We start from the raw sequence: 60,948 nt of genomic DNA, 5'->3' as shown, positions 1-60,948 counted from the left end.
CTTGATGTCTTCCCCAACGACCATGACACCTTCCAGTAGGAAGCCAGAATCGTGCGCAAGTACTGATGTCTTGACTATCAATTTCGGTTGATCTGACGTCGATGGGGCTCCTGTTCCGCTTCCACAAACCACAGACCCATATTTACGGGAACAGAGAGATCTGCACGAAGACTTCTGGAGCCATATACTTCCAGAACTGGGACCGATGACCTAACAAAATCTTCAAATGTGTGTGAATTCCTAAGGGACCAAACTGCTGAGGTCATCGGTCCCTAGACTTACATACTACTTAAACTAACTTATTCTACGAACAACACATACACATACAAACACACACACACACACACACACACACACACACACACACACACACATACACACACACACACACACACACACACACACCCATGCCCGAGGGAGGACTTGAACCTCCGGTGGAAGGAGGCACGCAATCCGTGTCATGGCGCCTCAAACCTCACGGCCACTCCGCGCGGCGATGACCTAGCAGTTTGGTCCCTTTCTCCACTCTTTAAACCAACAAACCAATTTCCAGAAGCCTACGAAGAACTTTTCAAATCCGTTCCACGAAGAACCCCAGCTGTACTGAGTTTCCAAAGCGGCCCAACGCGCTATTAAACAGTTGGTCATAGTGCCTTCGCCTAACGGCTTAGGATGGAATGGCGTTCGGTCGGTGCCGTTGGCATCTCGAGGCTTGTTACGACGGAGTTTAGCTTTAATAATACTTTGTCACATAATACTAGTGATTCTTTTATGTATTGTGAAGATAATTTTAACGCCTTGCAAAAAGCATTGATATGGAGCCATAATGGTTCGGAAGTTGTCATCTGTAGCTGCCGGATGGGTTTCTCTCATATACAAAAGGAATTTCTGAGCTGTAGACCTAGTCCAATCAGATACAGTATAAAAATGCTTGGTGTTGAGTGAGTACTGGTTCCCACGTAGGAACACAAAGTGTTAACTAATCCTACAGGAAACTAACGCCAGTAAAGCACATATGTCGTTCTGCGCTTTTGTTCTGTGATCCTTTTATGGACTGTAACCGCTTAATCCTCTATTAGGACTATCGGCTTTTCATCAGTCGAGCGTCACCAGATCTTTTTCAGTTCCGTCTTTGCCTTTTATATCTCTCATCTTGGCATCCGCACTACAGTCAATGGCACTAACTGCGTTCTTCTCCGAAGAGCAAATTACGGAGGGCAGAATTTTCATGTTGTGGTTGTTGTGGTCCTCAGTCCTGAGACTGGTTTGATGCAACTCTCCATGCTATTGTATACTGTGCAAGCTTCTTCATCTCCCAGTACATATTGTAACATACATCCTTCTGAATCTGCTTAGTGTATTCATCTCTTGGTCTCCCTCTACGATTTTTACCTTCCACTCTGCCCTCCAATACTAAATCGGTGATCCCTTGATGCCTCAGAACATGTCCTACCAACCGATCCCTTCTTCTAGTCAAGTTGTGAAACAAACTCCTCTTCTCCCCAATTCTATTCAATACCTCCTTATTAGTTATGTGCTCTACCCATCTAATCTTCATCATTATTCTGTTGCACCACATTTCGAAAGCTTCTATTCTCTTCTTCTCCAAACTATTTATCATCCATGCCTACACTCCATACGCATTCTTGACCCTTAAATTTGTACTCGATGTTAACAAATTTCTCTTCTTCAAAAACACTTTCCTTGCCATTGCCAGTTTACATTTTATATCATCTTTACTTCGATCATCATCAGTTATTTTGCTCCCCACATAGCAAACTCCTTTACTACTTTAAGTGTCTCATTTCCCAATCTAATTCGCTCAGCATCACTTAACTCAACTACATTCCATTATCCTCGTTTTGCTTTTGTTGATGTTCATCTTATATCCTCCTTTCAAGACACTGTCCATTTCGTTCAACTGCTCTTCCAAATCCTTTGCTGTCTCTGGCAGAACTACAATGTCATCGGCGAACATCAAAGTTTTTATTTCTTCTCCATGTATTTTAATACCTACTCCAAATTTTTATTTTGTTTCCTTTACTGCTTGCTCAATATAAAGATTGAATAATATTTGGGAGAGTCTACAACACTGTCACACTCACTTCCCAACCACTTCTTCCCTCTCATTTCCCCCTACTGTTATAACTACCATCTGGTTTCTGTACAAATTGTAAATAGTCTTTCACTCCCTGTACTTTACCCCTACCACCTTTAGAATTTGAAAGAGAGTATTCCAGTCAACATTGTCAAAAGCTTTCTCTAAGTCTACAAATGCTAGAAACGTAGGTTTGCCTTTCCTTAAACTATTTTCTAAGTTAAGTCGTAGGGTCGGTATTTTCTCACGTGTTCCAATATTTCTACGGAATCCAAACTGCTCTTCCCCGAAGTCGGCTTCTAACAGTTTTTCCATTCGTCTGTAAGGAATTCGTGTTAATATTTTGCAGCCATGACTTATTAAACTGATAGTTCAGTAATTTTCACATCTGTCAACACCTGCTTTCTTTGGGATTGGAATTATTATATTCTTCTTGAAGTCTGAGAGTATTTCGCCTGTCTCACACATCTTTCTCACCAGATGGTAGAGTTTTGTCAGGACTGGCTCTCCCAAGGCCGTCAGTAGTTCTAATGGAATGTTGTCTACTCCCGGGGCCTTGTTTCGACTCAGGTCTTTCAGTGTATGTCAAACTCTTCACGCAGTATCGTATCTCCCATTTCATCTTCATCTACATCCTCTTCCATTTCCATAATATTGTCCTCAAGTACATCGCCCTTGTATAGACCCTCTATATACTCCTTCCACCTTTCTGCTTTCCCTTCTTTGCTTGGAACTGGATTTCCATCTGAGCTCTTGATATTGATGCAAGTGGTTCTCTTTTCTCCAAAGGTCTCTTTAATTTTCCTGTAGGTAGTATCTATCTTACCCCTAGTGAAATATGCCTCTACATCCTTACATTTGTCCTCTAGCCATCCGTGCATAGCCATTTTACACTTCCTGTCGATCTCATTTTTGAGACGTTTGTATTCATTTTTGCCAGCTACATTTACTGCATTTTTATATTTTCTCCTTTCATCAATTAAATTCAATATTTCTCTGTTACCCAAGGATTTCTATTCGCCCTCGTCTTTTTACCTTCTTGATCCTCTGCTGTCTTCACTACTTCATCCCTTAAAGCTACCCATTCTTCTTTTATCGTATTTCTTTCCAAATTCCTGTCAATTGTTCCCTTATGTTCTCCCTGAAACTCTGTACGACCTCTGGTTTAGTCAGTTTATCCAGGTCACATCTCCTTAAATTCCCACCTTTTTGCAGTTTCTTCAGATTTAATCTACAGTTCATAACCAATAGATTGTGGTCAGAGTCCACATCTGCCCCTGGAAATGTCTTACAATTTAAAAACTGGTTCCTAAATCTCTGCCTTATCATTATATAAATTATCTGATACCTCCTAGTATCTCCAGGCTTCTTCCATATATACATCCTTCTTCATGATTCTTGAACCAAGTGTTAGCTATGATTAAGTGCAAAATTCTACCAGGCGCTTCCTTTTTCGTTTCTTACCCCCAATCCATATTCACCTACTAAGTTTCCTTCTCTCCCGTTTGCTACTATCGAATTGCAGTCACCCATGGCTATTAAATTTTCGTCTCTCTTCACTATCTGAATAGTTTCTTTTATCTCATCATACATTTCATCAATTTCTTCGTCATCTGCAGAGTTGTTGGCATATAAACTTGTACTACTGTAGTGGAATTTTCATATCAGCATCCAGTTTATCACCTGCTTTTTTGTTTGCTTTTTTCACTTGTGGCATTTTTTAGAATGGAGAACCTTCGGAAGATTTGTATAACCTTAAGAGACCGACAATTGTGGTTATCAGCAGATACAACTGCTCAGAGAGTTTTGAGAGTAGAGATCCTTATCTTACTCGCTTGACCTTTTATAGTTTTGTTACTTTATATCTACATGTTTCCAGCAGTTATTTGGTTACTTTGTATAGTGTTATTACTAGCAGATGTAGAATTTAGTGTTAGAATTACAGCAGCGATGATCAACAAGGAATTACGAAAGCTTTAAAAGTGTACAGTCACGTATAAACCGGATGGTACCGAATAGATTAGATATAGTGTAGTTTATTAGGACAGGATGTGTGGCAAGACTCGAAGTATTTCTGACCGAGCGATGAGAACGTATATGGGATTCGTTTTAGTTGGTGGCTATTTGTACAATTTCATTTCAATATATTCTTAATGTTATGATAAAAATTTTGTCTTGCTACAATAACCTACGATTGTAACCCAACAATAATGGATTATAATGTCTTTCGTGTGTTAAACTACTTGTACTAGAGATTAAAGAGACCATGTGTTAACTAAATACCAATAAATACAAATAAAAATAATCTTCCGTTCCAGCGACATCATGATCAACGATTATTGATAATTGATTCATTAACTGATTTTAAGTAAGACCTAAACTTCAATAGCTATGATGGCAATTTCAAATGTGTCCCTTTCCTTGACGGGCCGATCTCTTATGTCAGCATTGTAGCCAGTCTACAAAACATTCACATGTGAGGTTCATAGACTCATACGAACGTGACAGACTAGGGTGCAGCAGTCCAAAGACAAATATTTCATGAGCGCTTTTAAGATAGAAAACTGCCAGCCGATTATTTTTTCTTCTTGAGACCATTTCTAATACATTCACGATAACGAAATTCTCTGTTGTTCCTCAACTTCTTGAGTATCACTCAGCTATCCTTTTTCGACAAGATGCTTCTCTCCACTGAGTTGTGATAATGATGCGTCATTGTGAGCCTAGTTTCACGTCTCTGCCATTTTGATGTGAAAAGTCTGCAAAGTATGTTACAACGAAAAACCCTTACGAGATTGTTGACATTTCTTTACAGCTGCCATCAATAATATCCTTTCTTGAAACAGGGGTGGAAGGTAAACTGAATGTTAAAAAAGAAGACAGGGCCTTGACTTAAATATTTTTATTGCTTACAAATTTTTACATACAGCAAATACAAACTTTTTGTATAAATGTATACATCGTTAGTAATTAGACGAGTCATTCAGGCCACAATGCTGCGAGCAGCGATTCTGTTTGGACCATGAAGCAATGGCACGATGTTAACAGTAACTGGCATACTCGTAAGGCGCAGAACTACATAACGAAACAACGAAAATGTGTGCTCTAATTGTACAAGTTCGTTTTTGTGTTCTGGGTGTGGAAACACTGTATGTACAATAGTACTGTAGACGAGAGCCTGCAACAGTTGTGAGCGTACTGTTAAGTGTGAAGTGTGCATCGGAGTCGAGAGCACTGTGTCCAGTAAATGCGTGGCAGTGGGGGAGCTACTAACGTTTCGTAAACTACAAAGGTGGAGTTCGCCACCACAACAAAAAGCTTATCTTCCCGGTGTACCTAGAAATTTTTATTCTTGGTGTTGTAGTATTCCGTAAAGAGAAAACGGACAGAAAATATTGCACATAAACTCAAGATTGGCAGCTTCGAAACTGACAAGATTCTATCTTGAACAGTCTTAGCGCCGCTAACCAATCTCTGACGTATATGGACGCCTTCATTGAAGGCATACTACCACTACAAACTTTTGGCTGTAGGTTTTCTCTTGACACTATCACTCCCATTGTCTAGGGATGACCGTGTTGTACCTCACACGGGGAAGAATCTGGTCTCGAGACGCGCTTTTTGTTGTGGATTGATATATAGCGTTTTACTGGGCACAGTGCTCTAAATGTCGGCAGCGATATGTGTGGGGATTCTGGTTGCACAACCCTCTGGCAGCTTGTCGACCCCTGCGCGTGACGAGCAGCGGTGGTTGTCATATTGGGGTTCCTTCGTGGTGGCTCAGAACAGTTGTACGTCGGCAGCTCCAAAGGATGGTTGCTACTGGACTGTCTGCACGGCACGTGAAACCACTGTGCGGTACACTACTGCAGACGGTAAAGGAAGCTGAGGTCCAATGGGAGCTGCCGATATACGAGTGCGGGGGTCGTCAGAGCAGCTGGGATCGTGGCGGTCGGCGGCTGGTGGTGATCCTACTGGAGGACGTATCGGCCGGATGCGACCTCGGCGCGCTGCTGCTCGTTGAGCTGCGCCTCTTCGGCAGCGTTGCGGGCCAGCGCGATCTGGATGGCCTCTGGGATCTCGGGCTCCTTGGGCAGCACGTTGCCCTCGGCGCGGAAGCCGCCGTCCTCACCGACGATGTACGAGACGACCACGTCGCGGCCCTCGGGGTCGACGTACGAGTAGCGGCCGCGCACCACGCGCTGCTGGTTCGGCTGGCCCGGGTTCAGGACCTCGCTCTGCTCCTCGCGAACGATCGAGTTGCCAGTCTCAAAGCTGCCGATACAGAAAACATTTTTTAAAAATCAGTGACCAACATTGAATACTGACGAAGAAATGCTAGATATAACATCCTATCGGCGATGTCATTTGAAGTTTTGCGAATTCATAGAATGAATCGCAATGAGCAGACGAACATCTTAACATCTCCGTCATCTTATTTTCTGAGAAACTGACGTACCCACTCCAACTTATTTTCCTTTCGCACATGTACCAGGTGATCAAAAAGTCAGTATAAATTTGAAAACTGAATAAATCACGGAATAATGTAGATAGGGAAGTACAAATTGACACACATACTTGGAATGACATGGGGTTCTATTAGAACCAAAAAATACAAATGTTCAAAAAATGTCCGAGAGATGGCGCCTCATCTGATCAGAACAGCAATAATTAGCATAACAAAGTAAGACAAAGCACAGATGCTGTTCTTTACAGGAAATGCTCAATATGTCCACCATCATTCCTCAACAATAGCTGTAGTCGAGGAATAATGTTGTAAACAGCACTGTAAAGCATGTCCGGTGTTATGGTGAGGCATTGGCGTCGGATGTAGTCTTTCAGGATCCCTAGAGATGTCGGTCGATCACGATACACTTGCGACTTCAGGTAACCCCAAAGCTAATAATCGCACTGACTGAGGTCTGGGGACCTGGGAGTCCAAGCATGACGAAAGTGGCGACTGAGCGCACGATCATCACCAAACGACACACTCAAGATATCTTTCACGCGTGTAGCAATACTTTTTTTTCTAATAAAACCCCATGCCATTCCAAGCATGTGTGTCAATTTTTACTCCTCTATCTACATTATTCCGTGGCTTGCGGAGTAGGTGTATACATATAGATGCAGCAAACGAAACCAGTCTGATTGAAAGATGAAAAATTTTGCAAGTCTTTTGAAAAGTCTGTAAAAAGATGGATTTTTACAGTATTTATATACCATCTTTATTATTCAAATAAAAACTGGTAGACTAAAAGGTTAAGATAAAAACCTAAAATACGTATTTGAAACAGGCTGCAGGAACTGTGCTGTTCTTTATAAACGAGCACTGCAAACGAATACCTCACTTAAAGGACCTGCACCAGGGAAAAGAAAGGTTTACGGGAGTGGAAACGTTAGGTGTTCTGTAGGTTTGAAGGATGTGAATATAAATATAGGTTCCGTTGGATAGTATCCGTAGAGATGAAGTTGAGGTGGAGAGTAGGAAGATGTGACGTGAGCAGGGTTTAATTACTGGGCATGACCATAGTATTGAGAAGAGAAGGGATAAGAGAAGTGGGAGAGAGAGGGGCGAGGTCTGACGTATAGTGGGATAAGTGGGCAAAAGCTGTAGCTGATATGATGAATAAGGGAGACGGATTTCATTGTCTGTCAGGGGGAGTCTTTTGAGCTTGCTTTGGGACAAGCAGCTATACCTGCAACTGGTATAAAAACATTTTAAAAGTGGTAGCAAAAACGAGAACACTGCCCCATGTGAGTCAAGTGCAATAATATAAATTGTCGTAGCGTCGGCAATCGCCAAACATGTAATAATATCAGGAACTGAGAAGTTGTACTCGTCCGTAGCACTACAGTACGGACAGTTGTACATGAGCAAGATAAGTCAAAAAACATCAGAAGTGCATAACAGTGAAGTCCTCATCTGCCATATAGAAGGTAACACCCGTACATGTTTTGCAACAAGCCGGAGAAGAAAACTTCGATTTCCAAAAATATAATTAATCAATAATTTATTCATAGTGTATAAAATTAACGTTAATTTAGTACGCTAAATAACATGAAAACAATGTATGCCCTTATTGTTTTGCCCGTTTGTGGTAACAAGAGTAGTGGATATTACTTTCAACAACGCCCTTATGAAAAAAAGTCTCCAGAAGTAAGAAGGCCATACATCGTACGCTTAACTGGTTCAGGAATCGTCTGAAATTACTGCATGTCACGAGATACCACAAAGGTCGACCGTCGCTTGTAAACAGCGACGTCTATGGTCATTCAACCTACAAGGGCCAGGTAATCGACCTGCCGCCGCCGGAATCTGCATAAAAATGAAAAACGTGTCCTTTCGCAACCTGAGAAACCTGTTTAGGAATCCTGAGCCGAGTTATCTCGAAGTGCAGACCTAGATTCCGAGAGCGAAAATTAAAAAAAAAAAAAGGCCAGGCGCCTTCTCACAAGGACAACCGGTTTTCTCCAGTTCATTTCTCAGTGATGCTCAGGTTCGTTAACCACGCTGTCGCTTTCAACGGTCTCGTAAATGGGACTAGAACACCAATACACTTGCATCTGCAAAAGCTAAGGATACTCAGGTCGTCATTCTCCACTGGAGACGCTTATTGGTGGGGCGTAAGGTTTAGCATGCAATACACGGGTCCGACGTTTCACTGATGTATGCAGTCATTTTAAATCAGCTCTATAGACCTCAGCGTGACATTTATCACTTTACCATTATGTAGGCTGCTCATGAATTGAAATCGCTTTATGGTCATACGTGCATACGTAAATTTCCTCCACACCCTGTACTCCAACCTGAGATATTTAGCCCTCCCCCCCTCCCCGCCCCCGTCACGCTTGATCCCAATAGCCTTTTATTTATTTTTGTGTAAACTAGAAAAAGTAACATTTCACAGTGTCTAGCATTTTGTATTTGAGCCTGACTGAAGTCCTCTTTATCAACTGCATTTTTGTCGTGTGTATAAATCTTCAATATTCTGATTTCTAAGCGTACCTATTACGCTCAACGAACATGGCAGCAATACTCACCTAAAATGATATACTTTTCTTGGTAATATTTCAGGATATCTATGGCAACACATTCTGTTCCATCTTTATAGACCCATCATTTTACCTATTACTGGCTACAAACTCTCTTTTCTCGTATCGCATCAAATCAGTGTTCCCACCTTTTAGAAACTGAATCTATACTTTGTAACAGGACAGCGTCACATTAATTAAAAACTTCAGTGCCTCATGCCAAATCAGTTAATATGGTACATTAGCTGGTTTGTTGATTTGGGGGAGGGGACCAAACACCGAGATCATCGGTCTCATCGTGTTAGGGAAGGAAGTCTGCCGCGCTCTATTACAGGAACTGTCCCAGAATTTGCCTGCTGTGATTTAGGGCAAAAAGGGAAAACCTAAATCAGAATGATCGGACGCGGGTCTATACCGTCGTCCTCCCGAACGCGAGTCCACATCACTCGGTAATGGTACGTCAGTACACGAGAAGCTGTGTACTAATAAATTATTATTTCTTATTTCCCTTAAAAAGAAATTTACCTGCGAAGGTATTTCTGCTTCTTCCATGTAAGGGGTAGATAGGCAGCGTACGTTCCATAGATCGGGAGGCCTTAAGAACTCGCACTTTCAGTGAATTACTGACCATTGGTTGGCTGGGGAATGGCGGCAGATATCGTCCCACGTGCGTACCATCGACTTCAGATCAGGCAAATTTGGTGGCCAGTATATGAACGTGAGTTTACTACTATCCCCTACAAACAACTGTGACATGATCGTGGCCTCCTGGCGTGATCACATATCCCTTGGAAGATGTCATTGCCTTCGGGGAAAATGCAAAGGAAGAAGAGATACAAGTGATCAAAAATAATGTGCACATAATCCATAACTGCCATGGTCCTTCGATTACTAGTGCAAATTCCGTGGAAACCTCTATAGCATAATACTGCCTACGAAAGCCTCCATCTGTGGCTCGCTGCATATTTCGGGCAGCTGTTTGCCTGGATGACGGCGTGTCCGGACGCGTCCATCGAACTGCTGTAACTACAAGCATTAATTCGTCCGAGTAGTCAAGACGTTCCAAATGATCCTATCCATTGCAAATGTGATTGACGACTTCGTTGGGTCAGCAAAGGAATGCGTACGGGTCGACTACTGGGGAGCACTTTTTAAAATTTGTGCACTGCCTTTGTCGAAACCGCATAATTTGTCAGTGGATTTCGCCAGTTGTGGTCCGTATTGTCACTACGATTCGCCGTTCGTCTCCGCTCCGCTTATATATTTTTCTTGTCGCGTCAAGTGCCTACAACACTACCAGTTGGCGTTTACTCTCATGGTGGGTAGTGATCGTAAAGTTTTGGATCATTGGCGTATCTTTCAAATGAGCTAGGTTTTATTTATTTATTTATTTTTCAAACGGCATTTTTCCTATGGACTGTAACAATATATTGCCGTCATATATTAAGTACAAATTGTGATCGGAAGTAGCACTATGCACCTTTCACAATTAAGAGATTTATCTTTCAGAGGACGCAAGTGACACGCTGTTCTTTTCCTGTAGTACTGCAGAGAATATTTGCAGGTAACATAAGGCAAAGTTCCACGTTCATTCCTTCCTCCTCCCACACAGGCCATGAAAGCCCAAAGGCACCGACCGGCCGCCGTATCATCCTCAGCCCACTGGCGTCACTGGATGCGGATACGGAGGGGCATGTGGTTAGCACACCGCTCTCCCGGCCGTATGTAAGTTTCTGAGACCGGAGCCGCTACTTCTTGATCAAGTAGCTCCTCAGTTTGCCTCACAAGGGCTGAATGCACCCAACTTGCCAACAGCGCTCGGCAGACGGGATGGTCACCCATCCAAGTGCTAGCCCAGCCCGACAGCGCTTAACTTTGGTGATCTGACGGGAACCGGTGTTACCAGTGCATCAACGCCGTTGGCTGCGTTCAGTCCTTACACGGACCAATTTGGCCCGACACACCGCCAGGTCATCGCCTACCAATGGCGTCATGCTGTGTGGAGTTGTATGTGGCCAGCACACAGTTCTCCTGATCGTTGTCGGGTTTCTTGACCGTAGAAGCGTTACTGATCGCTCGATCAGCTCACCAGTTGGCCTCAAGAGTACTCCGTACCAGTCCTCCCACCGAGGAAAAATTCCTGGCAGCACCATGAATTGAAACTGAGACCCAATCATGACAGTCAGCAGTACTGGCCGCTCAACTACGGTGGCGGACAAACGATAAGCATACTAAATGTTACGCTCCTGCCTTCCAAAATATGTTTCTGTTTTGGTTAGGGGGTGCTGCGACCAACCTGAAGGCGTAGTTTCCGTCGTGGTTGGTGTCGAGCGCGGACCTCAGGATCGGCACAGGTGGCGTGGTGGGCCCCTGCACCTGCTGCGGCGCGCAGAACACCGCCGTCGCCAAAGCCAGGACACAAACCACCTGGAACACACACAAGACACACATAACTTAACGACGAGTTCTCAAAATGTGTTAGTCAAGTAACATGAAAGAAAATTTGTTACTGCGACTAGCGTTTCTTCGTGATTCTGCTGCAAGCAGCTGTGCCGTTCCGAAGTAGACATATCTGATTAGATAACTTAGTCACTACTCTTGGAAATCTTGGTATGTAAGATAATTCTACCCAGCATAGAGATAATCCAGAAACAGAAGGTAAAGAAATCTTACTTCTAGATAAAACGTACCTAAGAAGTGATGGGCGGATACTCAGAACTAATTTTTCACTCTGCAGAGTAGGTACTATGAAATTGGCTCCCTGACGTGATGAAATCGTCTGTTGGAGTGGAACTGGAAGATTGATTGTGTGCAAAGAGGTTAACAAGAAAACCATTGGAGTGGGTGATCAGTGGTGATGTTCTGGTCGTTGATACGCAGAATTTAGACAAGACGTGTGTTGATATAGATAACTTGGTACTTTTTTTTATCCTTAAAATTTTAGTACTCAGTTACAAGCACGAGCCTTTCTCTCTGTATTAACGGAATAAAGTTACTTGGCGAAATTACTACTCCAGTTTTTCATTTATTCAACTCTCTGCTTTACTAATTACGATCCTATTGAAGACGCTATGAACTTGCCTTCTTCCTATGCATGAGCCCAACCAGTTACGGTAGGATCTAAATTTTAATGCAGAACGGCATTTGTAAGATACGCGAGACAACAATAACTAACGGAACGAAATCTTAGGTCACGGTGGAAACCGAACCTCCTAAAATCTAGATTTGTAACTGAAAAACCAGCTCAGCAACCAAACTATAAATTAGTAAACAACTACTTCTGATAGCTTAATGTGAGCAATGGACATAAGAATACAGATCACTTTTAGCTTAGTGTGACATACAGATTGATAATGTAGTAATAGAATCTTATCTACTGAATTTTGAGCCATCCTGATAGTAGTAAACCATTATTGAAAGATCAGCAAAGTCTAATGTGTGATATTTCCCGTTTCCCCGAGAGTAACTAACTTTACGAAGTCATTTGAATACTTATTGCAAGTTTAATAACTTGTTCTCCTTCAAAAACAAAAATGAAACACAGCATCTAAATAAATAATAATCAAGAATAATTTACAGAAAAGTTTATTTTTCTGAAGCGTTGTGCCGTTAAGGAAATTACTGTTAAGCGCGTTAAACCTGCACAGACGTCGCAAATATAAAGAACTGTCAAATAATATAGTAGATATGCGGAAATTTTAGGTTTTGGATAAAAACCTCAATCATACATAAGATATACCGTGGAGCAGTGCAGCACATGTAAGTCGAACTGCATCATATTACCTTTGAAGTAACTACGTACAGTGGCAAACTAAGATCAGTAATAAAGCATTCGAACTGAGTTGCTTTCTAGCACCGGAGAAGCTAACTAGGACATCGTGCCCTACATGACTACCAACTGTTAATGAACAGCTAGCAGCTTCCGGCGTCGTCCCGCTAACAACCGCTAGTTTGTAAAGCAATTAAGTGTTATCTCCGTAGTCATCTGCCTCACCAACAACTGAGGTATGCATTCTGAGTCGCGCCGACAAGGTGAGAGTGATTACGTCATTTACGGAGATGAGCTCAGACCTTGCTTCTTGAATGTGGCTCCCAGCGTGTGTTAATAAGAGATTTTAGGAAGTCTTTGTTTGTAAACGAATACATATTCAGCACGGTCCAGAGTGCTTATTTGCTAGCGTCTAAAGCTGGTTACAGGAGTGGTTTTGAGCACATGGCAAACATGTAAAGATTAAGCTAGCGCTTGTGGTGTGAGATGAAGGCAGGAGCTACTATCACGGCATTTGAAGGATTGCCAGTGATTCACAGCAGCTTCGCGTTTGGAAACCGTGAAAGGGCTTCCGAACTTCTGGTTCAGCTACATAGCGTCTTCGATTACTATTTACTTTGCTGTGAATGGCGCTAGGTGCTTCGTCATTATTTCGAACCTCGAAACAGGCATACTGAAGGAATGAGATACTGCCTCGCTTCTCTTCTCACAGTGTGTCAAGTGTGGCCTCATATCGTATGGACGAATACTAATGAGTGTTTGCGCAGTGTGGTGTTGAAACGAAAGAAAGGGAGAGTGGGTGGAGCTCTGTGTCGCCTCCACACCTTTCCCTTTGAACAGCACTCTGAGAGCCGGGCAAAGAGAGGCACTAGAACTAAATCGGCGAAAATGTCTTTTTTTTTTTTAACAAGTCTCTCTACTGTTGTGAAATACTGATAAGACACTGCGAAAAATGGTTTTAAACCTGTGTCCGGAGAGCAGTTGTGTATGGGAAGGGAGCGAGTGCCGCAGGAAAACGGGAGGAGAATAAACTGGAAACATTTGAAATACGCTTCGGGAAAAAAGAGTTATAAGACTTGAATGGGTGTATTGAGTGCGGAATGAAAAGTTAGTAGTGGAAACGTGAAAGAAAAAGTAGTATGTAAAAATGTTGTTATCAGAACGTGACAAGGAACAGTGGAAATAGTTTGATTAGGAGTGCGAGAGGAATAGAGGAGGAAAATTGTAAGGGCTGCCAAAAATTAGAACTTGCAAAGTATGTAATAGAGGATGTTGGATGTTGTAGGTATGTAGAAATGAGAAATGATGAGATGATTGGTGGCCTAGCTGATCAGTTGGAAAAGGAATCTAAGAATCTTATTATTACTATTATTATTATTGTTATTATTCGGTTTTCTAGCCTTTGTCCCGGAGCTTCATGCTGCTGGAATGATTATTTATTGGATTTGGTAATTCTGGTGGTAAAGAGTTTCCAGACGCTGTTCTTCCAGCCACCTCATCCCTCTCTCTCCCCCCCCCCTCCCCACACTGACAGAATTTCTGTACCCAATCTGTCCGCGACTAGTGTCGTCCCGTGTGAAAGAAAGCAGTACCAACATTTTCTAAACGTTTGCGAATCGTATAAATGAGGCGGGATATGGGCACAAGCTTTGTATTCACCTAGTCTGATGTGGAAGAAAAGAAAATAACTATGTGATGGGAAATGACGCAGGTGAAAAGGACGACCGAAACACAAGAGGCCCTAACAAGGATAGCGGCTATTCATATGGATATTTCGAGCTGCTAGCGGCTCTTTGAGTGAGCTGTCCTTATTTGGCAGGTACGTGAAGACTTCCACGCAGCATCGACAATGGCCCGGCATCTACTGCGCCGACTGACAAACAGCTGCGCCCCTGACAAACTGACAAAACGTGCGTAGCAGTCATGTCTCCCAGGCGCTCTGTTAATAACAGACCACATACGGCACGCTCTTTGTTAAGTGCGCCGCGGAGGAGGTTCAAAAGACTCCAGCATTCCTTCCGCCTATAGTCGCTCCTCTACCGCAATGAATTCTTCTCGCTGATCATGCGCAGGAGATTACTGTCCTAAATGTTGGGTTGACGTCTTGCTCTTTCGTCTCGATGTCCACAGTGACTCTGCAATTTTCGTTTGCTGACCGCTACCGATTTGAAGAAAAGTGCTGCTACTTTTCTTCCTTAGACCTACGATGTAAAAACGTTGTCAGCTGCTTGATTTTACAGATGACAAACACTTGAAGAGCATTTCATGAAAAACTTTCGAAAAAGGTACTCCACCCCAAGTGATGTAGGGAACAACTTAAAACCAACATGAAGATGATACGACCTGCAGTTGCACTAGCAAGTTCCGAAAATTGCAGTATCGTAGTTTTTCTCCCTAGCATCGTTTTATTTGCTCTTCCATACTAGTAGCAGAAGGAAACTGTTGCCTTTTGCTTTGTGAGTAGAACTTAATCATTCGTCAGGTAAGGACGCAGAAGAGACATAGCAAAATTTGAGACTGCACAAGCGTCCAGAAAAATGTGTCATCCTGCTTAAAAGACAGTCCGATCACTTTTCTGGTGTCACATAAAAAGCTAAAGGGTCTCTCAAATGCTCTACTGGCAGTTACTCAGACACGACCCGCCCTCATAGCGTCATTTGCGCCAGTATCTCATCCCCGTGTTCGCTGAAGTTCTCGTGTCTGACTTTCTGCACTATCATTCTTGGAAGAAAGGATACTGTTAAGGAACGGCTCAGTCACAACCTGGGGGATTGTTCCCAGAATGACTTTCCATTCTGCAGTAGAGTGTGCGCTTGTCTGCAATATCCTGGCAGTTTACAGTTGTGTACCGGACCGGGACTCAAACTGGTAGCCTTGGCCATTCGTGAGCAAGTGCTCTAGCTACTGAGCTATCTATACTCCTCTCACGACCGGTCTGTATAGCTCATCTTCCACAAGTATCGCTCTCGTACCTTACACAGTGTGTGGAGGTTGAGAGTCGAGCCTGGATTGCTCCAACGGTAGAGCATTTGCTCGCAAAAGTCCTACAGATAATTTTATAGACTACTTTTTTCCATCCCTCCTCTTGGCTGTCCAGTGTCATATCCTTGAGTTACCAGTGTACCTAAAAATTAGATAGTTTCTGGATACGGTAACAGGCAGAAATCAGAAGACGCTTACAGAATCCTTAGCCATTGCGAAAGCAACTCTTCCTTCCTGACCGGAGAGTTTTGTGGAGCAACGTGTCCTCCAGCGGTGACAGGACTTATCTGACTGGAGTGTACCGACGCACATTCCTGAAGGCTCGGCCGCCGCCCACCTGCGCTTCCCACGCAACTCACGCACCGTCGCGCGTGCACTTACAAACGTCGCACTCAAGTTCAAGGACCTATTGCTCTGACACAAAGGTCAGACTAGCATTCAAACATTGGTTGCCAGCAGACGAACCTGCTAACTGTAGATAGGTCTCAAACTGTTTTCAATCGGCGCTATATTACCGTACCGAACGTAGAGTACGCCGCATTCATGTTTTTGTTTTTCCCTGTTTGACTGAATTTAAGTCACATGCCCCTACTTGACGGGACATGATAGCACAATCTTTCTTCCTCCCCTCCCATGCATCGTTAAACTAGCGTTTTTGTTATGGAGGAGCTTTTTCCATATATCTACTTCCCTGGCGAAAGTAATGAAAGGAAATATCGAAAATAAATGACACCTTATTGGAGAAAGTACTGCTTGACGCCCACTGGTCATATTAACTGAATACTGAAATATTTTAATTCACAATAGGGCATGGTGATACTTATTTAAATAATTTCGTATATGCAGAAAAATATGAAAAAAATTCTGCTACCAAATAAACAACACTGTAAAACACTGCCGTGGTAAGGGGGAAGTCATAATCTGAACCAGGCGAAAAAAGCTTTGTTCAGCGATAAAAGTTAACTTACATTAAAACTGATACATAACTAAGGAAATAGCGTTTGAAAATATTCGTCTGAAACATTACAGTGTGTGGAAATGAAATGTATATGACAGTAAAAATGAGAAGGAGAAAACAGCTAACAGTTGCAATGAGGTATCGCACGTAAATTACGAAGAGCAGCCAGAACAAATCTGAAATGTAAAAAGAAAACGGAAAACGGGAGGAGTCGCAGCAGTGACATGCATGGGCATCCACGAATAGCTAAATTGCCTCTGGAAAGAGAAGTAAGGTATGTAGGAACAGAGAAAGGTAAGAGTACGCTAAGCGCATTTACGGGATGCCGGGTATAGCTGCTAAGTAGAGGTAAAGAAGATTAGCACAACTTAGAAAGCAGCGGCAATAGTATAATTCATTGTATTGCTAGATTTAAAAATAAAGTAAAATAAAACGCGGCAGAAATGAAATGACGATCCAAGTGATACTACTGGCAACAGATCTGGGAAATCGTGTGTATTAATGTGCACCGGACACTTAAGTTTACGTGAGCCTGAAAAGACAACTTAAGCAATATCAGTTACATAATATTTAAGTCTATTACTAAGAAAGGGAGAGAACTGTCGATATGAAAAGTGCTCATAATGTCTCATAAAGAACAAAAATCTACGGGAAGTTTGCCTCAGCTTCCTCGTCGTCGAAGTTTGCAAATACAGTGGTCTTACTACATTAATTTTCCATAGTTCGAGTAATAAAATGAAATTCGTTCATTTTTTTCTGGATGAACTCTCTGAACATGCTTGTTCCCAGGGAAAAGTTCTAAATCTGTTATATTTTCTGCCAATGCTCATATAACCGGAAAGAGCTCGTCTTTCTGTTACTGGAACGACCTGCCAGTAGTAAAGCATTCTTTTCACCCTGAAGAAATCTCTTATAGGTTCCTCATGTAAAGTCATTTTCTGTCGCATTCTGAGAAAGCAAGACACTAAACGCGTACAGTCCTCCCCCCCCCCCCCCCCCCTATCCCGTGAACTACGGTTAGCAGATTCAGATCAGTACGCAGCGGCGACACCCGTTTGGGCTATGTGCCAGCGCGATGTTCCGGATCGTAACCCGGCAACGCAAGTATCGTGCGGACCGATCACTGAACTCGCCGAGTTACTCACACTTGCCAGAACTAAATACTTGTCACTCTGCTGCATCGAACTGTGCGAGGTGGCACAGCAGCTTGTACACAGACGAGAGTACAGTCATCCTTCTGCAGGATCCAACGCAAATTATGAGGTAAGTTCTTTAGGTTGTACTCCACAGTTTTTTGCATGGCACCAAAAAGTTGCTACCACTGGTTGCAGCATAATAAAAATTTAGCAGCTTTTTGGTGTTAATCATGAAAATTTTGGGACCGATTTCCTTCCCTGTTCTTCTTCGTTGTGATGTTGAGTTGTATTCTTAACGGTATCTCTACAGCCCGCCTCCGTACACGTTTTCACTAACATGCGCTTGTGCGGTGACGCTCGACTTCATGGTAGCCCAAGATCCAGATGGCGGGAGAAATTTTCACCACAAGTTACCAGTGGAGGAGAGGAACTGTTGCAAATTTTCTTATTAATAGATAATGTGTGGATATCCTGGGTGAAATTCCGAACTCCTTCTGGAGTGAGAGTACGTAGTGCTCTTGATGGGGATTCTTTCGTATGACAGGATCCTCTAAGCTCCGTGGCACCCATGATGCTGTTCGAGTTAGCTATTTGTTGACAGCAGTCCCTCTCCCACATCATCATTAAGAACTCTACACATATTACACTAGACACATGCACTTACTCAAAACTGATATTTTGCTAAAGATAAGATCCACTGTGCACGACGAAGGAAAGCCTTTGTAACTAGGCGACTGAGCAACCGAGTAAAATTCGTATCTTCATTTCCTCAACCGAGGACGAACAATTTCTAAATCGCGAACGTATCCCATGACTATAACGTTTCCAGTTGCAAGAACTATCTTACATAAGCAGACAGTCTATAACTCTTAATATTCATCACGAGTGTGTTGAGCCGAATGTTTCCACTATTACTGGTATTAGGAACCAAGAAGTTGGCATAGGAAGGGAAACGTGATCTTCAGCTCAAAATCAGCTGGAAGACGATGCATGAAAAGAAAAGACTTGGCATTTATTTTTATCTATCTAATAATTAACATAGAATATCGTCGGTGAAAATCGCTCCGACAACGTATCAGCTGTTAGAGATTTGGGTCAATCGTACTACGAAAGCTTTCTTACAATCTTTCTTTTTTTTCTTTATTTAACTTTCAAATATTTCCCTATCTGCCATTTTTAATAAACGAACTGATCGTTTCTGTGGCGTGGCAGTTGAAATGAGTCGCTAGACAAGGAACCCTTCTCTTATAACGGTGCCAAAAAGAAAAGAATTAAAACTGTAAGCTTTGTTCGCATCGAAATAGAGACGGAAAACAAAATGACGATGCTTCAAGGACATGCATGTCGTCTACTTAAGGAAAGATATCGACATTCGTCTGTAGGGATCTCAGAAAATAAGACTCATGAGAACTGGTTTGGGATTTGAACCAAACGACAGAACTGCAGTATATAGCGCGGTTAGATAATTTTGGTGGTTTCTCAAAGGTAATATACAATATGAGGTTATACAGTAACGTCTACATCACTCAGGACGGAATCTGTTGTAACTCTACAAAAATTATGTTTCAGATATAGACGACGGATTATTGTGATCTTCAAGAGACCTTTTCAGAGATGACTCGGTAAGCGGCATCCACGGATTCCGTATTCTGTTAGGCATGCGCATACATATTTTCACGAAAACAAGCACTTCGGATTCCGGACGCATACTGGGAACGCGCGGAGAAGGATAAGTCCGCCTCTTCGGCCACTTCACTTTCAGGGCGATACTTTGCCCGTCGTAAGTGTTTACATTCGCAGTGCGTGAGGCCCCCGGCGTGCGGGCACACAGACTGTTGGCTCGGAATCCACCCCCGCCACCAGTTCAAGGCCGTCCATGGAGGAATCCGTCCGCGAACTTCGCTGAGACCGGTTGTGGCGCGGGATATCCACCTACTAGCCGGCGCGCCGCGTTTCCGTTCTCAGTGCTTCAGAGTGATGGGCGTTCGTAAATGAGTGTGGGTTCAGACTAACGTATCGAATTGAAAGAATGTTAGCTATTGGTATGCGATCGAAGAGGCGAGGAAAGATACTGGCCTACAGTTCCTGACCGATCTGAAAGCTGCAAACTGATAGCGTCCCTACGGCATGGGGCGATGGGTGCGTGGTGTTCCAGTATTATCTGACCTTCTTCCATTACACCCGTGGATGGCGCAATGTAAGAACGACTAAGGTACACTTGCGTAAAAGCTCACCTATACAATTTTACTGTCATTGCGATTATGAGAGATGAATAGGGAAGAAAAAAATATTGTAATGGATTTGTTCTGGAGAGTTCGCAATAGTAATTTTGAAAGTAAGCTTTCCCGCGGTGCACAGCTTCTTTAAGTAGTGTATCCCATACGGTTTTGTGGAACATTCTATACCCCTTATCTGAGACTTTCCAATCTCTTCCGATAACCCAAATCTGTAAAGATCTCAGGTTGATAAATACACTCCTGGAAATGGAAAAAAGAACACATTGACACCGGTGTGTCAGACCCACCATACTTGCTCCGGACACTGCGAGAGGGCTGTACAAGCAATGATCACACGCACGGCACAGCGGACACACCAGGAACTACGGTGTTGGCCGTCGAATGGCGCTAGCTGCGCAGCATTTGTGCACCGCCGCCGTCAGTGTCAGCCAGTTTGCCGTGGCATACGGAGCTCCATCGCAGTCTTTAACACTGGTAGCATGCCGCGACAGCGTGGACGTGAACCGTATGTGCAGTTGACGGACTTTGAGCGAGGGCGTATAGTGGGCATGCGGGAGGCCAGTTGGACGTACCGCCGAATTGCTCAACACGTGGGGCGTGAGGTCTCCACAGTACATCGATGTTGTCGCCAGTGGTCGGCGGAAGGTGCACGTGCCCGTCGACCTGGGACCGGACCGCAGCGACGCACGGATGCACGCCAAGGATCCTAAGCAGTGCCGTAAGGGACCGCACCGCCACTTCCCAGCAAATTAGGGACACTGTTGCTCCTGGGGTATCGGCGAGGACCATTCGCAACCGTCTCCATGAAGCTGGGCTACGGTCCCGCACACCGTTAGGCATTCTTCCGCTCACGCCCCAACATCGTGCAGCCCGCCTCCAGTGGTGTCGCGACAGGCCTGAATGGAGGGATGAATGGAGACGTGTCGTCTTCAGCGATGAGAGTCGCTTCTGCCTTGGTGCCAATGATGGTCGTATGCGTGTTTGGCGCCGTGCAGGTGAGCGCCACAATCAGGACTGCATACGACCGAGGCACACAGGGCCAACACCCAGCATCATGGTGTGGGGAGCGATCTCGTAGACTGGCCGTACACCTCTGGTGATCGCCGAGGGGACACTGAATAGTGCACGGTACATCCAAACCGTCATCGAACCCATCACTCTACCATTCCTAGACCGGCAAGGGAACTTGCTGTTCCAACAGGACAATGCATGTCCGCATGTATCCCGTGCCACCTAACGTTCTCTAGAAGGTGTAACTCAACTACCCTGGCCAGCAAGATCTCCGGATCTGTCCCCCATGTTTGGGACTGGATGAAGCGTCGTGTCACGCGATCTGCACGTCCAGCACAAACGCTGGTCCAACTGAGGCGCCAGGTGGAAATGGCATGGCAAGCCGTTCCACAGGACTACATCCAGCATCTCTACGATCGTCTCCATGAGAGAATAGCAGCCTGCATTGCTGCGAAATGTGGATATACACTGTACTAGTGCCGACATTGTGCATGCTCTGTTGCCTTTGCCTATGTGCCTGTGGTTCTGTCAGTGTGATCATGTGATGGATCTGACCTCAGGAATGTGTCAATAAAGTTTCCCCTTCCTGGGACAATGAATTCACGGTGTTCTTATTTCAATTTCCAGGAGTGTATTAAGTAAAAACTTACGTTAGAGAGTTTCATTTTAGGGTTGCTTGGGTTTCTTTAAACGCATCTCTTCCTTGAATGCCAGATTTATGTGGCTTATTTATTGCGAAACGCTCCTGATGGTTGCCACGAGGTTGTGATTGATTCTAATGACTGATCTGCGATGGTATAATTAGCAGATTCTATTTGGTTTTTGGCCTACTGAACGTAACTTATTCTTTGTAAAACTCTGCCATTAACGCGAACTCTTCCTGCTTCTCCCAATATTCCAATTCCTACAACTTGACCCCTTTCCAACTGCATCGCCTGCAAATATCAAAGCGAGCGGCTTACTTTTGCTCATTCTGTGAGTAGTTACGGTACTCTGTAACTCCGCATGTGCCGCTATTTTCGCTTCCCAAGGTACTTCTACGTGGACAATGACGTAAAGGCTTACTTTTTCTAGAAAGCATTCCGTCCTGTCAGACTGACAATGTTTTCTTCTTCATACAGTCTGTCACGTCACCCTGTGTAGACGATTTGTTTTAGCGTTCCCTACAGTTCCACAGTTCTATCGATTTTCAAGGGAAGCTGGTACATGTAGACGGAGGGGCAGTCGGAGAAAGCACAAATCTGCGTAACTTGGTTGGTTCTTCAGTCCTATCAAAGTGCCTGACCTAACTTCGCAATAGATAGCTTGTAAAATGAACATCAATAAATACAACAAAAATAAAAGACAAAATGTCTATCCTCAATACTTTGGAGCTGACTGCCCTGTAACTTCCATCGACATGAAAGAAGAATCGGAGAAACTGGTCTCATATTGCGTATATTAATACAGGATGACTGGTGCTACACATTTGTATTGTCCTGTTTATCTTAAACAACCTAAATAACTTTATCCAGAAGATAACTAGAAAAGGGATTAAGCAGATTTTGTTTAGCTCCCACGCAGGCATTAACCAGTATGATAGCTTTTCTCGTAACTTCGTTCGTTACTAAGATATTAATAGCTCCTTTTAAATAGCACCCTATTTTTTATCTAGTAATCTCTTCTCAAGACCTGTTCAAAAACGTATCACACTGTACCATGCAAGTAAACACGTTGTTATTAAAAACATTACAGAAAACTACCTTACTAGCACACAGTATATGTATCTGGGGTAACATAATCCGTCCACCTGCTGGATGTGAGAGCAGAGAAGTAAACACAAGGAAAAACCACGCCTGTCATTACAGTTCTGCAGACTTACGTCCTCCACAGATGAGCAGAGTTTCTCCCTTCTCGTCGTTGGTTTACATTGCACTCACACAAAATTTCTACCACAAAAGTGTTACTGAATGATATGCGTGCATTTTTCTTGGGTTTCCAATTGTTTACTGTCATCTCGAGGAAGTCGATGAGTTACGTAAATCCGTGCTGATACAGCAGAACCAAAGTAAGTTTTGTGAACCTTCATAAATGATGTCAAGCTTACATGAATGGTACACAGTGGTTCCTTTACTGGACAAGTCTTGTGGAAGGAATGCTGTGTGCTGAATAAAAAATACAGAATGCTATATAAAAGAGAGGTAGCCTTATAATGAAGATGTTCCATGCCCGTACACGAGAAGTTATTCATTTGAACAAGACCCTGAGGTTCAGAGTTGCAGCGGATGCGGTGTAGGACTGCACAGTACGAGACGTGTGCTGCTCGCTGCTACTCATTGTAGGGGCTTGCGCTGACTCAGCAGAGAGCGTGCTCTCTCTCTCGTGCTGTGGCTAACCACAACGTACCACCACCGTCCCACTCCGGTACGTACGCGCGCGACAGTTACTGCACACGCAGAAGACTCAAAAATTAAGCGAAGTGCTGTGCTGTGGTTACTCTTGCCGCGGGGTTTAATGTCAATGCATTTACTACTGGATCCCAGTAAAACCTCCAGCATTCAGAGCGACTGGGCGTCTTCATTGGAACTACACTGAATTATACAGAACATACCGTCGCAGTTTAATCGTGGAGGAAGATAGGACAATAGTGGATAACTGCTTATGTACTCCAGTTATTCGTCTTGAGGATACAAGATGTCGTAGAAGGGGAAAGCTGTTAGACATTAGATCAGAGTATATGAAGCTGGAAATGAGGGACGTTTGCAGACGAAAAAGTTTCCACGGTCAGGAAGAGCAGCAGATAGTATAACTGTCTTTAACCTTCATGGCAGTGTGTTACAGTCACGGATCCTCCGAGCTTTGAACTCAGTCACGTAGCTAGTTGTAGGGGGGAACTATTAATGCAGACTTATAACCAGGGTATAACTTGGCATTTTTCACATCACCAAATCACTGCCAGAGGTGAAATAAGCCCTGGGTAAAGAACCCCCTGTAGTCCCTCCGTGATCTGAGAAATACACCCTGTCCATTTTTAACCATGCTTCGTAATGGCTGGCCGCTGTGACTGAGCGGTTCTAGGCGCTTCAGTCCGGAACCGAGCTGCTGCTACGGTCGCAGGTTCGAATCCTGGCTTGGGCATAGATGTGCGTCATATCCTTAGGTTAGTTAGGTTTAAATAGTTCTAAGTCTAGGCGACTGATGACCTTAGTTGTTAAGTCCCATAGTCCTTAGAGCCATTTGAACCATTTGAGGTTCGTAGTTCTGAAAGAATAGCAATCTCAACCAACAAGAAATACATCGATGGCGTTAAACATAGCGTTACCACAATAAATTATTTCCTAGATAAATATTCTGATGTGGAGGGAGAAGCAGTACCTACCTCCACGCTGGAGAAAAGTATACCGTTGCGTTACAAATTGATATAAGAAAATTCGTGAGAGAGATCTAAAACGAGAAGCTGTCGTTAATATAAAGCAAGGAGAGGCCGTTTGTTTATTTCTTAACAGTACTAATGCTATGCGATTCGAGGCTCAAATCGTACCATCAGTTGGCAGACTCAGCAAGTTACATCAGATAAGCATTTGGGTGTAATAGCAAGATCTGGTATGAAATGGGATGACCAGTCAAAATCATTTAGGAAGATTCTGCGAAGGTGCAGTGCATCTGTGCAAGAATCGTATAGAAGACCCTAGTGCGAGCAACGCTAGAGTTCTGTTCCCTTATTAAAACCGGTTCCAGTGTTTATGGGTTATCAAAAAGGCATGTCAGCAGACATGAAACGGATTCAAAACCATGATGTTGGGATCGTAACAGGTCGGTATAGCTACTATGATAGTGCACCACAAATGATCGGGAAACTTACATGGTAATCCTTGGAAGAAGACATACTTCTCGCAGTTCCCTGACGAGTAAATTTAGAGAAGCTGTATTAGAAGGGCACTGTCCGATCATTATGCTGTCGTCATCGTGTATCACGACGATGGATTATGGGGTTAAGCTAAGCGAGACTATCGTGCTTACAGTCTTAATCAATATCCGCTACAGTTGCTGCTTTATTTCAGTTCAGAGACGGTTTTGGCTTTTGTACTGAAGCCAGTCCTAGCGGCCCAGAGAAGTGCGCTTCGCTACAACACTATTTTGTGATACACTGGATAATAGCTTCCATATAAAAGACGAAATGGGTGTTGGACAGAACTGATGCAGCTGGAGCGGGTATTCATTAATTCAGCACACAAATATGGTGCAGCGGCGCTCTAGAAACAAGCAGAAACTATTAATATTCACATCAACTTTTCCTTCGCTCAAGATGCGAAGAGACTAGGACAGAAAATACATTGGCTGGAGGAGTATATACGTAGGTGTAGATGTAAATAAGACTTTCGTCCTAGATAGTGTGCCAACTGAACGTATGATGGTCCATGTCGTCGGTAAACTATGCAGGGTGGAGTCTGCACTCGTACTAGGCCAGAGGGAACTACATTGTGAGAAAATGTAATGAAACTATCGTATGGCGTTATGGATCGAGAGACCCCCGGCTGGGCTGGTTCGCCCGCCCGGTTCGGTGAGTTGTGCGTCGATTACGACGAGATGAAATGACGAGGACAACAGAAACACCCATTCCCCGGGCGAAGAAACTTTCCGAACAAGCCGGGACTCGAACCCAGGCAGCTATGTTAACCACTAGGCCACGAGCCGGCGTCTACGCTGAAGATGTGGCAGCTTTTCACGTGACTACTCACCAAGGACTGCATGGTCACTGTTGATGCTGCTGCTGCTGCTGCTGATCTGCTGAGGACACGCGGCAAGTGCGTCTGCAGTACGCCGCTGTCCACCGGCCTTATATACGGCGGGCTGGCTTTTTTTGGCGCCGCTCTTCACCGGTCGGCAGGGCGTCTTCCAGCGTCGTCTCCAGGGAGCGCTGGAGGGGGGCAGCGCGACAGCGGCGGGTGGAGGGGGGAAGGGTGCCCGCAGTCTGGCTGGCACGCGCGCCCTGCTCCCGTCTCTGACGGCGTCCACACCCAGGCCGCGGGGCTGTGCCGGAGGAGGGGTAAGGCGCTCCACCCCCAGCCCAAACATTCGGCGGGCGGCGGCTCACACAGAGCGAGGTCTCCCGCGCTTACGTAAAGAACCCGCCGTCACTGACCAGCGGCAGACGAGGAGGTGTCGCGCGTCCCGCGACGCGGAAGAGCTCCGCCACCCACGACGTCCTCTGTTGACTTCTCAATTATCACCATTCTTTCGAGATAAAAGCCAACATGCAGTCGGCTTTCTACCGGCGACAGCTCTGCTGTAACCTTTAGATCTGGGCAATCAATCTCCTCGCACATAATGCCGCTGTCGAAATGACTGGAAAGACGATACTGACGCCGCCTCTTATCCTAGAAATTAGACGCAAGAAAGGCAAAGGTACGTTTCTAGAATTTGTAGATTCGAAGAAAGATTTCGACAATGTCTTGAGCGGGCGCTGTTGAACAGCTTAAAAAAAAGTGTTGTAACAGCATAATGCAACACACAGCTGCAATTATTTCTGTTTTGACAGTCGGTTTCAGTCACAGTACATACCTGACCGTGCACTCCGTAATTGCTATAACAAAATGGAGCATTTCGATGTTTTGATCAGTTATTACAGTTGTGGAATGTCTACATCAATATCCACGTAACTACTCTGCAACTGACACTGAAGCTCCTGGCACAGGTTCAAAATGGCTCTGAGCACTATGGGACTTAACATCTGAGGTCATCAGTCCCCTAGACTTAGATCTACTTAAACCTAACCAACATAAGAACATCACACACATCCATGCCCGAGGCAGAATTCGAACCTGGGACCGTACCAGCAGCGCGGTTCCGGACTGAAGCGCCCAGAACTGCTCGGCCACAGCGGCCGGCCCTGCCAGAGGGTTCTTCCAATCACATGCACACTATTTCTCTTCCGTTTCACTCTCTAACAGCGCGAGGGAAAAATGAACACTTGAATTTTTTTGTACGAGGTTTGACTCCTCATATTTCACTGTGATGCTCATTTTCCCTATCTAAGTTGGCGACAGTAAAATATTTTCACATTCAGGGGAGAAATCTGGTGATTGAAACTTCAGGCAAACATCTCGCCGCAACGAAAAGCGCCTTTCCTTTAATGATTGCCATCTCAACTCGCTTATCACATCTCTATACATCTACATCTTCGTCTATGTGGTTACTCTGCAATTAACACTTTAGTGCCTGGCAGAGGGTTCAGCGAACCATTTTCATACTACTTCTCTACCAATCCACTCTGTAATGGCGCGTGGGAAAAAGGAACACCTAAATCTTTCCATTCGAGCTCTGATTTCTCTTATTTTATGTGATGATCATTTCTCCCTTCTTAGGTGGGTGTCAACGAAATATTCTCGCATTCGGAAGATAAAGTTGGTGACTGAAATTTCGTAAATAGATCCCGCCGCAGAGAAAACCGACTTTGCTTCACTGACTGCCACCCCAACTCGTGTACCATATCAGAGACACTCTCACCCGTATTGGGCGATAACACGAAACGAGCTGCCCTTCTCTGGACTTTTTCGATGTCTTCTGTCAATCCTATCTGGTAAGGATCCCACACCGCGCAGCAATATTCCAGCAGAGGACGGACAAGTGTAATGTAGGCTGTCTCTTTAGTGGGTTTGTCGCACGTTCTAAGTGCTCTTCCAACAAAGCGCAGTCTTTTTTCGCCTTCCCCACAATATTATCTGTGTGGTCTTTCCAATTTAAGTTGCTCGTAATTGTAATTTCTAGGTATTTAGTCGACTTATCGTATACCCAGAATTTATCGGATCTCTTTTAGTACCCATGTGGATGACCTCGCACTTTTCTTTGTATAGTGCCAACTGCCACTTTCCGCACAACACAGAAATTCTCCCTAGACGTTCTGATGATTATACTATACGGTAAATTACAGCATCATCTGCAAACAATCTAAGGGGGTTGCTCAGATTATCACCTAGTTCATTTAAGTAAATCAGGAAGATCATAGGGTCTATGACACTATCTTGCGGAACGCCAGATATTACTTCTGTTCTGCTCGATGATTTACCGTCTATCACTACGAACTGTGACCTCTCTGAGAGGAAATCACAAATCCAGTCACACAACTGAGACGATACTCCATATGCATGCAATTTGATTAATAGTCGCTTGTGAGGAACGGTATCAAAAGCCTTCTGGAAATCTAGGAATATGGAATCGTTCTGAGATCCCTTGTCGACAGCACTCATTACTTCACAGGAATAAAGAACTAGCTGTGTTGCACAAGAACAATATTTTCTGAGTCCGTGTTGGTTATGTATCAGTAAGTTATTTTCTTCAAGGTGATTCATAATGTTCGAGCACAGTATATGCTCCAAAATCCTACTGCAAATTGAGATCAGTGATATGGGTCTATTTCCTTTCTTGAATATTGGTGTGACCTGTGCTACTTTCCAGTCTTCAGGAACAGACCTTTCGTTGTCAAGTGAGCGGATGTATATGATTGCTAAGAAAGGCGCATTTGTGTCTGCATACTCTGAAAGGAAGCTGATTGGTATACCATTTGGACCGGAAGACTTGCCTTTCTTAAGTGAATTGAGTTGTTTCGCAACACATAAGATATCTAACTTTATGTCACTTATGCTAACAGCTGTTCTGGTTTCGAATTATGGAATATTTACTTGGTCTTCTTTCGTGAAGGAATTACGAGAAACTGTATTTAGTAACTCCGCTTTAGTGACACCATCATCAGTAACTTTTCCTTCGCTATAGCGCAGTGACGGTATTGACTGTTTTTTGCCACTGGTGTACTTAACATACGACCAGAATATTTTTGGGTTTTCTTCCATATTTTGAGACAATTTTTCATTGTGTAACTATTTAAAGCATTGACGTCCGCACTAAATTTCGAGCTTCCGTGAAACTTAGCCAATCTTTGGGATTTTGTGTTCTTCTGAATTTGGCTTTTTTCGTTGCTTTTGCAACAGTGTTCTGACGACACACTCTCTCCCCTTTTTCGCCATAATACAAAACGATCTGCCCTTCTTTGACATTTTCAATGTCCTCCGTCAATCCTATGAGGTAATGGTCCCATACAGCACAGCAGTACTCTAGCAGAGGACAAACAAGCGTAGAGCGCCAGTCTCTTCAGTAGATCTGTTCCATCTTCTAAGTGTTATGCCAATAAAGCTTAGTCTTTGGTTTACCTCCCCACAACACTACAAAACTTACGTTGTTCCTGATTGTAAAGCCTAGGTATTTGGTCGAACTGACAGCCTTTAGGTTCGTGTGATTTATCTTGTAATTGAAATTTTAAGGATCTATTTTTGTACTCATTTGGATGACCTCACACTTTCCCTAACTGCGAGACATTTGCCACTTTTCGCACCATTCTGATATTGTGTCTAAGTCCAATTGGTTTTGATATTCTGATGGATGTATTAGATGGTAAATGACAGGAAAACATCTAAGAGGGCTACTCACATTATCTCCTAAATCGTTTGTGTAGATTAGGAACTGCAGAGGGCCCAAGGGAAACGCCAGATATCGCATCTGTTTTACTCGATGATTTTCCGGCGGTAATACGTAACCTTTCTGAGAGGAACTGACAGATCCAGTCGCACAACTGAAGCGATACTTCACAGGTCCGCAATTTGAATAGAAGTATCTTGTGAGGGACGGCGACAGAAGTCTTGTAGAAATTCAAATATATGGAATCAATCTGAAAACTCTGTCGATAGCAGCACAGGCAAATACATTGTTAGTGGTCCTAGGATGGTTGCAGTATGACGGAAACAGGTTGTCGAAATAAAAATTGCTAGAACTCTGTATTGCATAATGCAGCGCCTAACTTTTCACAATGTGACTCAAACATTCTCTATGAGTTTCTGAAGGTAGCATAGGTAAAATACGGGGAGAGAAACGTTATTTACCAGACTGCAGTTTCAAGCGGCAAGGGAAATGAAAAGGAAACAGTAGTAGAGAAGACAGCCAGACAGGCTTGCAACCTGTCCCCATATTATTCAATCTGTATATTGAGAGAGTTTTAAACGATACCAAGGAAAAAATTTGGAAAGGGAATTAGAGTTCAAGAAGGAGAAACGGAAATTTTGAAGTATATCGATGACATTCTAATTCTGTCAGACACATCAAAGGAGTTGGAAGAGCATTTGAATTGAATGAATAGTGTATTGAAACGGGTTATAAAATGAGTATTATTAGAAATAAACAAATGTTAATGGAATGTACTTGAATTAAATTAGACGATGATAATGGAATTGGATTAGAAGTAGGCGATGAGTTTCGCTCTTCGTGCATCAAAAAAACTGGTGATGTACGAAGTATATGCTATGAATTAATGTCGCAGCCATTCGCTTGAAACGACTATTTGAAAAAAAAAATTGTCCCATTAACTAGCTTTCAAGTCATTGAGGGCTCACCTTCAGTTGTTTGGTATTAACACTGATATTTTTTATTTTATTTTGTGTGATATTTGATGTATAGTACACCATACCATAATCTTTGCTACGCAACACGTCATTAAATAAAAAAACAAATATGCAATATGACACGAATTGTACATAGAATATATAAGCTGACATTGTTGACATCTTCCTCTTTATTATATTATCTCTCGTTTATCCACATTTCAAGGAAGCTGCAGGTCGGTACACCAATTTAATCGTATCTGGGTGACTCGGTGCATAAACCAGTAATCTGTCCCTTCTTTTGATGAAGGTGTTCCGTATACTTTATCCTGTCCACTTAAATTTTAAGGTTACATCTGTGACAACTTATCCACCTACGAAGCTGAAGAAGAAGTTTTTTATTAAATGTTTCTTTAAAAAGGGATTTGTATTTGAAGCAAAAGATTTATGCAAAAATGATTGCACACATATGGCAGATCTGAGAAGATTAAGTAAACTTCTTTACGTTACGTCTTGATCGACTGGGAAAGTAATTATAAACTGCACGCAGCCTATTAAAGTCGAAAAACTAGTGGTACTGGTAGTACTATTATAAAATAAAAGGTTGATATAACTATGATTCCGGTTGGGGCAACGGACATAGCTCGTTCAATCGGACGCCGCTCCGGTTATTTGCGTGTCCGTAATACCCCAGTCACGCCATCTGTGAAAGAGAACCGACAGCTTAACAAGGATTCGAACCACGCGTCGTTTCTGGCTGTCTCACATCACTGAAAGGTAGGTTAAAAGCAGGCTGAAATATTCCGTGGTTCGACTGGGATTCGATCCCGCAACCTTTCGTTACCCGGGTACTTCATGAGTGGACCACCAGGCCCGACAACAGTGTGGTGAAATGATGTCATTCTTAAAATTTATCGAGATGTGGCGCTCATCAAGAAGAAATCAAATTAACTTTTACCAATATAGGTCTCAAATACGTTATTTCTACGCATTTCCCAGTCAACAAAGTTCTTTTCGAAATAACCGTTGATACCAAGCAGAATTGTAACATCTTGTTAACGTCTATTATAGTTACGCGTTTCGTTGCTGAAACCTAAGAAAAGGCAACCTCTTCTGAGCCATCGCGCACCAGGACAATACACGGGAGCAAACCTGCGATGATATGCGAGTCGGCACATCCGGTGCAGGGACAAAGAAACCTGTTGCTGGCCAGGTGTGTGTGTGTGTGTGTGTGTGTGTGTGTGTGTGTGTGTGTGTGAAAGAGAGAGAGACAGAATCTTCCTGGCATGAAAGGACTGACCCTAAACCGGTTGTCCGAGCACGCCTTTGGACTATAATTAGGCTCACCCTGCAAGTCTGGGATCTGCGAGAAAGAGAGTAAAAGGAACCACTCGAGAAGAAGCTCCGCACCAAGATAAATCAGGGTCGTGGCAGTGGGGGTGAGGTGGGGGCGTACTGACCTTCCGAACGCCGATGCGGATGGCTTCTTGCGGGCGGCCAGCTACGGTTCACCGTAGGTGGCCGCTTCAAAGAAACGGTTAGCAGCGTCAGAGAGGCCCTAAAGGACCGCAGCTCCACACGCAACGGAACTGGTGGCAGATACGTTAAAAGACGCTATTAATACAAATTTTCTAGTTGTCTCTTACATCGTACTTACAAGCTAAAAATGACACACTCATGATCCAAAACATTCTGACCATGCAACACAACATCGATTCTCCATGGCATGGATTCGACAACTTGTTGGTAGATTTCCGGAGGTTTGAAGTTGCAAATACCAATGCACGGCTCACACAATTCGGGTAAAGTACGCGCCGCTGGTTTATGGACGCAGAGCAGAAGCGCAGTACCATTCCATCGGGATCAATCAGCCGAATTTGGCGGCCAAAGCTTCGATGTGAATTCACTATCATTCTTTGCTTCTCTAACCAATAACCGCTAACCTCTAGCGACTCTGACCTTGTTACCCAGTTATTCTGCTGGCACATGCCACCGCCGTCGAAGAAGATATCAAGCATGAATGGGTGCACAGTATTGTTCACATAGTACACTACTCTGAAGATGCCTTCGATTACTATTAGAACCACAATGCTTCTTCCTCTGTTTCTCCTTTAAGTTCGAGGCGTTATTGTGAAATACTTACAAAAACATTACGATCCAAAGTATTGACATTCCTACTTTGTACCATCTTTCGGCCAGAATATGAATCCCGCGGTGGAAGAACAGGGCATCTTTTGACGAGATCCGTGAATCGATCCAATTTTGCACTTGTTCATACGGTCAGAGGGGCTCGTCAGCCTGGACATGTACCATTGATGGAAAAGGCGGTAGTCAGAGGGAGTAATGTCTGGAGTACATGGCGGGTTGGTTAGGACTTCCCATTTCAAGGTTTCCAAGTATGTTTTGATTGGTTTCGTGACATGTCTAATGTTGTATTGTGGCCGTTTGTCTTTCAGTGCTCGGCTAAAAAGCAATAATTGCTTTCGATAAAGATCTCTTGTGATTCTTTCTGTTGATTTCAGTAACTTCGAAAGCCTCCCGCTTCCACCATAGCGTCGATTTTCGACGTCGATATCACCGTACCTGAAGCGCTGAAACTGTTCTCTGTCCGTTCTTTCATTTACATCTGCCCCACCATAGGTGTTACTCAGTATTTTCTGAGCCTCAGCCGTAGATTTCTTCGTGTTAAAGCATAAAACTGAAACTCCCCGCACATGAGTAGACTTGTAGTCTTGACATACCCAGTAGAGAATAACTTTATATGATACAACCATAAATCGACTAAAATTCTGAGAGCGCTATGTTTAGATATACCTATGTTTGTTGTATGACATTTACGACGTAAAAGCTGCAGCAGCGGTTGGCGCTGCTGCCATCTATTGCAAAACGGCGAAAGCAAAGTTGTAGACCGAATACCACAGATCCCATGGGCGTCTAAATGAACAGCGAAATGCCGGAAGACCTACAGACGATCCGTGTTGGTAAAGGAGCTGACCCACTACTGTTCCACTACACATCAAAATGTAGCAGAATAACAATGCAGCAGTTTACTGCTGATGTGTTTCTGCGGCCTGCCCGAAAATGTCTTATGTTACACATAAGAAACGAAACTGTTACTGCGAATTTGTATACGAAACAAATCAACTAGTGGCAACAGGAATAGAATCAAATATCGTCGCTTACACTACACTTCAGTGACATACGCCTACCTTACCTCAACGCAAATGGATTCCACCTTCGCACATCGAGAACACAACTTCATCTAGCAAACAATCTAGGTAGTGCTGTCACGTTTTCGGAATAAGAACAGAGCTGGGTAAAAACTGAATGTGGCAGAGGAAGTACTGCAATCAAGTGCCGTCAAGGACTTTCGGGACACCTGCATGACCTTACAGAAAAATGGCAAGATGGATTGAAGATTTCAACAATAAACCCCATAATGTGGGAGACATTCATCGGCCCTGTCACTCACGTGTCACTGAAGAAGCGTCGGCTGTTGCCGCGTTACTGGACTCAGATCGACGTCAAACAATTTGTGAACTGTCCCAGGAGACACGGTTAGAGCTTTCGACTGTATTTCACATTCTGAAGCAACGCCTGGGCATGAGAAACATTGTAACATGATCGGTTCCGCATGATTTGACAGAAATGCAGAAATGTTTACGGTACGACGCTGCTCATATCCACTTGGAAAACTGTAATCGAAAAGGAGAGGCTTTCTTACACGGTATCATTATGATAGATAAGATTGGCCAATTCGCACAAACCAAATCAAGCACGCCGGCCGGTGTTGCCGAGCGGTTCTAGACGCTACAGTGTGGAACTATGCGACCGCTACTGTCGCAGGTTCGAATCCTGCCTCGGGCATGGATGTGTGTGATGTCCTTAGGTTAGTTAGGTTTAAGTAGTTCTAAGTTCTAGGGGACTGATGACCTCAGAAGTTTAGTTTCACAGTGATCAGAGCCATTTGAACATCAAGCACACCAACGGGTCACCACGACTGTCAAAAGTTGGTCAGAATCGCAGCAATGTGAATGTTATGGTGATTCTGTGTGCGAACGCAGTCCGTTCCCAGCGGCAGTATCACTGTTCAGTTCTGAAACACAAGTTTCGATCAGCTCTGAGAAAGAAGCGGCGAAGCTCTCTGCAGAACCCAACTATCATTTTCCAGGACAACGCTCGGGAGAATGGAGCGCAGCTTATAGCTCCTTTATTCGACCAATGGGGGCTGATTTGATGCATGGGCATCAAATCAACCTGTACCGCATCAAAAACAGCCTGAAGATGACGCAATGAAGCATGGGGATCAAATCAACCTCTACCGCATCAAAAACAGCCTGAAGATGACGCAATGAAGCGTCGAAACTGGTAACGACAAAATAAAATAAAGTCATAAGGACGGCTAAAGGTATTTTTACTTTTTGTCACGGTTTAAGAGATTCGTCTGGCGATAGACTGCCCCATTCGATCAGTCAACAAAACTTGAGAGGCGTACGTCCGTTCCCGATCCGACAAATATCGCTTTTATTCCGTAAACTCCATTAATCACAACGACGGACTTGTTTCTACTGCTTGATTTACACTGGTTGCTACTTACAAGAACGATGTCAGTGATCGTAAAGGTCAAACCGTCATTTCCTATGTGCGAGGGGCGTTCAATAAGTAAAGAATAACTTTTTTTTTCATCTGAAAGCAGGCTGGTTTTATTCAAGATTCCAATACACCGTATTATTTCCCACCTGTCTGGCTACAAAACCTTATTTTTCAACGTAAACTCCGTTCAGTGCGACAGCCTCGCGCTACCTTACTGGGATGGCGTGCTTGCTCGCATTGTAACGTTACTTGTCGACGTCAGATCCAACGTCTTGCTGTCGTCATCCGCATTCTGCTTCACACGTAGCGCATCCTTCAGGGTGAGTCACCTAACGTTACTGCTGGATATATTTCGTAAACCACATCTACTACTGACGAATCGATTCCACAGACCGAACGTGAGGAGAGAGGCTAGTGTAATTGGTTAATACAAACCACAAAAAAGTGCACCGAAGTATGTTTTTTAACACAAACCTACGTTTTTTTAAAAAATGGAACCCCGTTAGTTTTATTAGCACATCTGAACATATAAACAAATACGTAATCAGTGCCGTTTGTTGCATTGTAAAATGTTAATTACATCCGGAGATATTGTAACCTAAAGTTGACGCTTGAGTACCACTCCTCCACTGTTCGATCGTGTGTATCGGAGAGCACCGAATTACGTAGGGATCCAAAGAGAACAGTGATGAAACTCAGGTACAGAAGAGACTGGAACAGCACATTACGTCCACATGCTAACACCTTTTTATTGGTCTTTTTCACTGACGCACATGTACATTACCATGAAGGGTGAGGTACACGTACACACGTGGTTTCCGTTTTCAATTACTGAGTGGAATAGAGTGTGTCCCGACATGTGAGGCCAATAGATGTTCAATGTGGTGGCCATCATTTGCTGCACACAATTTCAATCTCTGGCGTAATGAAAGTCGTACACGCCGCAGTACATCTGGTGTTATGTCGCTGCAGGCTGCCACAATACGTTGTTTCATATCCTCTGGGGTTGTAGGCACATCACGGTACACATTCTCCTTTAATGTACCCCACAGAAAGAAGTCCAGAGATGTAAGATCAGGATAACGGGCTGGCCAATTTATGCGTCCTCCACGTCCTATGAAACGCCCGTTGAACATCCTGTCAAGGGTCAGCCTAGTTTTAATTTCGGAATGTGCAGATGCACCATCATGCTGATATCACATACGTCGACGCATTTCCAGTGGGACATTTTCGAGCAACGTTGGCAGATCATTCTGTAGAAACGCGATGTATGTTGCAGTGCTCTCCGATACACACGATCGAACAGCGGAGGAGTGGTACTCAAGCGTCAACTTTAGGTTACAATATCTCCGGATTTAATTAACATTTTACAATGCAACAAACAGCACTGATTACGTATTTGTTTATATGTTCAGATGTGCTAACAAAACTAACGGGGTTCCATTTTAAAAAAAACGTAGGTTTGTGTTAAAAAAAATACTTCCGTGCATTTTTGTATGGTTTGTATTAACCAATTACACTAGCCCCACTCCTCACGTTCGGTCTGTGGAATCGGTTCGTCAGTATTTGATGTGGTTTACGAAATATATCCGGCGGTAACGTTAGGTGACTCACCCTATGTGTGGAAGTCAGAAGGTGCGAGATCCCGGTTGTAGTATGGATAAGGCAGAACAGTCGAATGAAGTTTTGTGAGCTCCTCTCGAGTGCGCCGACAAGTGCGAGGCCTTGCGTTGTCACGGAGAAGGAGAAGTTGGTTTGCATTTTTGTGACGATCAACACGCTGACGTCGTTTCTTCAATTTCCTGAGAGCGGCACAATGCTCTTCAGAATTGATCGTAGCCCTATGAGGGAGCACACCAAACAGATTAACCCCTTCTCAATCCCAGATGACAGTCGCCATTACTTTAACGGCCGAGTGTCCGGCTTTGAACTTTTTCTTCGAAGGAGAGATGGTGTGGTGCCACTCCATGAATTGCCCTTTTGTTTTCGGTTCGAAGTGATGAACCCATGTTTCATGACCTGTGATGATGTTCTACAATAAGATAGTCACTATCAGCCTCTTTACGCTCACATATGGTCCTTCACTGTTCTTAATGATCTTCCGTTAGGAGACGAGGAATCTAGTGTTGTACACCTTTGAGTATCCCAATTGGTGAACGAGTGTGGCAGCACTACCAACAACGACGTCCAGTCAGCAATGAAGTGTTTGTGACCCGTCGCTGACAATGAATGAGTGTCCGCTCGTTTCAACATTACCGGAGTCACAGCTGTGTGCGATAGACCGGCACGTGGGAGGTCAGGACAGGTTTGCGCGATCTTGTTGCTATGATGACATACGCCTCGTCCAACGATTCTCCGTGCTTTCCTTCACTGCCAGGTGTCCGTAGACATTCTGTAAACGTCTGTGAATATCTATGATGCTCTGGTATTCCGCCGAAAGAAAGTCGACAGCTCTCTGATTGGAACGCACCTCCCTTACGGAAGCTATTTTGGAAGCTACGTACAGCGTCGCCACCTGTTGGGACTCAATGAAACTATAGGTGCTGAAGCCGGAATATTCCCATTCCTCATTTTTTCTACCGAAATTGGCCGAGAAAAAAATGTCTTGCACTACTTACCGAATGCCCCTCCAACTAACTCCTCTATTCCGATTAGAGTACTTTTTACACCGGTTAGCCCGCATCTCGTGGTCGTGCGGTAGCGTTCTCGCTTCTCACGCCCAGGTTCCCGTGTTCGATTCCCGGCGGGGTCAGGGATTTTCTCTGCCTCGTGATGGCTGGATGTTCTGTGATGTCCTTAGGTTAGTTAGGTTTAAGTAGTTCTAAGTTCTAGGGGACTGATGACCATAGCTGTTAAGTCCCATAGTGCTCAGAGCCACTTGAACCATTTTACACCGGTTATATGGTGGGAAACGTGACAGCGCCTTGACAATTATCTTACTGGACGGTTCTGTTTTGTGACGCGGACTCTGCTCAAAGCAGAAGATACATAGACAACATTTAGAGCTAGGCCTGCGAGGAGAATACTTGGTCGTAAGGTTACGAGTGAAGACTAAACTCTCCAGAACGGAGATGCAGCAGCGGGCGGAACTTCTGCTCTGAGAGGAATCGTGTGCCTTGCCTGAGAAGTGGTGGCCTCAGTCATCGGGATCGTATGCAGCTCACGTCCCTACACGTCGATTACGGCGAGATTATCGGGCGGCATCGGTTGATTATGGAGGAGCGCAGTTAGGTGTTTTTAATCACACAATTAAATATATTCGGACTCATCCATAACCAGGCGATCAGGAGTAGTTACATGTTGGTTTTCCGTTCTCCGTTGGGTGTGATCTTACAATCACCAGAGGTCGTGTTTCCAGCGATTAAGTTGTTTGGATATTTCTGAAAATCCCAGTTCCTTTTCCGAGAACGTTGACAAGTTGACTAGTGCTTGTTCTGTCTCATTTATCTGTCCTCTTTACCTCTTCCTTTGGTCGTGTGCCTAGTTAATATCAATGTTAATGTTACGTTTAACATGAGGACACTGATTGTAATAAACTCACATTCACAAGCGCTAAGTTTTTAATTCAGTAGTTAGCGAAACCTCTTTCTCAGCCGTATACTTTTAATGAGTTTTTATTAAGTCCAAGACCCAGGTCTCATTTCCAAGGACTACCATACATCTATCGTACAATCCGTTGTGCACAGTTCTTGATTCAGTTCTGAGGAAGTTATCTGCTCCTTAGTAGCACAGTTGTTGCAAGTCCCTATAGCAGTTCGAAGGCTCAGATTCATAGCTCAGTTGGCGCTTGTCAAACTTACATTGTTAACGTTATTGTACGACTTCCACATCACTGGCAGCAGTTTAAAATGCACCGACGTGACAGAAGTCATGGGACAGCGATGTCCACATGTACAGATGGCGGCAGAATCGTGAACATAAGATATCAAAAGGGCAGTGCTTTGGTGGAGCTGTCATATGTACTCAGACGATTCATGTGAAAAGGTTTCCGACGTGATTACGATGGCACGACGGTAATTAACAGACTTCGAAAACGAAATAGTAGCTGGAGATAGACGCATGGGACATTCTACTTCGGAATCCTTAGGGAATTCAATATTCCGTGATACACAGTGTCAAGAGTGTGCCGGGAATATCAACTTTCAGGCATTACCTCGCACTGTGGACAATGCAGTGGCCGACGGGCAGCGCGGGGTAGCCGCGCGGTCTAGGGGAGTCTGGCCCCGGTTCGCGCAGCTTCCGCCCCCCCCCCCTCCTCCCCTCCCCGTAGGATGTCCGAGTCCTCCCCCTCGGGCATGGGTGTATGTCTGTTGTCCTAAGCGTAAGTTAGTATAAGTAGTGTGTAAGCCTAGCAGTTTCGTCCCATAGGAACTTACCACAAATTAAAAAAACGACGGCCTTCACTTAACAATCGAGAACAGCGTCGTTTGCCAAGTGTTGTCAGTGCTAAAAGACAAGCACCACTTCGTGAAACAATCGCAGAAATAAACGTGGAACGTACGACGAACGTACCCACTAGGGGAGTGCAGCGAAATTTGGCGTTATGGACTAAGGCAGTAGAGGAGCGACACGAGTGCCTTTGCTAACAGCACGACATCGTCTGCAGCGCCACTCCTGGGCTCATCACCTTATCGGTTGGACCCTTACGGCTGGAAAACCGTGGCCTGGTCAGATGAGTCCCGATTTCAGTGAGTAAGAGCTGACGGTAGGGTCCAAGTGCGGCGCAGTTACCACGAAGCCAAGGCCCCAGTTGTCAACAAGGGACCGTCCGTGTTACTGATAAGTCGCATATATGTACAGTATTTAAATGATCACTTTCTGAGTACAGCAGGTGAACTAAATAGAAACCTAGTCCCAACAGGGAATCATATAGCGCTATTAGAAAAAAGTGTTCCGAGACTGTTACCTGAAATGCTCCTCCATGATACTGACAAGAGGGAGATTGAGTTGATAATTAAATCACTAAAGACCAAGACCTCTCATGGATATGACGGGATATCTAGAAGAATACTGAAGTATTGTTCTATGTATGTTAGCCCAGTACTTAGCCATATCTGTAACTTTTCCTTTAGGAGTGGTCGGATTCCTGACCGATTAAAGTACTCGATAGTGATGCCACTTTATAAAAAAGGAGACAGGGACAATGTCGACAATATTAGACCTATTTCTATGCCATCGATGTTTGCTAACGTTATCGAGAAGGTTGTATATACAAGGTCACTGGAGCATTTAAATTCACATAATTTGCTGTCAAATGTACAGTTTGGTTTTAGAAATGGTTTAACAACTGAAAATGCTATATTCTCTTTTTTCTGTGGGGTTTTGGACGGATTAAATAAAAGGTTCCGAACGCTAGGTGTGGACCACAAAATATTACTGCAGAAGTTGGACCATTATGGAGTAAGGGGAGTAGCTGATAATTGGTTCGCCTCTTACTTTAAGAACAAAAAGCAGAAGGTAATTCTCCGCAATATTGAGAGTGGTACTGATGTTCAGTTCCAATGGGGCACTGTTAAGTGGGGCTTTCCCCAAGGTTCGGTGCTGGGGCCACTGCTGTTTCTTTTTTATATAAATGATATACCTTCTAGTATTACAGGTGATTCAAAATTATTTCTGTTTGCTGATGACACCAGCTTAGTAGTGAAGAACTTGTGTGTAATATTGAAACAGTATCAAATAATGTAGTTCATTAAATAAGTTCGTGGCTTGTGGAAAATAATTTGATGCTAAATCACAGTAAGACTCAGTTTTTACAGTTTCTAACACACAATTCAACAAGAATCGATATTTTAATCAGACAGAATGAGCATATTATAAGCGAGACGGGACAGTTCAAGTTCCTATGCGTTCGGATATATAGTAAGCTGTTGTGGAAAGCCCATGTCCAGGATGTTGTTCAGAAACTAAATGGTGCTTTATTTACCATTAAAACAGTATCTGAAATAAGTGATAGTTCAACACGAAAAGTAGTCTACTTCGCATATTTTCATACGCTTATGTCGTATGGTATTATTTTTTGGGGTAATTCTTCTGATTCAGAAAGGGTATTTTTGGATTAAAAACTGCCTGTTCGAGCTATATGTGGTGTAAGTTTGAGAACCTCTTGTCGACCCATGTTTCATAGTCTGGGAATTCTGACATTGCCCTCGCAGTATATTTTTTTTTAATGTCGTTTGTTGTTAGCAATATTAGCCTATTCCCAAGAGTTAGCAGCTTTCACTCAGTTAATACTAGGCAGAAATCCAATCTGCATGTGGAATGCACTTCCTTGACTCTTGTGCAGAAAGGAGTACAGTATTCTGCTGCATCCATTTTCAATAAGCTACCACAAGAACTCAAAAATCTTAGCAGTAGCCCAAACTCTTTTCAGTCTAAACTGAAGAGTCTCCTCGTGGCTCACTCCTTCTATTCTGTCGAGGAGCTCCTGTAAGAGCTAAAAAATTAAGCAAGTTCCAGTGTTACATTGTTGATTTTCTTTATTTAAACGTACGACTAGTCGCCTGAATATGTTTTTTATATTTCATTTTCTCTGTTTCTACTATCGTGTTACAATTTCATGTATTGACTCGTTCCATGGCCACGGAGACTTCTCCTTAATTTGATCCCACGGAACAATAAATAAATAAATAAAAATAAATAAACTATGCAAGCTGGAGTTGGGTCCACAATGATGAGGGCTGTGTTTAAATGAAGTGGACTGGGTTCTCTGGTCCAACTGAACTAGTCATTGATTGGAAATGGTTATGTTTGATTACTTGCAGAACATTTGCAGCCGTTCATGAACAACATGTTCCCAAACAATGATGGACTTTAATGGACGACAGTCTTAAATGTCACCATGCCACAATTTTTCGCGATTGGTTGGAGGTTAATTCCATTGTACACTTATGGGACATAATCAAGTGGTAAGTTCGTGCATGAAATCAGCCACCGGCGTCATTTTCTCAATTATGGACGACTATAGAGGCAGTACTTACTGAGTCCATGTCACTAATCCGGGCAAAAGGAGGTCGACACGATATTAGGAGAAGTACCTCGACTTTTGTCACCTCAGTGTAATGTTGGTCACTACTTTGAAGGACAGTAAAATTTTCAAGAACATATTTTAGTACTATTAAAGTTACAAACCTTATACAATCCTGAAATTGACTCGTTCCACATAATAGTGAGAGGCTGCAATTATGACCCACGAGACATGCAAATAACTAACCGAGTCGACACACGTCTAAACGTGCTGCCTTCACTGCTCAGAACACATCTGCACGATGATTTACCCGAGTCCGCGCTACAGCTCTACCGTTTTGATCTTGGGCGGAGAGTAAAAACATGACTGTGTTAAAATGGTCTTCCACTGCTACTCCGCTGAAACTCTCCACTGCGTAAAAGAATGATAAAAACAATGAAGCATTAATATACCAGAACAAATGCACTATCGGATCAAAAGTATCCGGACACGACTATACAATGTGGAATTGACAGTTAGATGAAACGAGAGGCGGACGTGCCAGAATAAAAAAAGTCACAGAGTATTGCGTTGTCAAAAGAGACGCATTAACAACACAATGGATCGATCTTGAGACTCAGTGACCTCGATCACGGACTAGTCTCTGGATGTCATCTGAGTAACAAATCCATTAGGGACATTCCACCCTTCTAAAGCTTCCCAAGTCGACTGTTGGTGATGTGACTCTGAAGTGGAAACGTAAAGGAACAACCACAGCTAAATCAAGAGCTGGCCGACTTCATGCACTGACGGGAGAGACCGCTAGCATAGTAGAGGGTAGTCCGAAAAAACTACATGAAATCAGCGGGAGGACTCATTCGTAAGTTCTGGCTACCACAAAGACTGTGTGTTGGGAGTTAATACGGTACAATGGTCGAGCTACTCCTCATGACCGCACCTTCAGTCACTATTTGGCGAAATTTTTTGTGCTATAAACAGCGACCCCCTTAGCATTAGATGATTAGAAGCGAGTGATTTGTAGTAATGAATCACTCTGTGCTCAGTGGAAATCCGATGGAAGCCCTTGCGTTTGGCGAATGCCTAGCGAACGTTACCTGTCATCATGTGGAATGCCAGCAGTATAGTATGGCAGATGTAGTGTTACGGTACCGGGGTGTTTGTTTTTCGTGGTTACGGTGTAGTTCTTTTATTGCACTTAAGGAAACGTTCAATAACGAAGGATATGAACACATCTATAGCAATATGTATTGCGTACAATAGAGGAAGTTCGGAAACGACTGCTTGTATCGTAGTGACAATGCACTCTGTCATGTTGTTCTTGTGATCTTCAGTCTGAATATTTGTTTGATGTAGATCTCCATGACAGAGTAGAGTATCCTGAGCAAGCCCCAGACTCCTCATCTTCAAATAACTACTGCAACCCTGTTTTTGAGTCTTCAGTTTTCTGACTACTCTAATGAGGCCCTCCAAGAATTCCTCTCTTGTGTTGGTGATAAGTTCCTATGAGACCAAACTGCTGAGGTCATCGGTCCCTACACAATATAATTTACACTAACTTACGCTAAGGGCAACACACACACACACACACCCGTGTCGTGCCCGAGGGAGGACTCGAACCTCCAACAGGGGAAACTCCAACGGTGGGGGGGAGGGGGGGAGGGGGGGGCGAACCGTGGCAAGGCGCCCAAGACCACGCTGCTACCCCGCGCAACTTCCTCTCCCGTCCTAACCTCTCTTCATCACAGAGTAGCACCTGCAAAGTACGTCCTCAGTTATTGCTGGATAAATTCCAATCTCTGACTTCCTCTACAGTTTTTATCCCCTACAGCTGCCTCTAGTACCATCGAAGTTATTCTCTGCTGTCTTCACATATGTCCTATCGTCCTGTCTTCTCCTTCTCAGTGGTTTTCAAATATTCCTTCCCTCTCCTCTTCTGCGCAGAACGTCCTCATTCCTAACCTTATCAGTCCTTCTAGTTTTCAACATTCGGCTGTAGCACCATATTTCATATTCACCTATTCTTTTCAGTTCCGTTTTTACACTACCATACAGTGCTGTGCTCCAAACGTACAGTCTCAGAAATTTCTCCTCAAATTAAGGCCTATGTTAGATACTAGTAGAGTTCTCTTGGACAGGAATCTCCATCTTGCCAGTGCCAGTTTGATTTTCATGTCCTCCTTTCTCCTTCTGTCATTGGTAGTTTAGGTCCCTAGCTGGCAGAAGTCCTTAACTTAATTGACTTCGTGACCATCACTCCCGATGTTAAGTTTCTCACTGTTCCCATTTCTGGTACTTCTCATTACTTCCGTCTTTCTTCGATTTACTCTCAATCGATATTCTGCACTCTTTAGACTGTTAATTCCACTCAGCAGATCCAGTTATTCTTCTTCGTTTTCGTTCAGGGTAGCAATGCCATCAACGAATCTTGTCATTGATATCCTTTCAACTTGAATATTAATTCCACCATAGAACCTTTCTTTTACTTCTATCATTGTTTCTCCGATATATAAACTGACAGTAGGGCGAAATACTACATCCCTGTCTTACAACTTTTTTAATCCAAGCATTTCGTTCTTCATCTTCCAGTCCTATTATTCCGTCGTGGCTCTTGTACATGTTGTACATTATCCGTCTCTCTCTACAGCTTACCCCTGTTTTCCTCAGAATTTCAAACATCTTGCACTGTTTTACAGTGTCGAACGCTTCTTTCAGATCGACAAACTCTGTGGACGTGTCTTGATTTTTCTTTAGTCTCGTTTCCATTAGCAATCTCAGCATCAGATCTGCGTCTCTGGTGCTTTTCCCTTCCCTAAAGCCAAACTTTTTTTCCCATTCTTCTGTATAATATTCTTGTCATCAACTTGGATGCATAAGGTGTTAAGTTAATCCACTGGCTGGAGCCTACATTCCTCTGAATCTGCTTGCTGTATTCATCTCTTGGTCTTCCTCCATTATTTTTACTCCCCACACCTCCCACCAATACTAAATTGATTATCCCTTTGTGTCTGAAAATATGTCCTAACAACCGATCCCTTCTCCTAGTCAAATTGTGCCACAAACTTTCTCCCCGATTCTGTTCATTACCTCCTCATTGGTTACGTGATCTAGCCATCTAATCTTCAGCATTCTTCTGTAGAGCCACATTTCAAAAGCTTCTATTCTCCTCTTGTCTAAACTGTTTATCGTCCCTGTTTCACATTCACACGTGACTACACTTTCAGAAAAGACTTTCTAGAAGTTAAATCTATCTACTACGTTAAAAAATTTCTCTTCTTCAAGCACATATGTTCTCTACTAGTCTACATATTGTGTGCTCCCTACTTCGGTCATCATTAGTTATTTCGTTGCCCAGACAGCATTACTATTCTAATAGTTTAAGTGTCTCTTTTTCTTATCTAAGTCCCTCAGTATCACCTGACCTAATTCGACTACATTCCATTATCCTAGTTTTTATTTTGTTGATATTTATCTTATCCTCTCAGGACGTTTTCCATTTCGTTCAGCTGCTCTTCAAAGTCCTTTGCTAAATTTCTTCTTGGTGCCCTTCACTACTTACTCAATGTACAGATTAATAACATCGGGAAAAGGTTACAACCCCGTCTCCCTCCCTTCTCAGCCACTGCTTCCCCTTCATGACCCTCGACTCATAACTGCCGGCTGGTTTCGGTACAAGCTATAATAGCCTTTCGGTTCCTGTATTTTACCACCGTACCTTCAGAACTTCAAAGATAGTATTCCGGTCAACATTGTCAAAATCTTTCTCAGAGTCTACAAATGTTATAAACATAGGTATTGCTCGTGTGTTTGTACATTTATCCGAAGGCCAAACTGATCTTTCCCCAGCGTGATGCTACCATTTCTTCCATTCTTCAGTAAAAAATTCGTGTTAGTATTTTGCAACCAAGACTTATTAAACTGATAGTTCGGTAATTTTCACTTCTGTGAGCAACTGCTTTCTTTGGAGTTGGAAAAATTACATTCTTCTTCAAGTCTGAGGGTATTTCGCTTGTCTCATACATCCTGCACACGACATTTAAGAGTTTTGTCAGCCGGTCTTTGTGACCGAGCGGTTCTAGGCGCTTCAGTCTGGTACCACGCGCCTGCTACGGTCTCAGGTTCGAATCCTCATCGGGTATGATTGTGTGTGATGTCCTTATGTTTGTTAGGTTTACGTAGTTCTAAGTCTACGAGACTGATGACCTCAGATGTTAAGTCCGATAGTGCTTAGAGCAATTTGAACCGTTTTTGAGAGTTTTGTCTTGGCTGGCTGTCCCAAAGCTAACAGTAACTGTAACGGAATGTTGTCTGCTCCCGTTGCCTTGTTTCGTCTTAAGTATCTCAGCATTCCCCTCTTTTCTTAGGACTGGTTTTTCATCTGCGCTTTTCATATTCATACAGCTGTTTCTCGTCTCCAAAGGCGTCTTTAATTTTCCTTTAAGCACTATCTATCTTTCCCGTTGTGAAATATGCTCCTAAATCCTAACAGATGTCCTGTAGCTACTCCTGTTTAGCCATGCTGCACTCCTTGTCAGTCGCATTTTTAGACATTTGTACTCTTTTTTCGTCAGCTTCATTTAAGGCATTTTTATATTTTCTCCTTCCATCAGTTAAATTCAAAATCTCCAGTGTTATCCAAGAATTTCTACTAGGCTTTATCTTTCTACTTATTTGATCCTCTGCTATCTTCACTATTTCATCCCTTATGGCTACCCATTCTTGTTCTGCTCTGTTCCTTTCCCCTGTTCTTGTCAATCGTAGCCTGATAGTCCCTCTGACTCTCTCACACAACTTCTGGTTCCTTCAATTCTTTCAACTTCTCCAGGTCCCATCTCCTTAATTTACTACCTTTTTGCAATTTCTTCAGTTTTAATTTACAGTTCATAACAAAAAAATTGTGATCAGAGGCCATATCTGCCCCTGGAAGACGAGAACAAGAGTGAAGACATCTCTCGCGACACGTTCAGGTGGCACTGGCCCTATAACATTAGAGCTGTGCAATTTTTTCGTGGCAGGGTAGCGCCATTCATTATATAAGAGCTCCAGATTAGAGTAAAAGAGTTGAAGCTACCGCCCATTATTGCTCTTCGTGACTATACTCAGTGAGGACCAAAACAAATGGAGGAAGGAAGATGAGGTTTTAACGTTCCGTCGACGGCGAGGTCTTTGGAGATGGAGCACAAACTCGGATTTGGGGAGTGTGGGAAGGTAGATCTGCTGTACTCTTTCCAAGGAACCAGCCCATCATTCATTGAATCTTTTAGCGAAATCGCGGAACACCTAAATGTGGATGACAGGACGGGACTTGAAACGTTGTCTTACTACTGCAGCACCTTGCTCTGCACCAAAACAAATGCAAGTGCAACACTGACAAGAGTTTCAGTCGAAAGATAAGGCTTTCATAGTTTTTCTTTCACACTTGCAAAGCCACACTGCACAGAGACATCACTTGTACAATTTCTTCCCCTATACCATTAGTTTTGTGGTGTTTAAAACAGCTATCGGATGGAGAGTATCAACATGAGATACTCCACTGATCGTTAGAGATTAATAATTTTTAGGAAAACCATTATATGCCAGCTCATGGAACTACAGCATAAATTAACAGTGTGTTCCGAAGACTCTTTGTGACGTACTCGTACTCTGGGAACAATACTGCCACTTACACATATAGCTTCATTAAATGAAACTATATAGTTCCGGAGGCCGTCCCAAGTTTCAACACTGTTCGCGTTTAGGAGGGATACCAAGTGGGCTGAGGTGTAAATGGGAATTAGGATGGAGGAAGGAGGCGTTCTAGTGCGAGCAGCTGCACGGAATCACTATGCCAGGGTGGCGCAGCGCTTAGCACATCTGCCTAGTGATCAAGAGACCTGGTTTCGAATCCCAGCCTTGGTAGAAAATTTCATTCGTCGCTTCAGTCTCCATAGATACACGTAGCTAACTCTGAAACGTGTCTTGACCTCTAAATACAACATTTATTAACAACGAAAGTCCCGTTTTCGTTAAAAAGTTTTACCGACAGTCGTCAGCACTGCCTTTCGAAGCACGGATATGAGGGATGGCTACGGAACCTTGTCTCAGCACGTGAGTAAATGCCCCAAATCGAAGAAAAAGTACCCAAAGCAGCCGTATGATCGAGGGTTAATAGGCACTCACTGAGAACCCTTGTCCATTTTCGGCTGGTCAGAAGAGCGACAGTGTCGGTGGACTGATGTGTGGAGGGGAAGCGTCTATCGAAATCTGTGGGCCCAGTGATTAGGGTCAAGGCGTAGAGTACGTCGCGACTCTGAGGCAGACCAGGCAGTTGGCTAATCACATCAGAGGCAGCTCCTGTAACATCAGCGGTTTCTACGTGGAGCCGAAGGTCATAATGATGACTCGATGTTTCCTATCGTAAACCGGCAGCTGTCTTCTTCGAGACTGACGAGTTGCTATTTAAATATTTTATTCATATCATCTCGAAGCGTCCTTGTGCTTATGTTAGTCAATCTGATGAGTGTATTATAACCTCTTAATTAATACCCATCGTTTGAGAGACCTGTTAGCGTTTTGATAGCGCGTTTAGCTAGAATTTCTGGAGGCCGAAATGAGACGTGCAGCGTCAGTAAACAGATGACGTAGAAGATAGAGATTCCAGAGCAGTGTAAATAAGAAAGGTAGGAACGTAAGTGTTGAGTCAGTTAGCTGAGTGATTTAGGAATAGTATCGCGACCTTGATGCGGGCATCTCTCTGGCACCGGAATAAAATGATTTAGGGTCGGAGCGGAGAATCTAAACAAATATGGAAGCATGATATATTGAAACCGCTCGTTCCGAACACGAATCCTACGTCGTCTGGTACTAATCGAAATTTAGTGATTTCTCGCATGCAGCTAAGCTGAAAAATATCCCTTGAATATATTAAGTTACTCTCTCACGCCATCAATATGTGGAATTCAATGTTCCTCCAAATTAATAGTGCAGTCTGAACGATTTTCGTTTGTTAGGTTGCGTGTGTTGCAAGTACCAATTGCCAACCAACTTTGCATCTGTCCATGCGTCCGAAACTCTGCGGCTAGAAGCAGCTCTGATCTAGTGTATGTAATTGGTGAAGGGTCCATGTATCAACACGTATTGATCTCTCGCTTCTAGCATTCTCTTACAATCATTACGTACTATAAATAACGCAATTGTAACCAGTCTCCTCACCTTTTCCTATTTTCTCCTTATTTTATGATCTCTATGTAACTACTATATACAAAATTCTCTAATATCTATTCTGCATATTTGGCCTTACCTGTTCGTATCCTTTTTTTAAGTTTCAAGATCATTGTATGCCTTTGCCGTACACAGTACTTTATTAAATTTAGTGATGTATTCTCCCAACTACACGACATGTGCACATCACTGCACGTTAATCCATGACTCATCTAGAATAGGACACCAGTACATTGTCTTTGGAACCGATCAGTCGACAGGTCACTACATTCGCCATGACAAGCAGGGGATGCTGATAGAATTAAATTACCTAATGAGACACTATAAATAGTTGAGGAGCTCAGATATTTTGACAGAAAAATAACTGACAATGGTCGTAGTAGAAAGGATATAAAATGCAAACTGGCAAAAGCAAAAAAAAAGCCTTTCTGAGAAAGAGAATTTGTTAAGATGTAATGTAAATGTAAGTCGTATCTGAAGATATTTTTGGGGATTGTAACCGAACATTGCACGAACGTGAATCGTGAATGATAAGCGGTTAATACACGAAGAGAATAAGCGCTTCTGATATTCCGCACTTCAGAAGAATGTTGAAAATTAATTGGGTAGATCGAGCAGCTGAATTAAGAAAAAGAAACTTGTGGCACAACCTGATAAAATAAGGGGCTGTTTGCCCGAACATATTCTTAAGCACCAAGGAATCGTCAGTTTGGTAATGGAGAGTAGTATTGTGTGTGTGGGGGGGGGGGGGGGAGACTAAACATTTTGGAGAAAGGATAAGGCTTGAAAACAATATCCAGGTTCAAATAGACGAAGGTGCGGCTGTTACGTAGAGATGAAGGTGCTTGCAATGGATTAGACTAGGACAGAGAGCTCCACTGATGCAGTGTTCGGACCTAGAACCACGACATCGAAAAGTAACTTCGTGTTAGGTAACATCTAGCAGTGAAACCCGACCAGCGGAAACCAGATCAAGGTTTCACACCGAGCTGAATACAGCTCCACACCCCCTGCTGACTGGCATGTTCCTTGTTTGCAGCCTCACGAGAGCCTCTTAGTACCTGCTTCTTTTAGGTAACTTCTGTCAGCCGGTTTCCTTTCACGCCAAAATTTCCAACTTGAATGGAGAGAGTGAATGGCAGTTGTAAAGAATGAATTACGTGATCAGCTTTATTGGCAGTACTTTTGGATACGAGAATCACTATAGCTTGCAGATAACAAGAAATTCCGTGATGCGACTGTTCTTGTGCGAAGTGTTTTGCACAGACGAATAAGTTTCCTTGTATCAGTTATGTATACCACTAGATTCTTCTTCTTTCTTCTTCTTCTCAGCGATCACAGACTCCGTAGACAACACGCTGCATCAGCATTCTGCTTCCATCTTCTTCTATCGCTATCTCTCTCCACCCTGCAGGTATTCCTGATGCTGCGACACGCTTCTCTATGTTATCTTTCTACCTTGTGCGAGGTCAACCTAATGGTCTTGTTGCTTGGAGAGTGTCCTCAAATGTCTTCTTAGGAATCCTGTTGGTTTCCATTCTAGCCACATGCACAGCCCATTGCAGTCTCCTCCTTTTCAATTTCTGGACGATAGTGGGTTGTGTGGTGTCACCGCCAGACACCACACTTGCTAGGTGGTAGCTTTTAAATCGGCCGCGGTCCGGTAGTCTACGTCGGATCCGCGTGTCGCCACTATCAGTGATTGCAGACCGAGCGCCGCCACACGGCAGGTCTAGAGAGACTTCCTAGCTTTCGCCCCAATTGTACAGCCGACTTTGCTAGCGATGGTTCACTGACTTCTACGCTCTCATTTGCCGAGACGATAGTTAGCATAGCCTTCAGCTATGTTATTTGCTACGATCTAGCAAGGTGCCATTATCAGTTTCTATTGATATTGTCAATCATGTACCGTCAAGAGCGACGTTCGTCATTAATGGATTAAAGTTAAGTATTCCACCAGCTACGTCCGTTTTTCTCAATTCTAATTCCCTTGTCATGTTCCAGACCTCACGCCAGCCTGCGTGAGCTTAGAAGCGTGCATTTCGGCCTCCTTTAGTTAATACGGGTTGGCTCTCGTGCCAACCACAACAGGTTGCTTTATTAACTGTTAAATTTCAGTGTTATTTCGAGCTTTCCAGATGTCATTCTCCAACACAGGTCCCCAGATTATTTTCATCACTTTTCTTTCGAAAACATCCAGTTTTTCTCTTTCTTTTTTGGTAAGCATCCAGCTCTCAGAACCAAACAGTACTAGTGGACAGACGATGGTGTTATATATCTTCATCTTTGTGGGCTGCTTAGTACATACAGACATCTTGAAACTTCCTGGCAGATTAAAACTGTGTGCTGGACCGAGACTCGGTCCCGAGTTCGAGTCTCGGTCCGGCATACATATTTAATCTGCCAGCAAGTTTCATATCAGCTCACACTCCGCTGCAGAGTGGAAATCTCATTCTGGATACAGACAGCTTGATCCAGAAGCTGTTCTCTCATTATTTATTTATTTATTTATTGTTCCGTGAGACCAAATTCAGGAGAAGTTTCCATGGTCATGGAACGAGTCAATACATGAAATTATAAAACGATATTAGAAACAGATAAAATGAAATATAAAAAACCCTACTCAGGTGACAAGTCGTAAGTTTAAATAAAGAAATCAACAATGTAACACTGGAACTTGCTTAATTTTTTTAGCTCTTCCAGGAGCTCCTCGACAGAATAGAAGGAGTGAGCCATGAGGAAACTCTTCAATTTAGACTTAAAAGAGTTTGGGCTACTGCTAAGATTTTTGAGTCCTTGCGGTAGCTTATTGAAAATGGATGCTGCAGAATACTGCACTCCTTTCTACACAAGAGTCAAGGAAGTGCATTCCACATGCAGATTGGATTTCTGCCTAGTATTAACTGAGTGAAAGCTGCTAACTCTCGGCAATAGGCTAATATTGCTAACAACAAACGACATTAAAGAAAATATATACTGTGAGGGCAATGTCAGAATTCCCAGACTATTGAAGAGAGGTCGACAAGAGGTTCTCGAACTTACACTACATATAGCTCGAACAGCCAGTTTTTGAGCCAAATATACCCTTTTTGAATCAGAAGAATTACCCCAAAAAATAATACCATACGACCAAGAACTCTCATGGATATGACGGGGTATGTAGCAGAATACTGAAGTATTGTTCTATGTATGTTAGCCCAGTACTTAGCCATATCTGTAACTCTTCCTTTAGGAGTGGTCGGTTTCGTGACCGATTAAAGTACTCGGTAGTGAAGGCAATTTAAAAAAGGGAGACATTGATAATGTTGAAAATTTTAGACCTATTTCTATGCCATCCAGCGTTAAGGAAAAAGCGCTGTCCAAGGTAATTAAAATGATGAACTTTTCTGAATCTAGAGTGGTGGTCAAGTTCAAAGTGTGGATTTGGGTATGTTATTCCACCGATATCCATATATTATTAAAAGCCCGAGACACCTGTACATGTCCGTCAGCTCTTCTGTTTCACGGAGCAGATAACATCATCTGCGTATTCCACGCGTTTTACTTCACTGTGTTAGAATCGGAGATTATTGTATAGCTGTAAATTATTCTCACGAATCACTCCCTACAATGCGAGATACAAGAGAACACACGAAATAGCATCTCCTTGTCGTAAGCCTGTTTTGATTGGGAAGTTATAGATCCCCTGAACTTCACTACTGCATGTGAGCCATTCGTGCACAGTTGTACCATCCTAATGATTTTACTTGGTATACTAAAAACTCTTAGTGTGTTGTAGAGGCTACTTCTGTGCTTGCTGTCATAGGCTCACTGAAAATCAATGAACAGACAGTGAATGTTTTTGTTAAATTCCCAGTATTTCTCAAAGGTCTGACGTAGAGTAAATAGATTGTCATTTGTAAAACTGTATGGTCGAAATCCTGCCTGATACTAGTGAATTCTGTGTAATACTTAATTTTGTCTAGAATGATCACTGTATGATATGTTCAGTAAACTGATTCTTCTGTAATGTTCATATTCCATTTTCTTTCTTTTCTTTTGTATGGGGCAAACTATTGCAGTTTTCCAGCATATAAAATCTTGTAGTCCTTCTGTTAGTTCCAACTCTACTGTAAGAATTGACAGGATATTTTCTGGCAAATATCAAAAGGACTGTGAGATGTATGAAATCAAATGAACCACAAACATACAATACATAGTGAGCACAAAAGAACTCTACACTTTCAAAAATTTATACAAACCAAATGGTACAATATCTTCGCTTCAAATCTGATCCGCTAAATGGAGTATCTCTGGAAGTTCTTTTAACTGGTTACAGAGACCTGATATGTTCCCATTCAGTCTTATGGCAAATGTCAAGAGGATATTCACATTCTTCACAAACCTTGTGCAACATGTGAACGGTTATGGGCATTGTCTCAAATGCTATTCGCTGCCAGAGCTGTGACAAGCATTGTGGCAGGCATGGGACAAACACTGTCTTTGCATATCTCAATCAAAAAAAAAAAAAATAACAAGAGGTTAAATCCAGGGCCATCTGCGCCACACGTTGTCACCAGTATACAGGCAGATGTTTGTTTAGTTGTTGCCATACAGTGAAATGGAAGTGAGGAGGTGTACCAACTTGTTGCAAGAAAACGTTGTTGAAGTCTTCTTGCAACTGAGGCAGAAACCACAAGGAATGCGTGTCGATGTAACAAATCCCTGTAACGGCTTCCTCCATGAAAAAGAAGGGACCGTAAATTGTCTCCCTCGACGTTGCGCACAACTCACTGACCTTTGGCGAGTCTCAATCATGTTCTAATGAGAAATGGAGTTTTCTGTTTCCCAAAAATCAACACTGCATCGATTTACTTTCTGTTGTGTACATAGTTCCGCGTAGTCAGCGCGTACACAACTTTCCCACTAGAGCGCGCCCCGCGAAGCACAACAGCGCAGGCGCAGCGTTCGTCCGTCTCCGCACTACGAGATGGCGCTGACTTAGAGATGGACCAAATTCTGCTTCCGCCGATCCGCATATTAATATGTAACGCAGCCAATGAGGTCGCTGCTAACGTAGAACCTTTTCTCCTCGCGGATCACGCTTGCGCAGTGATATCTGAACGCACAAGGTATTATAACTAACGAGTGTACAGACCTCCGATTAGTCAATCTGCATTTGTCTGCACCAGTCTGAATTAGTCTGTACCAGTCTATAGTCAAGTTTCAGTCTGCGCCTAACAAAATTATCATATTCCTGTATGTAGCCATGAAGATAAATGAATAGACACTTTGTCAAGTATCAGAGATATGTGAGAATAAGATTAACGTACCGAGACCAAGGAACTTCAGATTGTCAGTTGTAAATAGCATCCAGAATCAAGTTATGTAATGTTTATGCTTCTTATTATTTTAATAAATGTGTGTGAAAATTAATCAAGTTCTGTTTTAAGTTGGTCACCATCAATCTGCTACACTAAGTGTGCAAGTGGCATTTCTATCGTCTGACACGCCACGACAAGACGTCGAGACATTTTGTTGACACTCGCCTACTTCGTTAGAGCGACAAGTCAAATAATCTGATGGCATGTGTATCAAAGGTCTTACAGTATGCACACCACACTTTCTCATTATAGTGAAACGCTGATTAATCACTAAAAATTACTCTTCATCTTTGAAAGATCTCGTTACAAATGTCAGATCGTGCAGCATAATTTCCTGGAGTCTGCCTGGACCAACTGTAATCCGTATGGTTTCGTGTGCAAGCTTTTACGCAAGATTTTGGAAATGATTGTTTGTGAGATCTGAAGCTCATGACTTGTTTGAGAAGTTGCTTCATGGGGGCTTCGCTGCAATGCGGCTCGAAATCCGATCAACATTTTGTTCCGACGCTGGAAGTTAGCCAGGACTTCTACACTCGCCGAAATGACACCGCAAAAAGAAATGTCGAGTGCGACCTTCCTGTCACACATTTACAGACGGACGGACATAATAGGCACTATGTTGCACAAACATGGCGTAAGGACTATTTATAAACTGAGAAAGAAAATCAAAGATTGTTTCATATCGGCAAAGAAGAAAAGGGCCCATTTGTAACGTCAGGAATTTACCACATACCAAGTACTTGCGGAAAAGACTATGTTGTAATTATTAGACGATCAGTCATCACCATGGTCACAGTACATAAGCGGCACTGCAGTTTATGGCCGGTGAAGAAATGACCACGGAAAAGCACTTGAACGTTGTGCGCCAGGTACTTACAAACTGTGGCTGTGAGCTCGGCTGCACTCCACCAACACCAGTGGAGAGTGAAGCTGTGATAATGCCAGCCATTCGTCCTGACGAATCGTCAGGAAAATCATCAAACAGAAGCCGGCAGAGACAGAAGCAAGCAGACAATTTGTATGGCATATTTTGTGGCTGCGAGCAGGTCTTTATGCGGGGAGTTGATGCTTTTATTTGTGCTCAATCATTCCTGTATTCAATTATTCCAAAACAGTCTTAATCACATTTATTATTATTATACCGTCAACCGGTTTCAACCCGGGTGATCTGGGCGTTTACACTGTGAAATTATAGACATCCGTCAGAAAGACTCCATTACACAACAGCTAAAATTACGTAAATTTTAAAATATGCTCCCCATTGGTCGACAGCTGGTGGTGTCACTCCTGTCTACATAACGGCAGGAAACTATGCGAGACTAACCCTTCGTATGGGCTTAAATTGCGTCCTCAGATCGTGTGAAGACAAACGGACACAAGTCGGACTCAGCAGCTGAAGCACATGCGGTGGATTTGTCTGGATACAGTCGTTCTAAAAATGGATTCCTGACGTCCAAAATTCATGTCGGCGGTTATCAGTCCGACAGGAGACCCTCGATCGCCAAAACGTCTCTGCCGAAGCGATGACTTCTCACACATTGTAAAATGAGATGTTACAAACGTGTAAGTACAATTCCGTTTAAATCTTCTCTTAGGGGTATCATCTTCAACAAATATTCATTTGTAGCTCTGTTTACAAGAAAAATGTCTGCCAACATTAAATCTTAGGTGCATTAACTTGCCAACGACCAATAGGTGACTTGAAGGGAAACCCGTTAAGTTACTAAAGAACTCCGTGATCCTGCACAGGGTTGTCTCTGTTTGCTAGCCTTTTACCATCTGCAGTGATCGAAATGGACGTATGAGGGGAAGGAAATTCTGTAGGGAGCTTCATGCCTTCCGTCCACATACCCAATAATTCCTTAGACAGGGTTAGATCAACTTAAAGGCCACGATCAGTAGGGAAGCTGAACTAGAGAACTTCATCAGAAATCTTATCAGAGGGTTTTCGACTAAACACATGAAGTAATGTCCAGTACTCTTTCAATTTATTCAGGAATACTCTGGATTTCTACTGGGGCCCACAGTACGTCATCGAAGGATCCCGAACTGCACGCCAGTGGAACGTGCCGCGCAGTGGACTCTAGAACAATGGAACAGCATCGTGTGGAGAGACAAATCACGTCACAGGCTCGGCCTTGGTTTATGTCAGGTGAGCGTCACCTACTGAAGTGCATTGTTCCTACTGTGAAATTTGGCGGAGGTGGCATTATGCTATGACCTGTTCATCGTGTTTCAGCCTTGATCAATTAGTCTTACTTTGAAGAAGCCTGTAATGCATTACTGAGCAGTTACATCCTAAGCGGTCTAACGATCGGGAAATATTCAGATAATCCAAAAACTGTCTCATAAACCTATTCTCAACATCAAAAGGAAGCAGATGTTCTTTTTAATTGGATCTCCCGAGCAGATTTTCTGCTCAAAAATTCACAGCGTATTTAACATAAAGTGCGGATCATAAATACAATAAAATTTCACCAGTTCTAGCACGAGAATATAAATCACACAGACGTTTTCTTCATCATTGCTAACACGTAATACGCAAAAAAATCACTCTTTCAGTTGCCTTAGTGAGTGCTTGTCACTGAACTGAAGTCTCTATTGATATACTACTACAACAGGTACAGGAGCACTCCAGTTTAATAGCATGTCAGCGGTCATTTCAGTATTCAATTTACGACAGATATTTGGAGAACGAATACTCTGTAAATCAGATGATATAAAAAATGAAGAAATGGTCTTAGAAGCGTTCTTAATTTGAAATCTGTAGCGTTTAAGTGCACCGCGGTCTTGAGCAAAATTCAGTCTCTGGTAATCCATCTAGGACAGTGGGACAGCAGTTGGACATGTAATACATGAATGAAGATAATTGAAACCGACAGCTGTATTGTGGTCCAACGTCGTTTAGTCAGAAAATACTACCCATTTCAACGCCAAAAAGGGTCATCTACAGCCCCAAAGTACAATCTGCCATCGATGTATGAATCTCAGTGACAAAGACCAACAGAGCCTTCAAACAGAAACAGTGCACTTTTTAAGCGTGTTACGTCAGCTTGTGCAAACAGCCAAGTCGAGTGCAGTTGGTCAAAATCAGCTGGACTCCGTATTTTCGTAGCAGTAAAAAGCCAACATGTTATCCAATCTGTATTTCAGCAAGCACTAAAGAAAACTGAGGACTACTTGATTGAGAACTAGCGACTCGGGTCTCGTAAACTGACATAAGGCCGGGAGAGCGTTGTGCTGACCACATGCCCCCTCCATATCAGCATCCAGTGACGGCTGTGGACCGAGGATGACACGGCGACCGGTCGGTACCCTTGGGCCTTCCAAGGCCTGTCCGGATGGAGTTTAGTTTTGTTTTAGTAAAGTAAACAAAGAAAAATTGGATTAGGAATTAAAATCCATGGAGAAGAAATAAAAACTTTGAGGTTTGCCGACGACATTGTAATTCTGTCAGAGACAGCAAAGGACCTGGAATAGCAGTTGAACGGAATGGACAGTGTCTTGAAAGGAGGATAAAAGATGAACATCAACAAATGCAAAACGAGGATAATGGAATGTAGTCAAACTAAATCAGGTGATGCTGAGGGAATTAGATTAGGAAATGGGACACTTGAAGTAGTAAAGGAGTTTTGCTATTTGGGGAGAAAAATAACTGATGATGGTCGAATTAGAGAGGATATAAAATGTAGACTGGCAATGGCAAGGAAAACATTTCTGAAGCAGAGAAATTTGTTAACATCGAGCATGGATTTAAGTGTCAGGAAGCCTTTTCTGAAAGTATTTGTATGGAGTGTAGCCATGTATGAAAGTGAAACGTGGACGATAAATAGTGTAGACAAGAAGAGAATAGAAGCTTTCGAAATGTGGTGCTACAAAAAGAATGCTAAGGTTAGATGGGTAGATCACGTAACTAATGATAAGGTATTGAATAAAATTAGGGAGAAGAGGAATTTGTGGCACAACTTGACTATAAGAAGGGATCTGTTGGTAGTACACGTTCTGAGGCGTCATGAGACCATCAATTTAGTACTGGAGGGATGAGCGGAGGGTAAAAATCGTAGAAGGAGACCAAGACATGAATGCACTAAACAGATTCAGAAGGATGTAGGCTGCAGTAGTTGCACGAAGACGAAGAAGCTTGCTCAGCATAGAATAGCATGGAGAGCTGCATCAAAACAGTCTCTGAACTGAAGACCATAACAACAACAACAAAAAGCCAACCATTGGTCAGTTCTCGTCTGATCATTGGTGGCCTTTTTATTTGCAATGAAGATTACGCTTGGAGGCTGAAGAAGACTCTTTTTCGCATCCAGACGGGTAGCATGTTTTGAATAAACGATGTTAGATTACAATACAGCTGTACGTTTGAGTTACCATCATTCAAAAATTCAGTTTGGTCGCGGACGAAGAAACAATTGGCTCTAATCACCAGATCGATCCCAACATGTGTCGTTAAACACATCGTCGTAAAGCTGGACTGGCACTTCTTTCCGGTTGCTAATTGTAAGCACCAGTTATTTAACGTGCACGAGGCACATCTAGTATATTATTTATCAACTACGAAAGAGTGGACCTTCTATACTTCCAAACGTACCAATAGCAATGGAACGTGTAAAGGAAATTGGACAAGACATTCTCAAAGAAATCCCAAAGATACTTAACTACATATCAGAGTAAAGGGATCAAGATTTGAACATTATGAATAATCTAAGAAGTGAAAGTAAAACTCTCACCACTTGAGACCTTATAGAAAATGGTAGATTGCATCCAAAAAGGATTTTATGTCATTCGTCGTTTTCAAAAAATACTTTTTGCGTTGATGATGTGTTCTCGGGTTATCGTCTGAGTCATGCCTGCAGTCTCATATATCTTCTGTATTTTATGACTTCATTTTCAAAAACTTTTCAAAACGACACAACACTTAAAAATGAAAGTGCTTCCAATTTTTCCCTTCTATTTGATGCTTATTTTCTCATTTCAGGCTCTATAACGAGGTATTAGTTACTTTTATTTTTCTTCACATGAAGTTATAAGCAACTGGTTATCTTGAAATTACTGTTATTATTCTGAACTGTTTAGCTGGATTTTTAAATTATCGAAGAATTCATTCAATTCTAACTTGAGAGCGATAGGCTCGTTACTTTTATTTCTGTCTATACATGGCTTACAAAAATGTCAAAGTGGTCCCACACACAAGAAATGAGCGTATGGGAGCAGACGCACGAACCCTGCGTCGCCGTTCTAGGAAAGGTCCTTGTCGAGCTGTTATGAAGTGTGTATCTGCGTCGTCTGGATGACTGTGATCTGTGCTTGGACCCTGTAGTGTTGGGTATGTGTTGTCATCGACAAAGGGAAGGGAGGCTGCCGGTACATAGCCTGGTCCTCTCGAATAACATCAAAGCAGCCGCTCATCATATGTCCCCATCTTACGGATAGCTCACCGTCAACTGCATAACACGCCATCACCTCATGGGACGTAGCGAAGAGATTTGGAATTGAATCCAGGGCAATGAGATAAAAGATGGTGATCGGAAACTTCACACTACCTCCTCCCCCTACCAGCCACATATAGAAAGTGAAAATGTTCCGCTATCAGGATTCGTACTAGCTTACCTCTGAGGCGAGCGTCACCGCATAGGCGCACGTACGCGAACTGTCATACGAAGGCACGTACCTGAGTGGATCGCCGGCACGGTAGCTCAGTGTGTTCGGTCAGAGGGTTAGCTGCCCTCTTTAACAAAAAAAAAACTGAGTTAATCTATCAACAACGAGCTAAAACGGATGTCTTACGCCGCCCGCTCCGAGCAGATGCAACGAACAAAAGCGAACAAAATGAGATTTTTAAAAAAAAGTGGCCAGCGTGACAGACTGTCAATCCTCAGGGCCCGGGTTCGATTCCCGGCTGGGTCGGAGATTTTCTCCGCTCAGGGACTGGGTGTTGTGTTGTCCTAATCATCCTCATTTCATCCCCATCGACGCGCAAGTCGCCGAAGTGGCGTCCAATCGAAAGACTTGCACCAGGAGAACGGTCTACCCGACGGGAAGCCCTAGCCACACAATATTCATTCATTCAGGTACAGGATTTACATTCAGTTAATGCTCATTTTAAAGTTTGCTACCTCATTCGTCAGTTGAACGTATGGGTGGATTTACCACGGTACATAGAACTAGTGTACTACGGAAGACACGGCAAAGAATCTT

At 43.2% G+C, this 60,948-nt stretch overlaps 1 protein-coding gene across 1 annotated transcript; it reads right to left on the bottom strand.

Moving 5' to 3' along the window:
• Positions 1 to 4,985: 4,985 nt before the first annotated feature.
• On the bottom strand, positions 4,986 to 26,067 carry LOC126284781 (larval cuticle protein 16/17-like). Its single transcript, XM_049983941.1, has 3 exons — positions 25,942 to 26,067; positions 11,427 to 11,557; positions 4,986 to 6,373 (listed from the first exon to the last, which is right to left on the bottom strand). The coding sequence occupies exons 1-3, from the start codon at positions 25,951 to 25,953 to the stop codon at positions 6,070 to 6,072; spliced, it is 447 nt and encodes a 148-aa protein (XP_049839898.1). The 5' UTR covers positions 25,954 to 26,067; the 3' UTR covers positions 4,986 to 6,069.
• Between the last annotated feature and the right edge of the window lie 34,881 nt (positions 26,068 to 60,948).

Source organism: Schistocerca gregaria, chromosome 8 (genome assembly GCF_023897955.1).
Source record: "Schistocerca gregaria isolate iqSchGreg1 chromosome 8, iqSchGreg1.2, whole genome shotgun sequence".
Lineage (NCBI taxonomy): Eukaryota > Metazoa > Arthropoda > Insecta > Orthoptera > Acrididae > Schistocerca > Schistocerca gregaria.
Note: the sequence above shows the minus strand (reverse complement) of the source record. Positions and strands in the feature narration are given on the sequence as shown.

What these genes read in the sequence shown, in the direction of transcription:
- LOC126284781 (XM_049983941.1), bottom strand. An exon ending in GACGGAAACTACGCCTTCAG is followed by an intron (nt 6,374 to 11,426) that starts GTTGGTCGCAGC and finishes CTGTATCGGCAG; the next exon opens with CTTTGAGACTGGCAACTCGA.